General features: G+C 35.6%; 1 protein-coding gene across 3 annotated transcripts; it reads left to right on the plus strand.

The window, feature by feature from the left end:
• Nucleotides 1-1148: 1148 nt before the first annotated feature.
• Nucleotides 1149-48480, plus strand: SLC6A15 (solute carrier family 6 member 15). Of its 3 annotated transcripts, none has more exons than XM_007165931.3 (12): nt 1149-1443; nt 20491-20957; nt 24951-25108; nt 25476-25602; nt 26636-26817; nt 33670-33780; nt 36916-37157; nt 37256-37448; nt 38342-38534; nt 41392-41551; nt 45883-46045; nt 47159-48480. In XM_007165931.3, the coding sequence occupies exons 2-12, from the start codon at nt 20669-20671 to the stop codon at nt 47528-47530; spliced, it is 2190 nt and encodes a 729-aa protein (XP_007165993.1). In that variant the 5' UTR covers nt 1149-1443; nt 20491-20668; the 3' UTR covers nt 47531-48480. The 3 variants fall into 3 exon arrangements, with proteins under 3 accessions (XP_007165993.1, XP_007165994.1, XP_057413658.1); XM_007165932.3 differs by having other exon boundaries at nt 1149-1406; XM_057557675.1 differs by lacking the exon at nt 1149-1443 and adding an exon at nt 1784-1841.
• Nucleotides 48481-72089: the final 23609 nt, after the last annotated feature.

Below are 72089 nucleotides of genomic sequence, written 5' to 3' on the forward strand. Positions count from 1 at the left end.
AAAAAGCTCTCTTGGCTGCATTAAAAGCTGAGGATTAGTAGCAATGTTCTGACCTGAAATTTAGGTCTTGTGATTTCTTTCCAGGAGATTTTTCACTGCATGAAAAACCTGTCTGCAATGGCCTTATTATTTAATTCAATCTTAATTGGATACAAACCGTCAAAATCTGAGGGATTGTTGGAAGGCCTAAAAGTGCACAAAGGTATTTTTTTAATGGTAATATCAATCATCTAGAAGTGAAAATGTCCTTCACCAAGTCACTAAAACTTTCCGCTATAATATACTTTACGTTCATTTTGCATTTCTTTTAAACTTTCAAGGACATAAAATTTAATCTCTAGAGCATATGCCCTGTTTGGGGGAAGATACAGCCATTTTCAATAGTAGTCTAAGCTTTTGTGCTCCGTGATGTATATTTTAGGAATTCTCCACGTGGCTTAATGAGTATGTCTTCATTGCTACAAGAGGTGAGTCAGGCTTCATTTTGTAATAAGACCCCTTGGAGACGAGTGGGATGCTAAGGGACCAAGATAGGGTGAGGACTGGCTCCTTAAAAGAGCCTTTCATAATTTGGCCAGAATCACTGAGCGCTATGAGGCCACCGTTTGATGGAGAAGCAAATGCCCAGAGTGCTTTCCTTTTGCGAGAGATGCAAATGGCAGGCTGGGAGAGAGAGCTAGGGGAAAGGGTTCTTTGAGTCATTCACTGCTTCTAGTCCGGTCCCCGACGTTCGGAGAATACTCAAAGGGTGTGAGGTAGGACCATTTCTATTGTTATCCCGGCTGAGACAAAGGCGGGGTGGCAGTGGTGGGGGCGCGCAAGTGGTGCCCATCCTTTCGGTTGCGTAGGTTGGGGGAGTACGGGATGGCACGGGGGATTTGTTTTGTTTTGCTCTGGAGCCGGCTTCCCGGAGTCCCTCCCGTCCCCCGCCTGGAACGCAGGGAGGACGCCGCGAGGCAGCCGCAGCGGCCTCTGCGTCAAGGGGCGGCGGGGCGGGGAGGTGCGGCGCCGGGCCTGGAGACCTGGCTCGCGTCCCCCGGGCGCCCGCAGCCTCCCCCCTCCCCCGCAGCCTGTCGGAGGCCGCAGCTCCGGCGGGCCAGGCACGTGGGCGCCTCCGTCACACCCTCACTCACACACTGACACACACCCGCGCGCGCACGCACCCGCGCGCCTGCATCTCGTGCTCTTCGCCTGGCGGACACACAGGCGCTCAGGAGGAGTCCCCTGCAGCCCGCAGGGCAGAGACCCCCTCCACCCTGCCCCAGGACCCGCCCGCCCTCAGCAGCTGCTTCTCTCCAGACAGCTCCCCGCGGCCTCGGTCAGCCACCTGGACCCGACCCCTTGGCCACTGCTGCTACTGTCGGGACGTGGACACGGCAAGAGGCGCCGGCCAGGACACCCTGACGGTGAGGACACGCTCCTACCGCTAAGGACACGGTGGAGGTAGGGTGGGGCTCACCGCGAGGCACCCTGGAGCTCGGGGCCGGGGAAGGGAGCGGAATTGATGGAGGGATCCCGGGAAGGACTCAGGCTGTGTCCGGGGGATGAGGGGAGGTAAGGCGGCTCCAGAGCGCCAGGAGGGCGAAGCTGGGCTCTGCGGGCGACCCTTCGGGCTCTGCGTCCTGCACCTGTGCACAATCGGGGGGCCTAGAAGCGGTGTGTAACGGGAAGCACATGGGTCGAAACGTGCCGCCATCCTTCCTTCCTGTCGTGACCACAGCATCCCCAAAAGACTAGTCATTTCCAAGTCCAGTCAGGGTTGGCCGAAGGGCGGGGTCCGCCTGAGGCAAGTCGGAAAGTTGCCAGGGTCGGGAAGGAGCGAGACGCTTCCAGGGCTCTCGGTGAGTTGGAAGCTGATCCTCGTGCAGGTGAGGGTGGGGCGGGGAGAGGAGCCAACCTCATTCCTCGTTCGCTTCTGGTTGCTTTTGCAACTGCCGAAGGCGACTGCCCAAGGCGGTGTGTTTTCACGTGACCCCAGTTCCCTTTTGCCTGAGGTATCCTGCGTTAAATGGTCCTGAAGCGGGCCTTTCTCCCGCACAAGGCACGAGGCGCCCGGAAAAAGCACAGCCTGTGTGTTTCTGCGCATCCAGGGATTTGAGAATGTGGCGGTGAGGGTGTTGGCGCCGGGATTTTAAGGAGACGATGGGAGACCGTTTCTACGTTTCATGAACTCGGCTCGTTTGTGCGTGGCCTGGGCAGAGGACCGTTTTGAGTATAGGGGTAGACTTTCAGTCAGTAACGCGCCTTATAAATACGAATGGATCAAAAACGCTCGAGCTGTCCTGGGGACAGTTATGACCTACCCGGTCTCAGAGGCCGCAGTGGCTGGAATGCTTTTCCGTTAAGCGGAAAAGCGGCGTTTGCCGCTCGTTCGCGGAGAGGGAAGCCCCCAGGTTCGCGCTCTCAGGTGCTGAGCTCTCCTTTCCGCTTTCCATTCTCTTCCCTAGCGGGGAAACAGTGGAGTAAGAAGGGGCGGGGTCCGCACTCGGGCGCGGTGACGTCAGCAGTGTTTGGGTGCTTATGCAAATGAGACTGCGACCGTTTCTCCTAGGCCGGCCGTTTCCCCTCCAGGTCTTAAAGGTAGACCCAGTCTCAGTCTGCACCGTTTGTTTGGTCCACTGCCCAGAAACACAAGAGGACCGAAGCGTTTGCGTTCTGTGCTACATTTGGGCTTCTCGTCTCCCCGTTTTTAAAGCTGTTTTATACCTGTCATTGCCTGGTTGCTTTCCCGAAACACGGGGAACAATGTGTTTGCTTTAAGAAATATTCTCTGACGAACAACCCCGTGAAGAGCTCCTTACCCCACCCAGCCTCAGTTCTGCAAGAATGGTGCTGAGATACACTCCTGCTTCTGTCTTCAACGCCTAGTATTGGATTTGACTTGTAGGAGGTATTTAATAAATTACTTGATGATGGACCGAAGAGTGTGTGTATTTCTCTCATTAAATTCGGAGTATTCAACCATCAAAATTGTCTATTTTGCGAAAATGAGTGGGTTTTGTGTCTTACATGACCAACGATCCATGTATATTTGTTAGCTTAAAATATATTATCAATATGTTACTGAATTCATTGACCATTTTCCTCCAAATGAAAAGAACATTCAGTGTATTCTTTTTTTTGTAGAAAGATAGGAATTAATGTTGTGAAAGGAAGAGAATGTCATCATTTGTTCACAAGTTTTCTTTTTCTGATTGCACGTTATATATTTGATTCAATAATTACTTTATATTCCAATATATGTAACTCAAGATACTGTATTTTAATGGCGTTAAGAAAGATATTTACATATGTTTTTAGGAAATAAGTGCTCTGTTATCCAATTAATAAAGTAAATAAGAAATACTATCTTAGTCTAGTTCAGGTTGCTATAACAAATTACCATAAACTGGGTGGCTTATAATGAACAGAAATGTATTTCTCACACTTCTGGAGGCTGGTCCAAGATCAAGGTGCCAGCAGATTCTGTGTCTGGTGGGAGCCTGCTTCCTGGTTCATAGAGGGTGCTTTCTCACTGTGTTCTCATGTGGTCGAAGGGGCTAGTTAGTTCTCTAGCGTCTCATATTAACCCCCCAAAGCCTCAACTTCTAATACCATCACATTGGGGTTAGAATTTCAACATATATGGGATAGGGGGAGGACACAAACATTCAAACCATAGCAAATAATAAAGAATTTTTAAATTGGATAATAGCTGTTTGAGATACCAATAATCAGGTGGAGATGCTTAGTTGTCAGTTGTTGAAATTTTAAAATAAGTTAGAATAATTACTAAAACCTAAACTGGATAAGCATTAGTTTACCCAGTGATTACAGTTCAAATTTTATTTTGTACATGTTAGAAAATATGCTTGTCCTGTCATGACATAAAACTTCTGTCTTAATTGGTAAGAAGTTTGCATTCTTTTGAACTCTGGGGTTATCATCCAGGTAATTAAAAAATCATTAACTTTTAGAATGATAGACCTGAAAGAGACTGTTGGTGATCAAAAGGGCGGAAAGCTTTTACTTCTCAATTTACTTCTCAACTTCTTTTGGAGAGTGTGTTAACCCCTTTATTACTGCATACATATGCATGATTGGCTGTAATAATATATTCCTATGCAGAGTCGATTTTAAAATAGTTTCTGAGCAGATGGCATTATTAACAAAAATCCATGGGTGTAGTCTGATGCATGAAAACATTCAAGGTTACATAGCAGGCATCTTTAGATTTATTTCCAATTTGCCCTATAACTTAAAGCAAGTCCTAACTACTCTTTTGGATATATTGAGTAAATAATTTTTTTAATAAACAGATTTATCTGCTTATACATTAACTTTGACCAGTAATGATTGTCTCATATTTCTCGGTGAACAGCAAGCCCTAGAGACTGGGCTACAGGGTGGTATTAAATGCACAGTACCACTTGATATAGGATAGAGCTGTTTTCAGTCTCGAAGGTCAGTTTATTTCCTTGTGATCGATGCGCTAAGGTATCCTTTCACATAAGATTAATTGATTGTTATCTTTGAACAGAATGCTTAACCTGGGAGCTTTTTCACCTATCAGATTGGCAAAGATCAAAAATATTACTCACTGATAAAGACGCAGACGACGTAGAGAATGGACTTGAGGACACGGGGAGGGGGAAGGGTAAACTGGGACGAAGTGAGAGAGTGGCATGGACATATATACACTACCAAATGTAAAATAGATAGCTAGTGGGAAGCAGCCACATAGCACAGGGAGATCAGCTCGGTGCTTTGTGTCCACCTAGAGGGGTGGAATAGGGAGGGTGGGAGGGAGACGCAAGAGGGAAGAGATATGGGGATATGTGTATACATATAGCCGAGTCACTTTGTTATAAAGCAGAAACTAACACGACATTGTAAAGCAATTATACTCCAATAAAGATGTTAAAAAAAAATATTACTCACTGTATTGAAGAAGGCAGAGGGAACCAGGCACTTTCGTACTTTGCCTGTGGTAGTACAAATTGAGACAGCTTTTATAAAGGGTCATTTGTCAATATTTACCAAAATTATAAAAGCATATAACTTTTGATTAAGCAGTTCCGCTTCTAGGAATTTATTCTACAGATATGTAAATGTCAGATATACAAAGTGAGTTGCTTGAACACTGAAGCAAACTGTCAGAAATGACCGATATATGACATACTCATACCATCATTTTAAAAAACACGGTAATGTATGACATACCCATATGATCATTTAAATAAACACAATAAACTATTGTATTGAGAGCAAAAGTTTTAAAGACTTTTAAAGTGAAAAACCAAGATGCAGAATTATGCATCATATAGTATATAGTAACAGTGGTGTAAAAAGAAAAAGGTTGGGAAGGTGGAAAGAAAACACATATTAGCCTGAATATACATATTAGCTTGAACATATACCAAATATCTGTGGAGGACTTTGGTGACTTATAGAGAGATAGGGGTGGAGTTAGATGTGCTGGGGAAAAAGAGTGGGAAGATATTTTTCACTCTATACCCACCATATTACTGTATTATTTATTCTAAATATAAATTTGAACATATTCTAAAGTGAAAACAGTAGCATATAAAAAGTACTCTTGGGAGAAGAGTAGCCAGGTATCAGATGCCATCAAATGAGTAAGGTATAAAAGTCAATGGATATTTTGGGTCCATGATTTTTGTAGTTTCTGAATTTATAGGAAAGTTTCCTACATTCAATATTCTTAGTAATAAAATTGCATTAGAGCAGCAGATGAGATTTAGTGGATTCACTAAAATTAACTGGTTATATCAGCATAAAAATGCACATTTTTTAGTGAGTTGACTAAGGTTTTTTAAAAAAAATTTGAGATGGTTATAGATTCATATGTAGTTGTTAAGAAATAATTATATAAGATAATATATAATTATAAGAAATAACACAGAGAGTTCTTGCGTGCCCTCTATGCAGTTTTCTGCAAGTGTAACCTTTTGCAAATCTATACTATGACATCATAATCAGAATATTGACATTGATAAAGCAAAGTTACAGAGTTCCATCACTATAAGGATCCCTGTGTGGCCCTTTCGTAAGCACAACCACTTCAGTCCTGTCCCCAACCTGTCCTTAAATCGTGGTGACCACTAACCTATTATTCATGTTTGTTGTTTTGTCTTTTCAAGAATGTTATGTAAGTAGAATCATATAATGTGCAACCTTTTGGAATTGGCTTTTTCAACTCAGCATAATTGTCTGTAGATTCATCTAAGCTGTTGTGTGTATTAGTGGTTTGTTTTTATTTCTGAGTAGTACTCCATGGTATGGATTTACCAGAGTCTGTTTAAGCATTCACCCATTGAATGACATCTGAGTTCTTTCCAGTTTAGGGTTGTTACGAACAAAGCTGCTATAGAAACTTGTTTACAGGTTTTATGGAACCTAAATTTTCATTTCTACAGCATAAATGCCCAGGAGGGCAACTGCTGGATTATATGGTAGTTGCATGTTTTGTTTTCTGGAGAGCTGTACCATTTTACATTCTCACCAGCAATGTACGAATGATCCAGTTTTCTCCATATCCTTGCCAGAATTTCGTTGTCTTTCTATTTTAGCCATCCCAATAAGTATGTAATGACATCGCATTGTAGTTTTAGTTACCATTGCTAATGGCTGATAATGTCAAACCTCATTTCATGTGCTCATTTGCCATCCAGACATCATATTCAGTGAAATGTCCCTTTATGTCCTTTGTCCATTTTCTAAATTACTTTTAATTGATGACTTTTATGAGTTCTTACAGATCCTAAATACTGTTTTTTTTCTTGGGGTTGTGGTCTGCAAATGTTTTCTCCCAGTCTTTAGCTTATTTTTTTTCATCCACTTAATAGGTTCTTTCACAGAGCAAATTTTTAAATTTTGAAGTCCATTTTACCAATTTTTGCTTTGATGGATTCTGCTTTTGGTTTCATGTCTAAGAATTCTTTGCTTAGCTCTAGATCTCAACATTCTTTCTGATGATTTCTTTTTAAAATGTTTATAGTTTGATGTTTTACATTTAAGTCTGTGATTTATTTTGATTTGTTTTTGTATAAGGTATGAAATTTAGGTCCAGGCTACATTTGCTTGGGAATGCCCAATTGTTCCAGAGCTATTTGTTGAAACGGCTATCCTTTCTCTACTGAAATTGCTTTTGCACCTTTGTCAAAAATCAGTTGGATGTATTTGTGTGGGCCTACTTATGGGTACTCTCTTCTGTTTCATTGATCTATTTGTCTGTCCTTCTGTCAACCTCATTACAGTCTTTATCACTGTAGCTATATAAGTCTTCAAATAAGGTAGAAAGATTCCTCCTACCTCATTCTTCCATTTTGAAATTGTTGTAGCTATTTTAGCTTTTTGACGTTTTATATAAATTTAGAATAATCTAATCTATATCTACAGAAATTTTTGCTGGGATTTTATAGGAATTGCCTTAAACCTGTATACCAATTTAGGGAGAACTGACTTATTTACTGTGTTGAGTCTTTCAGTCCGTGAACATGGTATGTCTGTCCATATATTTAGATCTTCTTAGATTTCTTTCATCAGTTGAAGTATTCAATATAAAAGTACTGTTCATATTTTGTAGATTCCTTGGTATTTTCAATATAGACAATCAGGATGTCTGCACAAATGGAAAATTTTCTTTCTTCCTTTCCAATCTATATGCCTTATATTTCCTTTTCTTGCCTTACTGCACTGGCTAGAACTTCCAGTACTACACTGAATAAAAGTATGTGAATGGACATTCTTGTCTTGTTCCTGAGCTTCAGAGAAAACATTACATTATTAGTTTTTGAATACTGAACAAGCCTGTGTACCTAGAATAAGACCCACTTGGTCATGGGGTACAATTCTTATTATATCGCACTGAATTCTGTTTTCTAATATTGTGTTAAGGAAGTTTTTGTCTTTATTCATGAAGGATATAGATATATAGTTTTTTGTTTGTTTTATTCTGGTACCATCTTTGTATGGTTTTGGATTCAGAGTAATACTGACTTAATAAAATGAATTGCGAAGTGTTCTATCATCTTCTATTGTCTGGAAGAGATTGTGCAGAGTTGGTGTTAATTGTTTCTTAAATGTTAGGTGGGATTTCCCAGTGAAACCAACTGGGCATGGAGATTTCTTTTGTGAGAGTTTTAAAATAATGCATTCATGTTTCTAAATAGTTATATGGATATTAAATGACCTGTTTTATGTTGGGTAAGTTGTGGTAGTTTGTGTTTTTCAAGGAATTAGCCTATTTCAACTAAGTTGTCAAGATTTACGTGTGTAGAGTTTTGCTAGTATTTCCTTATGGTCATTTTGATGTCTGCAGGTTTTCTTATAATCCTTGTTTCGTTTCTGATATATAAAATGATATACAAAAGCATAAGATCAACCTTATGGAGCTTTACATTAGGGTAACTAAACGTGTCTTTCAAGGCTAATATTTATCTTGTGGTTAAAAGAAAATCACTGCATGGATTTAAAAACCTAAACCACACCTTTTTTTACACAGGTCTAGCCCCACTGTGAATGGTTCCTTGGACAATATTTCAAATTTAATTAAGTATTTTTACTTTCAGTTAAATTCAGTGACTATTCAATTTATCTCCCCCATTAGGCAGTTAGTACATATGCTACATAACAAACTATCCATTTTTTTTGTTTTTGTTTTTAGTAGGTTTGAAACAATGTTATATTGAAGCATTCACCCTCTGTTACCTTCCTGGGATTGTAGTGACTTTAAACAATAATGATTTATTATTTTTCATTATCCTCTGTGTTGGTTGGGCTCAGCTAGGTGCTTCATCTGTTCTAGTTGATATTTCTAGTTGATATTAGCTGGCTATTCAACTGGGGCTATTCAACTTGTGCCTGTGGGTTTAGCTCAGATGGCTGGTACAATTGGTGGCTGATAGAGTCTCTCTCTCACTTTTCATGTGGGATTTCTAACAGGGCAGGTGGACATTTTTTATATTGTGTCTGGCTTCCAAAAGAGTCAAAGCAGAAACTGCCAGGCTTCCTGAGGCCTAGTGACATTTGCATAGTGTCACTTCTGCATTCTAATGGTCAAAGGAAGTTCAAGGCCAGCCCAGAATTAAAAGAAGGGGAAATAGACTCCATCTTATTAATGAGATGAGTAACAGGGATAATACAGCATTGGGAAGAATTGTTAACATTTGTGTTTGCTATCTATTATAGGAAATATCTAAGAGAGATCATACTTGACATTCTATGATGATGACAATGAAACATGTTGAATGCTTTCAAATTCATTTTTTCCATAAGGCATGATAATACAAATATATAAATAAGTGTAATACAATAGAATGTGCCTGCAGGAGGCTAATAATAGCTCCTGAAGATTTGTCTACCTCTTAATTCCTGGCACTTGTGACTGTTACCTTAGTTGGAAAAAGACTTGTTGCAGAAATTATCTTCAGATGAAGAGGTTATCCTAGAATGTCCAGATGGGCCCTATATGCCATGCCATCTCAGATGTCCTTATATGAAAGAGGCAGAGGAGATTAGACACACATAGAAGAGGAGGAAGCAATGTGGGTATGGAGGTATGGACTGGAGTGATGTGGCTATGAGTGAAGGAACACCGGCAGCCCCAGAAGCTAGAAGAGGCGAAGAACAGACTTTCCCCTAGGGCCTCCTGAGGGACTGCAGGCCTGACAACACCTTGATTTTGGTTCACTGAAACAGATTTCGAATCTCTGGCTTCCAGAGCTTTGAAAGATCAGATTTCTGTTGTTTCAAGCCACTAAATTTGAACTTCTTACAGCACCCTCAGGAAATGAATACAGTGCCTAAATCTGAGGTGTTCTCAATAAAACTTTAAATGTTTAAAAGACTTTTTGTGTATTTTAAAAATGTTTAAAAGGCCTTTTGAAAGACTTAGTTAAATAAAATTTAAGATCTGTCCTTGGTTTATAGAAGTCAACAAAAATACATTTCAATTTCTGGGAATTGCTGTATAATTATAATTAACTTTGAAATAATTGCAAGCTCACAAGAAGGTGCAAAGGGAGGTCCTGTGTAACCTTCACTTAGCCTCCCCCACTTTATAATCTTATATAAAAATACAGTACAATATCAAAACCAGCAAACTGATATTGGTACAATTCATAGAGCTTTTCCAGATTATGCAGTCATTTTTTCTGTATGTGTGTTTATGTATGTATTGTTCTTTGCAATTTTATCACATGTATAGCCTCATGCAACCCTTATCACAATGAAGATACTAAATGGTACCATCTCACAAGATTCCCCTGTGCTACCTTTTTATAGCACACCCACCTGTGCTTCTGTACCATAACTCCTAGCAACCACTGTTCTGTGGTTCATCTATGTCTGTCATTATCTAATTTCACAAATGTAATATAAACGGAATCATGAAATATGTATCCTTTTCAAACTGGCTTTCTCTCCCCCATTTAGCATCATTCCCTTAAAGTTTATCCAGGTTGCTGCATGTATCAGTAGTTATTTCCTTTTTATGGCTCATATTGCATGATATGGACGTACTCTGGTTTGTTTAACCATTCACCCATTGAAGGACGTTTGGGTAGTTTTCAGTTTGGGGCTATTATGAATAAAGCTTTTATGAACATTTATGTACAAGTTTCTGCTTGAAAATAAGTTTTTATTTCTCTGGGCTATATGCCTAAGAGTGCAAAATGATGGTCACAATGGTAACTCTATTATTAGTGTTAAAAGTAACTGCCAACTATTTTTTAGAGTGGCTATACTATTCTACATTTCTATCAGCAGTATATGATTGATCTAGTTTCTTCACATCCTCACCAACTTTTGGTGTCATTATTTATTTATTTATCTATTTATTTATTTTAGCCATTCTGATAGATGTGTTATAGTCCACATTTTTGGGCAAAACATATGTTACCAAGTGTAAGTTGTGACTTTGTATTTCACTTGTAAAAATGTTCTCCTCCTTTTGATTGATTCTGTGATTTTTTTTTTGTTATCTTTTTGCTTAATGCAGACATTTTATATAAAGAGATATAATTTGCAAAATAAATGCTTAGATGGAATTCTATATGGTTGAAAATTTTTTGTTTGTTAAAATCATTATTTCATTATGTTACCAAATTTTGTCTTTTTCTATGGCGATTATTTCATAACTACAAACTTCTTAACATGTGCCTTTTTTTCCTTGGGTATTTCAATATGGTTCAACATTTTATTTTTGTTCAAATAGTCTTTAATTTTTACCTTATACATTAGAATATGAAAAAATATATTTCATTTGAATTCACAATGAATTTCAGATTCAATGTTCAGAATTGCTTCATATTTAAAGAAAACTTTATTCAGTAAAATTTGAATTTGTCCAAGTCAGGGAGATAATTTACTGTTGTTCTAGTTCTTTATTAGAGAATATTAAGATTGTGGAAAATGCCAGTAATTAGCCAGCACAGGCATGTCTGTTTGAGTCATCTCTCATATCTAAGATGCAAGTGCCTGCCTGCTATTTTAGGGTTTTGCATATTTTCACTGGAAGCATTTATTAATGTCTAACATAACATAATTTCAAAAGATGTTGTAACAATAGTAGTTTAAAAGTCTGGAAAGATGGAGTAAGAACTCTGTTAATTCTATAGTGAATTATTTCTATTTTGAGTTAACTCTATAGTGAAATTTTTAGCAAGAATAATTAAGACAAAAGCAGAGAAAACACCTATTACCAATAGCAGGGATAAAAAATGAGATAAGACTAAAAATCCTGCAGGTGTCAAAAAACACTAGGGACTATTATGAATCACTTTGTGCCAATAAATTTGACAATTCAGATGATATAAATTCCTTGAAAAGCACAACTTACCAAAACTAACACAGCAAGAAAAAGAAAACCCAAGTAGCTGTATATCAATAAAATAAATTGAATTTTTTATTGAAAATATTCCATAAAAGAAAACTCCAGGCCTAAGATGGCTTTATTGGTGAATGCTGCCAAACATTTTAGGAAGAAATAAAACCAATCCTACATATAGTCTCTCAGAAAATAAAAGAGAGGCCATTTCAGAACTCTATTAAGGAGTCCACCAAAACCAGAGAAGTAAAATATAAGAAAAAAAATTTTACAGATCCATGTCCCCATGAATATAGTTGAAAAAAATCCTTACCACAATATTAGCAAATAAATTCATTGATATATTAAAAGGGTAATACATCTAGAGTAAGTGGGGTTTATCCCATAATAAAAGATACAAAACCAATCAATATAATACTCTATATTAACAGATTAAGAAGTTATGTGATTATCTTAATAAAAGCAGGAAATTATGTGACAAAATTCAACAGGTATTCATGATTCAAGAAAAAATCACTGAACTAGGAATAAAAGAAACTTCTAAACAGATAAAAGGACCTGATGAAAAAATCCATAACTAACATTGTACCTAACAGTAAAATATTGAGTACTTCCCCACTAACATTGGGGCATAGATGAAGAAGTCTGCTCTTAACACTTCTGTTCAAAATTTTGGTGGATGTCCTAGCCAGAAAATAACTCAAGAAAAAGAAATTAAAGGCAAACAATTAGAGAAAGCTAAACTATCTTTATTTACCAATGACATATTGTCTATATAAAAATCCTAAGGAATCTTTAAAAAATAACAACTTGATTTAGCATTGTTGCAGGATATAAAGCTTGTATTAAAAAAAAATCACTTTTTTTTTCTGGAGAGAAATTAAAGCAGATACAAATAAATGGAAAGATATACCAAGTTCATAGATTGGAAAACTCAATTTTTTAAGATGTGAGTGTTCCACAAATGGGCCTATAGAATCAATGTAATCCCATTCAAAATTCCAGCAGGCTGTTTTTTTTTGGGTAGAAATTGACAAGCTGATTTCAAAATTTATGTGGAGAGGCAATGAAACAATCTTAAGAAAGGAAAAACACATTAAAAATGGTTAGGGTGGAGAACCACAAGTTAAAATTTTATTATGTTGATTTTAAAAGGTTTTGAATCTAGCTTTAAGTGTTTAAAATAGATTTTTTTACTGAAAAGTTACACATGAAGATATTAAAGCAATACAAAAATGGGAGAATGAGAAAAATATAAAGTCCAAATTTAAATAATGTAACATTTTCAACATTTTTAATGTATGTAAGTCCCTATATAGAATAGATAAATGGGAAGACACCAATTGTTTTATATTTATAATAGGTGTATTGTTTACATTTATAATAGGTGTATTTATAATAGGTGTATAATAAGGTTCTTTGCAAGCTGCAGAAACTGATGCTGGCTATGAGAAAAAAAAAAAGAAATATTGGCAGGGTCGCAAAGACTCAAAGAAACAATGGGGTGCTTGGCAATAAGATGGAAAAGGGCAAGAATGAAAACAGTTTTGAAAACTAGGAACCAGGATCCATGACTAAGGTAGTAGTTACAGCCTGGGCATAATGCCTTTGGAATTAAATGAGATGCCAACTTTTTGATCTCTTTGTTCTTCTCCTCAAGGTCCAAAATCCAGGGAGAGGAAATCTTAACTGGACAAATGCAGATTATTCTCAAAAATGGTGGCAGTATTTCTCTCTTCCCTCTACTCATACCTTTAGCAAATTGACCTTGTTGTTCCTTCCATCAAAACATGGAGTTTATTTACTCTTGAGTCATCTGGACTTAGCTGTGTGACTTGCTGTGGTCAGTGAGACATCAGCAAATGTGACACAAACAGGCTTTACTAGCACTTGTGTGTTGGGCTTACCCCTTTTGGCTAGAGTTGGAACTCTAAGCTTATAATGTGAACAAGCTGGAGCTAGCATTTTGGAGAGACTATGTGTAGGAGGACCAAAGTGCTCTGGCTGATAGGCTGTCCCTGCCAGAATGTGATTTGAGACCCTCTTAGACCATCCTCCTCCACTCGAGTTGACAGGTGACTGCAGAGCAGAAGTGACCCAAGTCAAGAGAAGCAAAAGTGACCATCTAAGCCTAGCTCAAATTGCTAATCCACAAAATCATGAGCAAATACAGTTTTTGTTTGTTAAGCTATTAAATTTTGAGGTAATTTGTTATGCAGAGATAGAAAACTGGTTTTATAAAAAAGTGGTGTTAAGACACCTGAAACATGTAGCATTGGCTCTGGACTCACATTATCCTTAATTGAATGAAGTTGTAATATAATACAAACATAAGAGGGCGATAATCATAGTAATAAAAGAAAACATATATTGAGTACTCTCAATGTGTTTGCGTTTATCCAAGCACTTTATTATTAGATAACTAAGTAATTTAGCCAAGGTCATAAAACCATAAATGATAGAGTTTGGATTCGAACTCAGTCTGTCTCTAGAACCTAGATATAAATGCTTGGCACCATGGCCTTCCCTGGCGGCACAGTGGTTAAGAATCCACCTGCCAATGCAGGGGACACGGGTTCAAGCTCTAGTCCAGGAAGACCCCACATGCCGCGGAGCGACTAGGCCTGTGGGCCACAACTACTGAGCCTGCGCTCTAGAGCCTGTGAACCATAACTACTGAGCCCACATGCCACAACTACTGAAGCCCACACACCTAGAGCCCATGCTCCGTAACAAGAGAAGCCACCGCATTGAGAAGCCAGTGCACTGCAACAAAGAGTAGCCCCTGCTCGCCACAACTAGAGAAAGCCCGAGCGCAGCAATGAAGACCCAATGCAGCCAAAAAAATAAAAAATAAATAAATAAATAAATAAATAAATAAATAAATAAATGTTTGGCACCAACACATGTCTTTTCACGGCAATAAACATTAATTCCTACAAGATCTCATTAAAAGTAAATAAGAAGGATTATACAAAAACATGAAGAGGTGGGGTCATTATCCTTTTTTGGACTATGAGTTTCATATTTAGACAGCATCCTAAATTGCTTTCTGCTATGAAAGATGAGGACGTTCTCATACCTTTCTTTCCTTCTTTCTCCCGTTTAAATTCCTGATTTTGTTAGTTAGGTTATTTTTGGATTTTAATTTGTATTTTTCTTCTCAACATAACTCTTATAGATTTTGAATCTTATTTCCTTGTTTAAATTAATGTTCACTTCTGTCGTTTAACATGGGTCTCTGTCTCGATTGGCTAAATTTCATGATCATGTAGCCTGTCCCTCTTTCTCCCCATTAGGGCTCATCAGATCTCTTATGGATGAGAATATTTGCCTGTGACATTTATAATTGGAATACAAAATACTTGAGTATAAAAATTGAAGATCAAGTACTTTTTTCTCTTAGTTTTTATAGAGGTGATTGAATATCCTGGACTTATTTCTACTTTCTACTTATTTCTACTTTTGAAATCCCTAGGAATCTCTCTACCAGTAATTTCTCAGTGTTGAGCCTTCTACATTATTATTATTATTATTATTATTATTATTATTATTATTATTATTATTATTATTCGATAATACAAGTCTTAGCAAAAGTCTGCTATTTTATCTTTTAGTATTTTGTGTTTTATTCTATTCTGTTTCCTGATATATATTCTACATTTATCTTTTGTTTTTGTTTCCCTCTCAACTACTACCCCTGCATCTCCCTGTTTCTATGTAAAACTTTTTCATTCTTAGCAATTAATCTCATAATTACTCATAATCTCATAGTAAATAATCTCCTTTTTGAATGGGGAGATTTCTATCTTGTCACACCATGTGATAAAAAAACTAGTGCCGTGCAAATGAAGCATAGATGGAGTGATCTGGGGCACTCTGCATCTTCAATTCGGATTTAATCTCTGGAACAGTGGTTGTCAAATTTTTTCAACAGTAAATATTTCAGGCTTTGCAATCCATACAAAGTGATTCAGTTGTTGCAGCACAAAATTAACCATAGGAGATATGTAAATGTGTGGGCATGACTATGTTCCAATAAAATTTTATTTACAAAATCAGACCGTGGGTTGTATTAGGCTCATGGGCAGTATTTTCTTGACCCTTGCTCTCGCCTATCTGTTACTCCGTTGTAGACAGGAGGCTCTTATCAGTTAGTGATGAGGACAGTTAATGCAACTCCTAGGTACAGGTGAAAAGCAGTATGATAGCTTGTCGCCAAGTTGACTCTCCCAGGAGTGGATGGTGGTAACTTGGCAGAGACTGTGCAGTTAATTGATTCTGATTATCCTACTGCTCATGTGACCTGTAGAATACGAAAAATTTATCACCCACTACTTCACATCCTCCCTGGACATTCCTGCTTCGTAGTAACAGTAATATACTTTTGGCAATAGTCAATTACACGTTTAAATCTTTGTTTATGGCATACTTTCACAGGCTAAGTTCTTCAGGAAAGCTTGTGGCATTCCTAAAAGATTTCTCTTTCAAAAAAGTCAGGTCTTGAAAATTTGAAATTAATTTGGCTTCCAAATTGTCTCATATACTAGGTTTTTAAAAATCCACTCAGAAACTCAATTTATATCTTTTGGCTATATGCAGCAGCTATATAAGAAAGATATGCCTCTGACTCAGTAAATATAGGGACTTGGGATAAAAGGCAAAAAACAAAAAAACAACCAAACGTGTAATAATGCAAAATACTTGTAGTTATTATACAATATTATTCTGTCATACTTCAGTTCATTTATTTGACAGACAAATTTAAACATTGAGAATGTGAGATTGGTAAGATAATGTCATTGTCCAAGTAGAGCTTATGGCCTATTGAAGAAGAGATATACATTTTTCCCCAAGACTTACGTGTTATTGTGGAAACTTCAATGTTAACTGCAACCCCACCTGATATTTTCCTATAACCATCCCAGACAGGAGGAGGAGGTGGGAGAAACAAAGTGAGATAGGAGAGTGTAAATTATTTTACTTGTGATATTATTAATGTACTATCACTTCTTTTTTTTGCTTATAATAGAAAAGGAACTCTAAATGCATGCAAATACATATTTAGCATCACTTTTTAAGTTTTAAATTTTATAAAGGTTGCCTAAGATTATTGCATTATAAATCTGTATATGTAGTTAAGTATATTTTAGGCATTTAAAATAGAAAGTTGCATTCAAATTTTGTTTCCATTAGACATTGATTTTTTTTTTTTCATAAGAATGTGAACTTTGGTTAGTCTGACAGGAATTTTTAAACTAAACTATGCCAAAAGATATCCTATGTATGATTATTCATTGGATATGTAAAAAACATGCAACAGTGGCCAAAGATGTTATTTCTAATTTTTTTCCTGCAAAGACTAGAAATCTATAGAAGAAATACAACAATTTTGAGATAATTAATTTGAGGGAGGCTCATGAATAACACTGTCTTTTAAATTTTTTCTTCATGAAATGGTGGGTGATTTTACTGTAATAATATCTTTAAACTTCAATACATTCCTTACCTTTCTATTTGCATGGAAAAAAGCAAAAGGAGTAACAGACCAATGTTTATTGAGGAAACTAAGTTAAGAGTCATGTAACTACGAGAAGTTACACAACTAAGTAAAAGAGCTATGGCATAACTCCAAGCTTGTCAGCTTAAAACAAATGCTCTTACCCATGTATCAGTAAAGTTATTATGCAAACAGTTTATCATTAGATGATCCAAAAAATGTAGACCTTTAGATAATTCATGTCTCACAAATCACAATTTATTATATGTCAGGTTGTTTTCTTCCAGCAAAAACTATTTGGAAAATTAGCTTATTTCAGTTTTTCAGTGGTTATATTTATTCATCTATTCAACTAATAATTACTGAGCTCTAGGGGGAAATAGTACAAATTAAACATACATAATCCCTAACCTCATGAAACTATTTCTGTATCCAACCCTTATTGGCCTCTTTAAAATAGTCACCATGAGAAGTTTTTCAATTATTCTAGAGATGCGTCTATTATTCAGAATATTTTGGGAATGCTTCTCTTTCAGAATTTCCTTCACAGTCTTCCTGTTAACCTTCACCAAATCTTAACGAGTGTATTTTCTTAGAGTATATATTTTAATTTTGGAAACAATGAAACACATACAAACCTAAAAATGACGAATAGTTATATGGTTAAGTTAAAGAATTCTTCTTTTCATTGCATTACCCAGCACCCTGTCTTTTTCATTAAGATTATAAGATAAAGTATGACAGACTGTTTGCCTGACTTTTAATGTAAATCTAACAGCAGTTCCATCAAAGAATTCCATTTTTTTTCTAGCAATGAATGGCAGAATTCTTGGGATATCATTATTAAAGCTTCCTGATCCAATTTTGAGGAGAAGCTCTCATATGTTTAGTCACTTTTTAAAATAGACAACTTCATACTGGACAGAATGGCTATTATCAAAAAGTCTACAAATAATAAATGCTGGAGAGGGTGTGGAAAAAATGGAACCCTTGTACTCTGTTGGTGGGAATGTAAATTGGTGCAGCCGCTGTAGAAAACAGTATTGACGTTCCTTAAAAAAATGAAAAATAGAGCTAACATATGATCCAGTAATTCTACTTCTGGATATATATCTAGAAAAATGGAAAACTCTACTTTGACAAGATACATGAACCCAATGTTCAAAGCAGTACTATTTACAATAGCCAAGACATGGAAGAAACCCGAGTGCCCATCAACAGACAACTGACTTAAGAAGACGTGGTATACACACACACACACACACACACACACACACACTATATTACTCAGTTATAAAAAGGAATGAAATATTGCCATTTGCAGCAACATGGATGGACCTAGAGAATGTTATGCTTAGTGAAGTAAGTCAGACAAAGACAAATAACAAATGCTATTATTTATATGTGGAATCTGAAAAATAATACAAATGAATACAGAAGAGAAACAAACTCACAAACATAGAAAACAAACTTATGGTTACCAAAGGGGAGTGGGGAGGGACAAATTAGGCATATGGGATTAACAGATACAAACTACTATACATAAAATAGATAAGCAATCAGGATTTACTGTATAGCACAGGGAATTATACCCAATATCTTATAATAACCTATAATGGAATATAATCTGCAAAAACAAAACAAAACAAAACAAAACACTGTGCTGTACACCTAAAACTAAAACAATATTGTAAATCAGCTCTACTTCAATTAAAAAAAAGTATAGTCTCATTGGTTCGTAGCTATGCCTTGTACACTTACTTGGTCTGTATCTGAATAGAGAAAGGAGATGAGATATAATGCAAACAGAAATGGAGAAAGGGGACAATGCCAAGGTGATGGCAGTGTTGTTCTTGAGTTGTTTGAGAGAATGTACACACAAATATCACAAATGTTTACCACTTCCTGAATCTGTTTATGTTTTTCCTTATGTTTGGTGTGGCCCACTCCATTTCTGCTCAACTCTAAGCTCACTTTTATCCAATGTTCCTGGTCTCTCCTATTGTAAGGATGTGGGGTCATTTACATTGTGCAGTGTAGTGCAGTTATTTGGGATGCGCCTTTCTCTATAGTAGATATAAGCTCGTTAAAAGCAGATATCGTATGTTTCATTAATGTTTGCGTCTGATGGGGTTCAGGCTAGGTTGCCACAAGATGTGCCACTCCAGCATGCAGATTCCTTTGAGCTGAAAAAATGAGAGCCCAAAAGACTCAGGAAGAACCTTTGAATTCCCCCCTTACTGCCTAAAAGAATTTAAGATAGGACGCCTGTCCCAGGAAGGAGCTATCACCACTGATAACTATAGTCAAGTATTAGGTGTGGTAGACAGGAAGGAACCTAGCCAAGCCCATTTGATCAAAGTTCTCTCTGCGTCCTATATTGTCTTTGGATGACCCAGCAAACATTTGTTTACCAAACATTAACTCTTTTTATCTTCCTTTGAATTATTTTACTTCCCCTTAAAGCCTCAGATCCCTACCTCCTTCTTAGTCCAGAATAATATATATATATATCTCACCTTGCCTTGCTGTCTTTGGAATTCTTCATATTTATGTGGATTTCCTGTATGAAAATAATAAACTGTTTTTCTCCTGTTAATCTGTCTTATTTCATTTTAATTACCAACCAAAAGAACTAAGAGGGGAAAGAGGAGAAATTTCCCCTCCCCCAATATATCCCTTAATGTCTTTTCCCTTAATATCAAATGAATAAGTAGATGAATATGCCAACAGAAGAAATTCTGTATAAGACAAGTTTACAGGGATGGCATGAAATTGTGTATATAATTCTATAAGCAATAAAATAAGGGATGCACTTCAGTCAGAGAGGGAAAAAGGAAGAATTAAGAAAAAGGGTCTCAAAATTCTACTTACTTACAAATGAACCGAGTAAACATTATGCAGTGGGGTATATCTGAGATCAAAGTAGATTTTTGCAAGAAGGAAGAAGTTAGCTAAAAGAAAATGTGTGTGAAGCCCTTGTGTACTTTACAATTCTTATACTTCCGGAAATATTAAGCTCTGAAAGGTCAAGAACAGTCATATGTTTTACACTCTGTAGAAAGAGTTTGCATCATAAAAATTAATAAGAAAGGGCCTTTGGTATTTTAAATATTTTTCCTTATTAAATATTATTGTTTTTCAACTTAAAATTTTACAGGTACCCACAGAATATTGGACATAGAGATCCAGGATCCATAAGACTTTATCACCTTGAATCAAAGATTTCTTTGATATCCTCCTCCATCTTTTATTCCTATCAACTAACATATTTTTAAAAAGAATTAACAAACTTACCAAAAGGGAATTTAAAAAAATACCACTGCCCGCACTTTCCAATGCCTAAGAATAGCAAGGTGGTAAAAAGAGAATTAGACGATGAGGTTATTGAGTCTGTCAAAGACCTTCTTTCCAATGAAGACTCAGCTGATGATGCCTTTAAGAAAAGTGAACTAATTGTTGACGTCCAAGAAGAGAAAGACACAGATGTTGAAGAAGGATCTGAAGTCGAAGATGAAAGACCAGCTTGGAACAGTAAACTACAATACATCCTGGCCCAGGTTGGATTTTCTGTAGGATTAGGGAACGTGTGGAGATTCCCATACCTCTGTCAGAAGAATGGGGGTGGTAAGTTTCTGTTTTCTGCTTTTTTTTGAGTGATACATTGCTGAGCAAATTGCAGTTGATTATGTCAAATAGCCCCTGTTGTTGCTGTAGTCTCACTATTTTAGAAACTATGAATTCCACTGTAAAACTAGGGAGACACTTTTGCTGGAAGTAATTTCAGCTCTGTTTTCAGATGAGGTTTCCATAGGAGCAGATGGCTTGCTATGAACACTCAAGGATTGCTTAAGGTCATAAATTCTCAAATTCTTTCTGTGGATGCTATTAACATCTCTAAATTACTGACTTTTCTAACCAGTGTTCCATCCCTTGTGCCTATCAGTTATTCACTTTGGAGAAAAGTCCTCAAGTTTTTGATATGAGACGATATTGGTAAACAAGACAAGGGAGAATTTTCTGTCCACAATTTATTAACTCTGAATTTTAAGTTGTTCCCCTCTTCAAAAAAGCAAAAAGTACATAAAATTTAGAATGATTATAGTCTTCAAATGCTGACCAGAACTTTGTATATCCTAGTAGAAGGAATTTAACCAGATACTTAATATAATGCCAGAAAGTCTTCATCCTTAGATATTAGCATCCTTAAGATGATAATTAGCATTCCTAATTTTAAACATATTATCTAGATCAACATGATATTTAGCTTTTTGTATTTGTGCATATAATTACCAAGTGTTATTTAGTGAAAACTGTCTTAAAATCAAGAAAATAAAACCATATACAAAAGAATACATTGTTCATGTAGCATACAAGCTCAATAGTACACCAAAGTCAAACTGAACATTAAGTTAACTAACATTTGGGTTATTAAATTAAAATAACTTTAATATTAAAATTTACTTTCTTTACCATTACTATCTTTACCATATGCATATATGGAAGCTGTTCAAACAAGTGTGATTAAACACTAAATATTCTGTAAGCAGCATTTCAGCACGTAAAGGAAAGACTGAATATTTTGGTCTTTGATTCCAGTTTGTGATAGTTTTGCTGACGGGATAAAAACATGGTTTTATTTTACTTTTGATGTAGTTACAACCTATATATCAAATGAAATAATAAAACCATTCATATGTGAAATGGTTTCTTTTCAGTCACTAATAGATAAAAAGCTAAGGTGTCATGGTGAGAAAATATGTTTAAGGTCTTGCTTAGTTAATTCAACCAGGGACAAAACAACAGGTTTGGGGAAAAGTAGCCTGTCTGACAAATCTGCCAGAGAGGTAAGAATCAGTACATGAGGTTGGTGATGCACTACCCATCACTCCACTGAAACAGCAAGCTCCTCTAGCTAGTCTTTAACATCACAGATGAATTATTTATTAAATCAGCTACAAGCAGCCATGTACTGCCCTGCTTTCTGTTTCTCACAAATCATCCCATTTGCAAGACTGGCAGAAGATGAATTCTGATTTCAGAATTTTCACCTTATGAGCCTAACTGGCGATACTATTAAGGAAGACCGCTATCTTGGCTGAAAACTCAGGTTGCTTTCCATTTAATACAGTATTTGTCTTGGTGGAGAGCTCTAAAGGATTTCATAGTTAGTAATCAGTTGTTAGCAAAAATGGTTCCTCCTCTTTACTTTCTTTCATATGTAAAGAGAGTCAAGATGCCCTTCCTAGTATTGTTTCCTATCTTCTAATTACAAATGCTAGAGAGTTACATTATAAAACACCAATGGGCTTTATCGTTTCAAGATGGCTGTTGGAGTTCAAAAGGCAGTACTCAGCATGCAGTATGGCATTGAGCTGTCTAGGTATTTGACTGTTTAGTCAAACAGTCTCAGTTTACCTAAATCTTATTCATCATTTGAGGCACTTTATGAGTAACAGAATAAAAAGTAATAGACCAATATAAGTTGATTTGTCTGAAGATATTACTGAAAGCACAATGGTTAAGCTTAATAAGTGTTATAATGTAGGAACTACCAGCTCAAATTTTGAAGTCAGTTTGACTATAAAGCCTGGCTCTTTCCCACATTATCCAGGTGACCATTCACAGGTTAACTTATTTCTTCTGGCTGAATTCCCACACCTGTACAATGAGGAAAATAATGGTACTTGCCCCATTGGATTCTTGTGAGGAATAAATGAGTAACTACATGTAACGTGGATAGAAATGTGCCTGGCAAATAGTAAATTCTCAGTTGTAGTTTAGCTATGACTATTTTTGTTATGGAGGCTCATGTTAGAGAAATTTGAGTTGGAAGAAAAGGCCAGGTATCTAATAGTATGTCATGTACACATAACTGAGGAAATGCTCCCAATGAGTCCAGTCTTAATTCATTCTTTTTTCTCCTAGTCATTCACACACACATAAACCAATTCACACCCCAGGATTTGAGACGTGTTAAAATGCACTTTCGGTCCTTCAGGAAACATGTTCAGGTCATTAGTGCCTGAATGTTATTAATCATTTTAGAATTTGAATTTTGATAATTCTGTTTTATAATCTCATGCATCAATGCTTTACATTGCATACCCCTTTGTAGATCAACTCATGTCTCAAAGACTGAAAATCAGCTGTAAGAGAGTAGAGATTTTCTACCAACCACCATGTTAAGGGAAATTTTTTTTTTTAATTCAATTTCTTTTTTTAAAAAACATTTATTTATTTATTTATTTGTCTGCGCTGGGTCTTAGTTGCGGCACGCAGGATCTTTAGTTGTGGCATTTGATCTCTTAGTTGCGGCATGTGGGATCTAGTTCCCTGGCCAGGGATTGAACCCGGGCCCCCTGCACTGGGAGCGCGGAGTCTTAGCCACAGGACCACCAGGGAAGTCCTGGGAAATTCTTGTATATAGTAATTATTTCAGAGATATATAGATACTGAGATAAATGATTTGAAAAAAAAATCATTAATATTTACTTCTTCAGCAGAATAGGTACCATAACAATTTGAATAGTTTCCAAAATCTATTCAGTACCATTAAACACTTTTTTAAAAGGAGAAAATATAATAAATGGCCTCCACTTTAAAAAGAGAATTAGTACCATCGATTACATGACCTACTTGGCAGTATCTGGTTGGACAAAACTCCAGACAGGAAATCTGAATGTAGCAAGTCCATTTTAGAAGTCATTTAATGAATAATTTGCATATGTATTCTCATGTAGAAATGAGTACAGGTTTCACATTTGACTTTATCAATTAACAGAGTCTAACATTAACATTGTCAAACTGTTCAGTACATTTTAAAGTCACTAATCATATGTCTTAAATTGAAATTTAGCTGTAAAATAATATATATATTTTTTAAGTATGAAAACTTTACTACAAGGGAAATAGCACATATATTTTACAATAGCTATTAAATATCTCAGTTTAGTCAGTCCTCCCTACCCCTTAACAGAATTTTGGAAAGCAAAAAATTACTTGTTTCCTGAAGTGAACTTTTTATATGATATATATATATATATATGGGAAAAAATGACATTTGTCTGTGGTAGAAGTTCTTTTTCTTTTTTTTTTTTTCTCTTTCAGTCTAAGCAGCCATTTCTTCTTCCCTGTTGTTAGTTAGGAAGAGTTAGTTTTAATACCATAACATCCCATTCATTTTGATTTATCAGATTTGAAATGCATGATTTAGATGAGTTTGAATAAAATTTAATAAATGATTTCATTAACGTCGTATGAATAAGATTTCCAGGAGTTTGTGAAACCTATTTGAGAAAATAATTAATTTTAAGGAAGCAATTATTTTTACGAAAAATAAAGGTGGTTTACCGTTTCAATAAAATGAAACTAAAACTATTCATTGATACCCTTACCTTTTCAATAATTATTTTTTATCAGAAACTCTTTGTAGCAGTCAAATTCAAGTTTCAAATACCAGAAAGCTTAAAGTAATGAAACTGCATTTTCTTTAAAGTCCTTTGTAGTTATACTATATAGAAGTTTAAATATCATCTTTCATGAGATAATCAGAATTAGTGTATTCTCTGCTGTGACTGTTGAAAATATAATCTATTTTATTTGTTCTTGTCTCTGTAGGTGCCTACCTTTTGCCATATTTAATACTGCTTCTGGTAATAGGTATTCCCCTTTTTTTCCTGGAACTTTCTGTGGGTCAAAGAATTCGGCGAGGAAGCATTGGTGTGTGGAATTACATAAGCCCTAAACTGGGAGGGATTGGATTTGCAAGTTGTGTAGTAAGTTTCCTGGTATGGTATATGCCTTATACTTTTTACAGGGTTTGTAATTATATAGTTTGAATTTAAATGAAACCTTTGAGTGTGTACTTCTACTCAACTCTTTAATCATGTTTTAAAAAAACACTACTGGAGCTTGCAGTAATACACAAAACAAGCTGTAAATTTAAATGTAGTTCAATCTTGTTAATGCATGTTCTTAATGTCTATGAGAGTCATCATTTTAGAAAAGATAATGTGTTTGAAATAAAAATAAAATGAGGAGGTTTTTTTTTAAAGTATTAAATGGGTTTTATGCATTTCATCTCATTGTTTCAAAGGAAGGGGCATGAGAGGTTTAATGTAATCACACTATTTTATTTTGCAGGTATGCTTTTTTGTGGCTCTCTACTACAATGTCATCATTGGCTGGAGTTTGTTTTATTTTTCTCAGTCTTTTCAGCAACCTCTACCTTGGGATCAGTGTCCTTTGGTGAAAAATGCTTCACACACTTGTAAGATATGTACCATGTAGTGTTTTTGTATCTAAAGATCATACAGTTGGTAAAGGCAGGTGCTTTCAAGATTTTTTTTTAAAAATAATGTGGAAAAATCTTTCAAAATTGTTATTATAACAAACTTTCCTTGATATACTCAGAAAGATAGATGTTTGGCATCATTTAATTTATCTAGCTCTTTCCAAGTAATTTTATTGTGCCCCATGATGTTAGGGTAAACAATTATAAGCCTTCAATTGTAAATTTTGACAATATTTTATTCTGTACATCTTTATTGATGCCTTACATTTTCATTAAAATAAAAAAGAGGACAAAAAGAATTTAGATTGAAGGAATTGTTTTTATGTCTTGGGTTGTTTTTCTATGGTTTTCTTATCATTTATTTTTATATCCTAGAACATAAAGAACAATTCCCTAGCGCTGTCCAGTAAATATAGAATGAAACTCACATATGTAGTCTAAGATGTCCTAGTAGCCATATTTACAAAAAGTAAAAAGGGACAGGTGAAATATTTTATTTAATCCAATATATCCAAAATATTAACATTCCAACATATAATTAATATAAAAATTAGTTATGTAATAATTTACATTATTTTTCTCACACTAAGTCTCTAAAAGCCCCTTTGTACTTTATATTTACAGCACCAGTCACTCCAAACCAGCTCTGTTTCAAAAGTCACACATGGCTAGAAGCTAGCGTTTTCGACAGCTCTGCCCCCCAGGAAGTCAATCAGATAATTCTGGGGGCAGAAGGGGCTATAAACCTAATACATTTTAATCACCTTGATAAAAATCTCACATATTCCTATTTTAGAAATGTGTAATAAGAAATGTCAAAGAGGATTCATGTCTGTTGACTTTTTCACATTTTTGCACAGTTGAGGTTTCATTGTGGATTTAAATGCTTCTGTAGAGTAGTAGTACTTTTCTAGGAAAAGTTAAGAATTGATTTACAGGCTTACTGGGGGGAAAATGGCCTCATTATTCTTTATAGTCTGAAATGATTGTGTTACCTTTCTTTCTACAGTTGTAGAGCCAGAATGCGAAAAAAGTTCTGCCACTACCTATTATTGGTACAGAGAAGCACTGAATATTTCCAGTTCCATTTCGGAAAGTGGGGGCTTAAACTGGAAGATGACCGTCTGCTTGCTGGCTGCCTGGGTTGTGGTGTGCTTGGCTATGATCAAAGGCATTCAGTCTTCTGGAAAAGTTAGTATGTTAGAGCCCCTCCTGCTTCTGCTAATCACCTCATCACCATTCCTGGGAACTATCTCCCCCACCCACTATAAATCTGTGTGGGCAAACTGCAAGTAGCACTTTACTCTCAGCAGTTAAAGATTGGTAAAAAGTGGTGCTTTAAACAATGTATTTAAATCAAGGAAAGGACATAAATAAAGATATAAGTGTTTTATAATGAAATCTAAAGTCGTTTATAATCTTTCCCTATTTTATCAAGATCTGTTTTGAGCTTTTTTGTCAATACTTAAAAGTCCTTTCTTGTTGCTGGTATTCAGCTGACCTTAATGTTTTTAGTTCTCTGATTAGTTCCAATCATGGAAATTGGGAAAAGTGGTAGAATAAAGAATTTGTTTATTTTATTTGTGTTATATCATTCATTTTTCTCTACTATAGGTGCTCTAGGGAAAAGTTGCATAAAAGATTTTTAAATAGTCTAGTGTGGAATGTTTCTTAAAGATATGAACATTAGGTAGTTATGATATATCTCAACAAGGAACTCAGAGTAATATAAAAGACTAAAGGGCATGCCTGCCAGGGCAAATGGAAAATTTTATAAGGCTGTGCTTGAGAAAGACAGTAAGTGAATTCTAGATACCCCAGGAAGTCAATCAGATAATTTTTTAAAAGGATGCATTAGGAAAGTAATTGTTATTCACTATTTTGCTTTCATATTACATTTTTTCCCATTATTATTGCCATTGTTTTAAAGCTCTCTACTTCTTTTGTTTGGACCATAGCAAGAATTAATTTTGGTTCGTCTTCTCTCTGCCCTTTAATAACCCACCTCTACTGTTTTTTCTTTCCAAAGCATAGATCTGATCATATATCTTTCCAGGCTAACATATTGCCACTTAACATCATATACTAGTAAGAGTGGGAATAGTAGTAGTAGTAGCAGCAGCAGTACTAGTGGTAATAAATGATGACGATGGAGATGATTCTGATAATGATGAGAACAAGAACAATAACAGAAGGCAAAATTTATTACATGTTTACTTTGTTCTAGGCACTGTGATAAGTGCCTTATATACTTTATCTCAATTAAATCTTAAAAAAAAAAGAAAAAAAAACAACTCTAAGAAGTAATTGCTACTCTCAGACCTGCTTTACAGATAAAAAAACAAGTTTGAGAAAACAGGTAACTTGCCCAAAGAATCATAGTTAGTAAATGCTAGTACCTGGATCAAACCCAGCTCTGTCTAAATCTAAAGCCCATGTTATTTAATTGCAACACTATAACGTCTCTCACTGTGGTATATTTTTTCCCACCAAAAAGTGAACTCTTTTAGGCGAAGTCTGTCTAATTCATCTTTGCTTCCTGTTACTTCATATTTAATTAGAAATGTTTGACAATTTTTTTAAACTTGTTATTCACAGCTGATTTTACATTTACCTTCCTGATGGAACTTCTATACCGTTTTTCCTTTGTAGAAATGAATGTGGTAGATAACACCATATTCTGTGAATGTTAGTGTATTCTGTGATTAAGTAAGTTCAATTAATTGGTTCCATTTGGTGTGTCTTCTACGACGTCAGAGCCCCATTACAGTCAAGTTATAAATAAAGGACTAGATTCCTAAGCCAAATCTAACCACATTTATATGCTTCCTAAGGTAATGTCATTTGATAGAACGAGAACCAACTATGGTCAGCCAGAGAAGTCCAAAAATCTCTCTGCTCAAGTCTTACCACCACATTTTATTTCTTCTTTGTCTGAGCATGTGTCTTATCATTTAAAGAAATATTCATCCTTTTCTTATCACAACATTGGGGATGTTTTTCTTATGTCGTGTAATATAACTTTATCTGGAAAAATTTAATACAATTTATAGACTACATGTAGTTTATTATTTCAACGAGAAGGCTTCAGGGAGAGGGTAGCTTTTCAGCAGAGCTTTGAAGAAAAAATTTAGTAGGCACAGATGGGGAGAAAGCTGTGAGTAATATGAACAAAGTTATGAAAGTCTAAATTGTGACAATTCCTCATTCTGAGACAATGAGCTAAATATAATAAGAAATTTATTAGGAATAAATGTAAAGCTCTGTTAGCCTGCCAAACAAAAAAGCTTCCAAATAAACAATCACACAAATGCAGTATAGAGATATATGGTTTAAGGGTAATGAAGTTTAAGGGTAGTATGTGAAAAAAAAAACTTAGAGAATTTAGCAGCTGAAAGAAAATTCAACTTGTGATATGCCTAACCAAAACACACACACACACACACACACACACACACACACACACACACAATGCTAATTTGAAACTGCATGAATTAAGACAGGAGTATGACGGTGTCATTCTCCTTTAGGTCAGGTAGGCACATGCCAGTTGAACCACACCTGTAATACTGGATTTTACTGAAATCTTTATTTTCTACTTTGTTATGGAAAAGAGCCATCTCAGCTTTGTGATCACAGTCTTCCAATAGTTGAATAAAAAGAGGAATAAGCCTTATTCTGTGTGGTCACAGAGAACAGGACCATGATCAAATATTTGGAATTATGCAGAGTGGCGGGATGGTGGTAAATCTTCAAGGAAAGGAAGACCTTTCAGGAATCAAGCCTGGCAACAATGAAATCAGTTGCACAGTGGCAGAGAGCTCAGCACTACTGGAGGCGGTCCAACAGAGGTGGTATGGTTGCATGTCCCTCTGTTAGAGCCTCTATGCAGGGGATGCCTGCCCCAGGGGAAGGATAGAAATGAGAAGCTCTAGGCTTTCTTCTAACTCTAATATTTTCTACTAGTACTACTTTGCCATTAGTACTACTACTGTGCTAAGTAAGTACTCTGCATACATTAGCTTGTTTAATCTTTCTAGCAGCAAGATGATTTGCATGTTCTTATCCCCATTTTACTGCAAAGTTAAGCTTAGGAAAAATAAATTATTGGCCAGAATTAAACAACTGATAAGTGGCAGAGTTAGAACTAGGCTATGAAATCCTCAGAGAGAATGACTCTTTCTGAAGGTATGTTTAAAGTAAACATTTTAACATGTAAGAGAGAAAAACAACTAAATGATTTCATATATTTTCTGTTTTTCAATAGTTGAGTAGAATGAAAATATTTTCTTGCAACATTTTGAGTGATAAACTTGTGTCTCTTACTGAATATACTTGCTGTGAAAGGCATGTCAGTTTTTAAGGCCCAGGGAGTCTTAAAATCAGCCGAAGAAACGTATTTCATTGTTTCACTTCCAAGTTCTTAAGAATAATACTTAAGGGTCATTCATCTACTCACTGAACACATATCTATTGAGCACCTACTATGTGCCAGGCACTGCTCTAGCTCAGGAGGTACAGTGGTGAACAAGGCAGACAAAATACCTGTCTTCATGGAATGTCCATTCTAGTGGCAGAGGCAGACAATAAACAAATCCTAAAATAATATCAGGTAGCAATGCAAAAAATAAAATAAGGAGAAAGTGTTTGGGGTAGCATTTTACATATAGTCAGGTAGAATTTAAACTATTTTCAATAATATTACTCAACTGATAATTTTATTATTATGAGACCCATATGATTAAATAAAATGAATTTGTGTTTAAAAGCACAACATGGATACCTCTGTAAAATGCTGACCTAAGACACATCTTTAAATCTCAGAATTTAATGATTAAATATTTGTCCGTTACCTGCTCACAGAAGAAAAAAAATCAGGTGTGAACCCTACCTATTACTACTTAAGTTTATAAGTGTTTAAAATCTTGACTGTTACTTTCCTCCATGTTACATCCAACATGAAATTTTCCTGTTCCTTTTTGGAGGAAGCTATCCTTATCTTATCAGAGTCTTATCACTGAAGCCAGATGAGTATTAAGAACTCAAATATGTATTGAATTAATAAATGAAATTTGAAATGTCTCATCATATAATTAGTACCTAATTTTTAAAATACTGTAAAATAAAGATGAGGGTTTTTTGTTTGTTCCTTTTTTTTTTTTTTTAGGGAATGTGTACAGAAAGGAAAACTTCCTATGAATTCTCTCTTAATGTACAATATTTTTGAGTATCTAAGAATGTGCAAAGGTTAATAGCCTACCATCTTTATCCTCATGGAACCCATAATTTAATGGGTGAGACAAATAATGACAGCAGAATAAACGCAGTAAGATGTACAAATAAAAAGTGTCTGAGAGTATAGAGCACAGAGGCAGTCACTGAAATTAACCTGGAATTGGGGGAGGGCTTCACAAAGCAGGTAACTTTTGGGCTAGAGTTTGACAGTTGAAGAAGAGTTCACCAGAAACTTCAGAGAGAGGACATTGAAGGCATGTAAAACAGCATGTGCAAAGCCCAAAGTCTGCTGAGTAACCCCGTGTGACTTTTACATACAATTTGTTTAGCTTGTGGGAAATGAGTCTGGAAATGTAAGTTGATTGCAGGTATTAAAGTATCTATGGACACTGGTAAAATGACTGGCTGTTACTTAACAAATGGTGTGAAATATTTGAAGATTTTTAGCAGTTCATTACACCATCAGATCCTTAGAAAGATCTTTCTGGTAGCAGGGTGGGTGATGAATTTCAGGGATGAAGAGGAGAGCTGGCAGGGAAAATCGAGAAGCAAAATGAGGAGGAAGCTAATAGTGAAAAGTGACACATCACTGAGGATGAAAACGAAGGGACAGATGAAATTTGGAGTCAGTTGGACTTGTTGGTCAGTTGTTATGGGATGTGGGGAAGAGGACCATATTCAGGTGTGTTAGAGTTGTTTAACCTGGGCAAATACACATATAGGAAGAATCATTTCTTCCTTTAGCTTCTAATTTGAAATTATATTTAAAATATACTGAGGGTATACCGTATTTATTGGAAAGAATCATAATCAAACTATCCAGATTATTTCAGTGTGCAGCCTTCATTTTCACTTTTAAAATAAATGCATTAATGGAAGTCCTTTAAGTCATTTATAAGGCAGCAAATTTGAGTTCTGTTAAAAAACAAACAAACAAACAAAAAGCTATTGTGCAAAGGTGAATCCATGCTTCTGGTTAGCCCCAAGATTTGTGAAGAATCATAAAATGAATAGCTGTAATCAAGTGAGATCAAGGCTACTTGAATAGATATATAGTAGACCCACAAATTTAAAGAATGCTAAAAGTAGGCAGAAAGAATGAAAAAAAAGTACTCCATCTAAAAGCATTCTGATAAAAAGAAATCAAGAAATGTGGATGAATGGATGCAATTTAAAAATTATACCATTTTGAAATGATCAAAAAATTATATTTCTTTACAACTAATTAAATTAAAATATAATTATTTTTAGAAAAATGCGGGTTTCTAATTATGCGGAGATTTTATTTGTAATATTAATTTTTTCTTAGAATGCTTAATATAATAAGGTGTACAGAACAGTAGAAGAGGGGCAAATTATTGTGTTGACTTGACTATTGTTTGTCTACAGTTACTATAGGATTAAATATCTCTAACCTGCCTGAGCCATCCTCTGCTATGGCAGGTTTTTTCTCCATTCTTCCTACCCTTCCTCCATTCCTTCCTCCACAGATAAGTATTATATACGTACTATGTGTTAGGAACTCTGTTAGGTATTTGGGATTTGGTAGTGAACAGGAGAGAAAAAGTCCTTGCCCTCACAGAGCTTATATTACAGTAGAGGAGATTGAAAATTAACAAGTAAACAAGATAATTTCAACAGTGTTAAATGCTGTCAAGACAAAACAAAATAATATTATTGAAGGTTCATGGGACATAGAGGAGGGCAGATGGGGGTATATGGGATGGGAAAAAGGCATCGCCTTATTCTGAGTGTTCTAGGTAGTCTTGAGAAAATGAAGATGAGACGTAAAATAACAAAGAGGAGCGAGTCTTGGACAGATGAGGGAGATGAATACCTCAGGCTGAGGGCACAGCCTGCTCTGGCCCTGAAGCTCAAGAGCTTGGTTTCCCTCGGGGCTGAAGCTCAGCTGGGGTTAGAGTGGTGGGGCGGGCAGGTAGGCAGTCTAGTCTAAGGCTTTGCAGGACAGAGGGAGAAATTCGCATTTTACTCCAACTGCATTAGAGATCCCTGGAGTGGGTTAAGCAGGGAATGAGATAACCTGAGTGGTAGCTTGGAAACTAGAATATTACAAATAGTGCAGAACACTACTTCTGGATGTTTGACTTTAGCAAATGGATGGGTGGTGGGAGATGGAGATGGGTGGGGACAGCTTTGGGGGAAAATCGGGAAAGTTTTGGATACCACATGGAGATGTCAAGGAGGCAGTACATGTCTGGTTAGGACAACTGCTTTTCTATGATAAACATTTGCTTAACTTTAATGATGAGACTTCTGAAGTAGAAAGTAAAAATCTCTACACTATTATTCAAGTTCTGTAGGAGCCTTAACAGGACCACTCTCTACTCCAGAAGCTTTATAGAATTATAATGGAACTTTGCTTAATTAACAACAAACAAACAAAAAAAGGACTTTTTTTTTTTTTTTTTGCTACCTAAAACAATAAAGTGGAAATTTGTTAACGAATTAGTGTCCATTCATTTCTCTTAAATATTGCTTGCTTTGTGAACTGCAAGGAATCAAAACTATTCAAATTACACCATACCTATGGACTATTTAAAAGGGGTTTAAATAAGGAAAATGTTCTTATGTTTTGTTATATCTCAAATAGAGTCTTAACTAGTCACATTGAATCAAGGCTATTAAGCCACTCTGATACGATGGCTATGCAAGGTATTAAAAGTATTATTCATCATATTATAAAAAGTGTCACTTTCACGGTATAGAACAGAACACATAATATTAACTATGAAAAAGAAAATAGTTGTTAGTATGTCTCACCTTTTTTTAATCTTTTTTACTTTGCAGATCATGTATTTTAGTTCTCTGTTCCCGTATGTGGTACTTATATGCTTCCTAATCAGAGCACTCCTTTTAAATGGTTCAATTGATGGCATCCGTCACATGTTTACCCCTGAGGTATGTACTGTATTTCTAGTTAAGGCTTATGATCACAAAAGCCTTATGTTTATTGTTAAAATGTTCCCACAGTTAGATTTAAGGGATAATTGTTCTAACCTATGTGCACTAGACTATTAAATTATAGCTGTTATGTTAACCAGCCTAGTAAAACCGGAGCTTTTGGACATCTATAATTATATCCATCTCTCTCCAATTTTAAAGGCCCCATTAGTGAGTTTCACTATTTAAACTTCAAAAATTCCTATTTTATAATAAATTAACTTCCTATTTTTACACTGGTACATTTTAGAACTTTTCAGTCTTTACTCTTCCTCCTCTATTTCAGTGGTTCTTAACCTTTTCACATGGACCCCTTTGAAAAAAAACTGGTAATGGAATCTTCTTACCAGAACAAATAATGAACATATTAATTTGCTTAGTGTCTCAGGAGGTTGACAGATCACCTAAAATCCATGGACCCAGGTTAAGAACCCTATTGCCCTCTAAATCCTGTCTCAGAGAAATTCAAGGTTTCTTACTTTGTTTCGTTTTGCCGTTTTGTATTTTCTAGAATAGTACTTAACATTAGTGCATTTGGGAAGTTCTGTAACTTTTATAAATGCGTATGCATTTTAGGAAAATTCTCATTAGGTTTTCTAAAAGGCTAGGAACTTAGACTCCGTTGTTTAACTTAGAGCTGACTTGATTAATCAATCCTTGTGGACTTGTTACACTGATTTGACAGGAAAAATCAAGTTTGAGGTGTACATATATTTTGGTTATACACTGACATTACACTTCACATTAGTTTGCTAACTCTATCATAGGCAGACAACGAGTTATAAAAACACAATTTCAAAATTAGCTCAGAAATTGGAAGTTGTCTGAACGATGACTGTGCAGCCAAGCATGGTGCTGAGAGATGTGGGCAGAAGATTTTAGCCTCCTTGGAACTGTCACTCCTGGCAGCTGCCTTGATACTGTGTCACAGAAGCTGTGTTCTTTGTATATCTGGTTCCAACGTGGTGTTCATTCTCGAGTAGCAAAAATGTTGACACTGTGATCTGGTTTTCTCAAATAGTTCAAAAGTTCTGTTTATCATTTAGAGTTGTTGGAACTCCTCAGTGAAAAATTAGTTCAGATTTATGAATTTCAGCTACATTATAATTTAAATCAGCCTCAGATGGGCCATACTTAGTGACCAAAATATTTATATTTGCAATATCAAAAAAAAAAAAAAGTTCTCTGAGTTAAAAACAACTAGCTTTGTTGTGAATTCCTGGAATATCACCTTTCTCTGTGTTGGCAATTGTTTGTGACATAATTCTAAATATTTAATTTAACTAGATACTTTAGACTCTAAATACTTTGATATGATGCTTTTACATGGTCCCCGTATTTAAAACTGCAGCAGTGTTAACATTTTAAACCAGAACCTGAGATAACTATTAAAATATAGTTAATTATTTCTTCAGCTCACTTTTCATGGACTGTTGATAAGATTCTGTATTAGGCCACTGTAGGATGATAGTTAATATAATAACGATAAGAAGTTGTCAATAACTTTTTAATTTACATTATTTATGTAAGGGAGAAAGTACCTAAGCACACGAAATATTCCCAGTGAAGGGAGATTTAGTTCCTGAATTGGAAAAAAATCAGAATGTCTTTATTACATAGGTGTTGTCTGCCATCTAGTGGGCAAAGTAGAGATAGACAGTTGAATGAGTGTATTTTACTAGATGGGTATCAACCGTAGGATGGTAATGTAGCAGCGATAGTCAGTAAACAGTATGCATATTTTAGTTAATTGCAAATAAATTATAAATATAATCATGATTATGTTTCATGATAACATTGCACAAATTTCAGTAATAATCACTAAAATTAATTGAACAACATATCCTAATGTTTGAGAGCTTACGCATTTTGAAATCTACCTGTGTTCATATGTCAGCTCTACCCCAGAAGTGCTGTGTAACCTGAGGCAGGTTACTTAACTTTTCTAAGATGCAGATAATATTAGCCACAATTTCATGGATTTTTGTGAATATTAAATGAGGTCATCCATATAAGGTGCTTATCAGTGTGCCTGCCACTATAGTCCATATGTTAGCAATTATTGAGGACTTTGAGGGCGGCAGGCAATGTGATAAGTAGTACATGTCTTGTTATTCTCATCTTTCAGTTGAGAAAGCTTGAACTCATAGTGGACAGGCCACCTGCCCTAGGTTGCGCTATTTTTAGATTATTAAATGGCAGAATCAGGATCTGAAAGTGTCTATGTAACTCATGTTCTTAACCACATTTGGCATTGTTCCCAATAAAGGCAATTTCATTGCAATGGTGAAAAGAGATAGAATACCAATTTAAACACTACTGCTACTGAAATCAGACAACTGTTTATTGAGGTCTGTGCCAGGTATGGCTAATATTAATAGTTCCATTTAAAAGGTTTGGTTATATACAGTGATAATTGCTTAAGAAGTGAAGCACAGTTACTTGAAATATATGTTCAGCACAGATTCCAAACTTTAGAACTTTGGATCTGAAAAGGTCTTAGCGATGATATGGTTGAATTTCTTCTGTTTTCAAAGAAAAGGCTTTCAGGAAACTACTCAATGAATGAATAATACCTATCTGAATATGCAAAGTACAAATAGTTCAGCTCTACCCAGCTTATAATTATTATCTGCTTTGGCTGTTAGACTTCACCAGAAAACACAAAACTTAGGGTATTTGTTAAACAATTATTTAACTTTTAAGGCTAACTGATTTATTTTGCTTTGGAAAGAAAACAAAGACATAAATAAGAATAACTGAAGATATTTCATTTCTCTCTCAAATACTCCTTTGATGACTTGTCTTAAAGATATTTAAAAATTCCCATATAAGTATTTTCTCCGTGTATTTAAGTAACATCTCCATCTAAAGTTTCGATAGTCTATAGCCTTTCTTATTCATATTCCTTGTATTATTCCTAAATGAAAAATTTGTTCTTTCTACTTAAGAACAGACTATCCCCCTGTTTTAAATAATCTTTGGGTGCATAAGTGTCATTATGATGTATTTAAACAATAGAACCGATTCCTTGTAGATTATTCTGAAATAATTTTTTTGCAGCTGACTTATATTCTATTTAATTTTAAACAGCTTGAAATGATGCTGGAGCCCAAGGTCTGGAGAGAAGCTGCAGCTCAGGTGTTCTTTGCCTTAGGTCTGGGATTTGGTGGCGTCATTGCCTTTTCAAGCTACAACAAGAGAGACAACAACTGCCACTTTGATGCCGTCCTGGTGTCCTTCATCAATTTTTTTACTTCTATCCTGGCAACATTGGTGGTGTTTGCAGTTCTGGGCTTCAAAGCAAATGTCATAAATGAGAAATGCATTGCAGAGTATGGTTGTTAATTTTCTTTAGCTTTTGATGGCATAATTATGTTTAAAAATCTCCTTCCCAAACCCATGTGTTCATTAATGTTGTTTTACTTTTCAGAAATTTGGAAATGATCATCAAACTTGTGAAAATGGGCAACATTAGTCAAGATATTATTCCCCATCATATCAACTTTTCAGCTGTTACTGCGGAAGATTATCATTTAGTTTATGACATCATTCAAAAAGTGAAAGAAGAAGAGTTTCCTGCTCTTCATCTCAATTCCTGTCAAATTGAAGATGAGCTAAATAAAGTTAGTAGGCTACGTTTATGTGATAAAATAATTCTTATTAACTTAAAATATACATTACCCAGAAGACTTCTTTTAGGAAAATGATCTTTAAAATGCCTGTGGAAGATCATGCTGTTTCAAAATTCACATTCTTTATTTCAGAGAACACATTTTCTTAAATCAAAAAAGTTTGTTTTACTTTGAAAAGTAGTTTCACTGATTAAGCCACAATAATTTAAAATATGGATATAAATTAGGTGATTTTCATCCCAGAAAATGAAATTAGTCTGGTACCTTTCCTGGTATAATATTTAATACAAAACTTGAATTACAATTATCATTTACATATTGTATGGTTGTTTGGACACATGAATGATATTTGCCCATCTTAATAATTGTGTTCAATAAGTCATGATTAAGTCCTTTTTCTAGCCACTGTCATACTTTTTAATAAACACGACATAGGTGAACATGAATAAATAGCCTTGCATTAATTGTCACCCTCTCTTTACATTGGCAAAAAGGAAAAAATAATGGAGAAATTGGCTGTTAATCACTTGCTTTAAGATAGCTAACTGTACTTGAGGCTAAACATAAAGAATCACGTGCAGGAAATTATGGATGAAGCCATCATTAACATAAAAATCTTGAATTCTGTAAGGAAAGATTTAATTACTAACTTACTCTTAAAGTTCTTTTAAAATTTTGGTCTATCTGCTGTTCTTATGAGATAACACGATCACCTTGAAGTTTGTTTAGAGGCACAGTTTCGTAGGAGACAACATGGTATCAGCATGTTTATCTCCAGTAACTCCCCTGCATTATTCAGAGTTCTCCTGCCCTTTGCAACTGATGTATATAGCCAGCACTTCATATTGCTCTGTATTAACGTGGCCATTTTGTATATCTTACAGGCTGTTCAGGGGACTGGTTTAGCTTTTATTGCCTTTACAGAAGCAATGACACATTTCCCTGCATCTCCCTTCTGGTCAGTGATGTTCTTCCTCATGCTGGTAAATCTAGGGCTTGGCAGCATGTTTGGAACCATTGAAGGGATCATCACACCCATTGTGGACACATTCAAAGTGAGGAAAGAAGTTCTCACTGGTTAGTTTTTATGTATTTGACTTTTCATTGAACTGATGTGGGCGGGCTGTTTTACCCTTGGTGAGAGATCGGAGATGGAAATAGGAAAAGTGTTTATTATTAATGTCTACTTATTAATAATACTAGTATTTGTTATTTAGGGATTTATTTATATAATATGCAAATGACATATTTAATACAGATTCTATTAATTATTAGTGATCATTTATTCTATTACTCTTTATTAGGAATAATGTCATTATCATGAATTACCGGCACTAGAACAAAGTCACAGAATGTTCATGTATAATTTTGTATTCAACTCAGATAATTATAAAAATAGTAGTTCAGGTCATTGGATTTTCCAAAAGTGCATAGCTGAAATTGATAAACCTAAATTGAGTTCTCATATAAAAGAGCAATTGTAGCCTGATAGAAGTTAATATATCTAGGTAGGAAAGACAATAACACAATTTATCAATACTGATGGTTGTTAGAAGTCCAATCTACAAGTAGTTATTAAAATACTGGTTGTGTGTTGCATCGTCCTCGCATTTGAGGGATATCAAGGATATAAGAGAAATTACAACAGAGATACAGAGATATAGGAGAGCCTCTCCTCTAAAAAGAATAGGACTGATAGTTAAAATCAAGGTGGGTAGATAAGACTTGTACCATGTAATATACTGATAGATAGCATGATAGGGACTTTGCCTGTTCTACGAATTAAGATGCAGCAGAAGTCATCTAAATATATGAGGGAAGTGTCAGCGAAAGCCATGGAAATTGAATTAGAGAGGGGAGGGGTCTTCTCAGGGGTCAGAGGATAAGTGTTCATTTACATAGCCAAATAGAGACAAAGGAAGCAGCGAGGAAGCCAGCCAGACCAGAGTGCAGCAACAGTGTTGGTAAGTGATGCAATAATTAATGGGAAAAAATATATAGATGATCTTAAATGCTGGGCAGTGGTACACAAGCTCCCCAAGGCTGTTTTTAGCTCTGAAAGATTTAGTAATAATTTATGTGTAAATAACTCTCAAATACATATATATCTTTATCACTCACCATTCTGCTAAGTGTGTGTGTGTAAAATAATTTCAGCAGTTTGTGAGATATTTACATCTAAATATCTTTAATTCAGCTGAACATAAATGAGAAATGTCTCTATCTTTTCCTGAAAGTCAGTCTCTACTTCTGCAGTTTCTATTTATTTTAAGGCTATCAATACCCTGCCTGACATGCAGACTAAATAACAGTCATCTTTGCTGCTTTCCTCGTCTTTGCCCCATATCCCAACCCTCCTGTGGTAAGAGGGTTTGCAAAATTAAGGGGAAAACAACAGTGTAGAGGGAGAAACACACATGTGAGTATTTGGTAACTCCCAGTGGAAGACCTTTAGGTCAGAGTAAAGAGGAATATACTCTCTACCCCCCTGTTACCTGTATTCTGGGATCATACTTCTACTTTGAGTCATGTTTTATATACTTAGATTAAATGTTACCCCATCACCTTTGTCAGATGTTTTCATCTCCTCTGATAGGACAGTAGGACTTAGATAAGTGACTTACTCATTATCTGTTCCTCTCACATCGTCAGCAAAACTCTCAGTGTCTTTACCACCTGGAATACACTTTCTTCCTATCTACCTTATACTATAATGTAATTAGGAGAGAGTGAGAGTGACACAGGCTGTGGTTCAAATCCAAGCTCTGCTACTTGGATCCTGAGACTTTGAGTACAATTTGCTGTGACAAGCATTCAAATATTTCAATATGCGTTAGACTCCAAGTGAATGCTACTTTTCCTTTTCTACATGATATGTTTATATAGAATATTCACTTATGTACGATGTAACTCATACCACTAGCATAGCGCTTACGAGATGGAGGAAATGGCTTAATTTAACCCATACTTATTGAGATTTTTAGGGAACCCCCATCAGATGGAACCCCCGGGATGTCTTTTCTCCCCTTCTGAACTGCCCTTACCTGCTCCACTTTTTTCACTTTTACTCACCTCTGCTAAAAGCTGCTTGAGAAAGAGAACACAGCCATCTTTTATTTTTGAGAGCTTCTCTACCAACGTGCAAGAGAGAATAAAGAGTCTAACACAAATATGGGAATATTATATGGATTCCAGAATTCTAAGTTTTTATATTAAGGGTAGCTGGTTAGAAGTTTCTGCATCTTTCTTCAGTACTGCTGCAGAAACTCCTTTTAGATGGTTCTTCTTAGTTACCTGGAGAATCAGGTTGCCCAACCCTGTCATAGCTGTATTCCCAACTAATCTGTTTGGGCAATATCAGGACAGAGATACAGATTGCTGCTAAGGCAAGGTCTCATCAGATTTTTTTCAGTTATGCTTTAACAATAACCATATTTCAATCAGATAGAAAAATACATGTTATCACAGTCTTATTTTAAGTTACATTAATCTCATTATTAATTTCAAAGTTCAGTATTGCTTCCAAAACTATAAAACATTCTTAAAAGTAGAAATGACCCACGAACATTTGCTGCCTGGAAAGGTCACTTTGCTATTAATAATGAGAAGAGGGGTATGGAGATTTATACTTTTAATATATCCTCAGTTTTGCCTCATTTGTTATTTGTGTTTAGTAAACATGTTTCCACAGACTCGAAGAGATGAGTTGAGTTACTGTCTTACAATGAATTCATATTAAATCTGGGGCTAAATCCAGGTAACTAATTCCCAATACGTTATATTCCATGGTATCAGGAAAGGTATCCTATTTGTATCATTGACAACTTATAAAAGTGGAAACAAAATTATTGTTTGCATATAATAACTTATAATGAAGTTTAAAAGACTTGACTCTGAGTAGGGCTTAATTTTGTTATTTATTCCTTTTGTCCAGTTATCTGTTGTCTTCTGGCATTTTGTATTGGCCTGATGTTTGTGCAGCGTTCTGGAAATTACTTTGTTACAATGTTTGATGATTATTCTGCTACCCTGCCTCTGCTAATTGTAGTCATTTTGGAGAATATTGCTGTATCCTTTGTTTATGGCATAGATAAGTAAGTATATTCTCTCTTATGCATTCATTTTTCATCTCTATTTTGGAAAGACCAATTGTTAATATATAACTCATTTAGAAGAGGAGGGAAGTGACTAGAGGGAAAAATTCCTTGTCACAAAAATCAAATCTTTTGCAGACTCCATTCAATAATTTTAACGAAGTATATCCTCTTATTAGGTGGTTAGATAGAATGGTGTAGATGGTAATGTAGTTTAGGATTTTGGAGCTTTGATTTAATTCTGGCTATCAAATAGGAACTTCCAAGGTTTAGAGCATACTAGTTAAGTTCCAAGAACCTTGTTAAGTTGTTTTGAGCTATTGTTACAGATAAGAAAATGCAGGCTTAGTGAGACACCAAGTGACTTGCTCATCACACACCTGAACAGAGGTAGACCTGGGATTCATAGCCATTTTTGCTTAACTCTAAAGACGATACTTCTAATTACGTTGCTAACCTGTTTTACAAGAGGAATTTTATTTTGTTATGCTACAAAATGCCTTATTTTATCATTTTACACAATGTTTTATGTAGCAGGCCAATTTTGGGAAGTGGTATATATATATGATGCTCCAAGATATATATGGCATTTGCTATACATAAACTTCATATTTATGTGGAGTCATGACTTGAATTCATGAGATGCTTAAACCTCTGAATTATATACCTGCTCAGTTTGAAAAGTATATATACTTGGCGTGAAATGAAGCATTAGAGTAGTCTCAGAATAAAAAAAGTTTCCAGAGGCCTTGTCCAATAATTTTTAAAGTTGCTGTCTTTAGTTAACATATATGGATTAACTAAAGGCAAGAAGACCATCAAGCTTATTAGAGGTCTCTGTGAAGTAGGAATAAGTTCACTGTGGACCAGAGTCCTCTTAAACAACATAAAGAACTTTATTGGTATTGAGTGAGCTTTGTGACAAAGCTTAAAGAATGTTTTTATTACTGGCAAAAGCTCCAGGCAAGAAAAGATAGGGGAACTTACATTTAATGATCATGTACTATATAGCAATAGTAGCAATAGCTGTATGACATGCATTTAATGTTAGTCATTATAACAATCTGTGGTAACTAATATTATCCATATCCTAGATGGAAAATTGGCCCTACTTGTACAGATGAACACAGTATGTTAGTTGCAGAGCCAGGACTTTAATTTCAAAACCAGATATTTCTACACTCTACCAAGCTACCCCCAACTCCTAACCTGCACTGTGTTGGAATTTGACATTGTCATTGGACTGATCTATGGATCAATAAGATCATAATTTAGATTTCCATTTAGACAGTTCATCATTTACAATAGGCATAGTAGTAAATATTTCTTTTTAGTAGTTCCTAAATAATAATCATTATAACAACAGGAAGAATACTACTACTAATAATACTTGCATCTATAAATTTCTGCTGTATATGAGGTAGTGTGCTGTGCATATGTTGTCTATGTGTCTAACAATAACCCTCCAAGATAGGTATTATCTTTTTGAAAATGCCAAAAATTAAGCTCAGAAGGACTAAGATATACAGTAAAAGATGATGGAGCTATGATTTGCAACCAGGTCTGTTGGTTTCTAAAGCTCATATCTTGTCCTACGAGCAGAATTAGAATTATCCTGTCTAAAATGCTCTCATTTATTTACTTTCCCCTCCTTTAAATGTCGTAGCAACCTTATATTCTTCCTGTTCACCTTCAACAGTGTCATGAGCTCAGCTCTTCTCTGTCTTCTGCCACATTTACCTACATTTCCAGACACAGAGTTGAGAGAAAGAAGACTTTCAAAACCTAAACTTTTGAGACAGTAAATTCAAATGAAGAAAAAGAAATATTGGAGCATAGCAAGTTAGGGATTAGGAAGAAATATGAATGAGAGAAAACGAGAAGGAGGATCCTGTAAAGCTGAAAGTGATGGCTGCGTAGATTGTATTTTCCTGAGTCTCCTTTTAAAAATGAAAGAGAAAAAGGATGACTAGAAAGCAGAACTAAATACCCATAAACACTGGCAAGAAGATATTCCTGTGAACCCTCAAATATGAAAGGTTGGGGCAAACCACTGGCAGCCACAGGACCTGTGTGATATCACTTCCGTGTGGGAGATGGTAGAGAATATGCAGCTGGGCTTCTGACAGCTTTCCAGTCACCCCCAGGTCCTCCCTGCAATGTGTGGCAGGCTGATCGGAAGACAGTGAGCTAAACTGGGAGAAATTTTATAGGATCTTTGCCCACATTTTGCGGAGTGCAGAGGGACCAAAATACAATAAGATCATCAGTGATGGAGCAATCTGGTCTCTAAAAACTCTTGAAATGAATAACCCAAAATTCTCTTCCAAGATAAAGCTCTTCACTGAAGAAAAAGTGGTGGGAGCAAAACCTGAGTTGAGTAGGAGAGAGGTAGTAGGGGCCATGGAAAAGAAAGTCCAGGTCAGTATGAGGAGGAGAGCAGAGGTAAACAGAACTGAGAAATTCTGAGGCCACCTTTTTTGATTACTTTGCAAAAATAGAGAGGAAAGGCCCATCCCTCTCTGCTAAAACACACAGGAAAATTCATTTCACTTAACTGTGGCCAAATCTTAAGAAAAGTTTCTTTTTTTTTTTTTTTTTAAAGAGGAAAGGAGCAGAGTAAAATCTCTGCAGACAACAAAAGCACACATGCAAAATAGATGGAAAACTAACAATATTTCAAAATGAGTTGAAATAAATGTTTAAAAATGATAGAAGCCACAAAAAAAGAGCAGAAATCAGTTATTTTAAAATTGAGAATTATAATAGTTAGAGAAAAGGAAGATTTGAAAACAGAGGTGATAGAACTCAGGAAATAATTGTAAATAAAAGAAAAACACTTAAAAAATGAAGATCAAATTAAAAAGAAAACAAAAATGATAAGCACAGTGCCTAATTTCAGAAGAATTAGAAGCTAGAAAGAAGGGATGCTTTTGAAAATCAAGGAGAAATAACAAAGGATTTAAGAGAAATAAACACAGTAGTTAAGCAAAGATGATTCAGCATATGTACAATGAAGACCTCTAAAAACAGTAGCCAGAACAAATGCTAAAAACTATAATTGAAGAAACTTGCCTGAAATAAATAACTTGAATGTTGAAAGGGAAAACAATATACTTGGAGAAATGACATAAAGGCCAACACGAGGACATAGCCTAGGATGTTACTACAAGACAAAAAAAAAAAAGGGCATCCAGGCAAAAATAGTACAAAACAAAACAAAGCAAAGAAGATTATTTATGAGAGAAAAATCTAATAGTCAACAAAATTTTTGTAACAATATTATGTAGTTAGACATATGTATGATTCTCAAGGAAAAAACGTAAGCCACAGATTTTAAATTCAGCTGAACTGACATTCAGGTATAGTGACCACAGACAAACAATTAGAAACATGCAAGAAATTAGGAAATATAGTTACTACGATCCCTTTTTGAAGAATCTACGAGAGAACTAGGTTTAGACAACCACGAAGTCTGCAGAAACATTAATACAAGGGCTGGTGGGTGGGCAGTAAATATTTATCTCGAGATAAACATTAAGGGATGTAGACTAGTATGTAATGTCTACATGCTCCTGACAGTGTTAACATCATACAATTAAAAAGGGTGAATTTTACTTCAGGTAAAAAGCACCTCAATAACTTGACTCAAAACAAAAAACAAAAAACACGTAAGTCTAATCATTACTAGGTCTAAGTGTTAATTCATGGGAAATAGGAGGATCAAATGCTCTTGTGAAGCAAAACTGTGGGAATGCAATCAGCCAAATACAGACTGTGGGACAGAGTGACCAGCTGATTCAACAAAAAATCAGAGGAAACGATGAAGAGATGTATGAGGAACTTAGAGATGAAAAATGGTCTGAGAAACACATACATCAACTGCAATGTATGGACCTTCTTTCAGTTAAAAAAAAACAGACTACGGAAAGACATGAGAGGTCAGATAATATAAACACAAATTGGATTGGATGATATTACATATGGCTAATTAAGAGAAAAAGAAACAAGGAAATTTTAATGTATTGCAAATATTGTGTTCATAGAGTGGAAATCATCAGTTGGAGGAGACTTTCCAGTAATTGACTTACGGGGACTTTCTCCAAATGAAAATTACAGTAAACTGGTTCCATTTTACTTTATAAATGTTCTTAATTTATAAGTCATCTTCCAATATGACTTTTAGACTCAGTGTAAAATGTCATAGGGTATCATGGTTAACCCCCATCAAACCATTGATATAATGCATATTTTAAAGGACATTTAATTTACCATATTTTAATATAGCTATATTAACTCGAGGAATAATTAAATTCCTTTGTTCTTTTTAGGTTTATGGAAGACCTAAAGGATATGCTGGGCTTTGCTCCCAACAGATACTACTACTATATGTGGAAATATATTTCTCCTCTAATGCTATTATCACTGCTAATTGCTAGCATTGTGAATATGGGATTAAGTCCTCCTGGCTATAATGCATGGACTGAAGATAAGGTAAAATGCAAAATAAGGAAGGTAGATAAAAATATACATAAAATGTCATTTTAGAGGTTTTGGTTTTTTTGCTTTTATCACAGCATAGTTTGCTGTTAAATGAATGGTGTGGCTTTTATGTGAGGATCTTGAGATTTTTATGTTTTTTTGGCCCCAAATATGTATGATTTTTTTATACATTGTGGACTTTTTTAGTACATGAGAAGTACTGACTTGGTCCTCATTAAAGTAATTTTATTCATGTCACCATAGATGAACCAGTTGGGCCTTTGACTTTAGAAAACATATTGATCAAACCACCAGAAATATTTTTTCCTGTATAAATTTACTAACTTATATCTGAGATACTCTAACAATGAAACTATGCATTAGCCATGTATACATAATTTAAGTAAATATTGAAGTAAAGTTTTGCTATAACTGTTTTATATTAGCCATGACTATTTCAATTTCTGTTCTCATGTTGCTTTAGCTACATAGTAATGCAATCTTAAAATACATATTAGCAGTTAGAAAATCAGAATGCTTATTTTTCAGATACATCTGACCTTTATTCTATGGTTAGTAATTCTATATAATAGCAACTAAATTCAAGACTATTCTAAACAAATAAGTCTGTTATCCCTTACCAAAACCCTTGGGGCTAGATGTAGTTCAAAATTTAATTTCAGATTTTAGAAAGCTAATGTGGCACATGTAACAGGTAACTATTGCTTAGTAACATATGACCCCCAAACTTAATGACTGAAAACAATGATGAGTTATTATTTCTTAGGGTTCTGTGGATGAGCTGGATTATTCTTCTTTGGGTCTTGTGTGAGCTAACTCATACAGTTGATTAAACTTGGAGAGCTGGGCTCTACGTGAGCTTTCATTCTTGGTTTCTTCCAGGCATTATGGACTCAGGGTAGCATTCTAGGACACAAAGGCAGAAACAGCAAGGCCTTTAAGGCTTTGCCCTGGAAGTTGCTTACTGTCACCTCCACAGCAATTCATTAGTCAAAATCATAAGACTAGCCCAGATTCTTTTCTTAAAAACCTGAGACAAATATATATTTTTTCATATCCCTGCAGAGAAAGAGATTATTAATAATTATTTTTTGGCTTTAACAGGCATCAGAGGAATTTCAGAGCTACCCAACGTGGGGAATGGTTGTCTGTATCTCTCTGATGGTCCTGGCAATACTGCCCGTCCCAATTGTCTTCATCATTCGTCGCTGCAACCTTATAGACGATAGTTCTGGTAATTTAGCGTCTGTGACCTATAAGAGAGGAAGGGTTCTGAAGGAGCCTCTAAACTTAGAGGGAGATGATGCAAGCCTCATTCATGGAAAGACATCAAGCCAGATGTCCTCTCCAAATTTTGGTAAAAATATTTATCGAAAACAGAGTGGATCACCCACTCTGGATACTGCTCCCAATGGACGATATGGAATAGGGTACTTGATGGCAGATATGCCAGATATGCCAGAATCTGACTTGTAGCTGGGGGGCAAAAATCAGTGGGATCTTATCTGGTTCATTTTTATCAATGAACATTGGCTCTACTAAGAGAAGTGTTAGACTTCGCTTATCAGAGGGCGATCTCAGGTGTTCCATGGCTGTGACCTTTAATCCTAGCAGTGTACGTAAATTCACCATGAGCATTCCTTTGGATTCTCTGGTTTACATTTGCACAGAAAGAGCCACAGACAAAGTGTACAATAACTGAGGTCCATGTTGGTCAGAATTTTCAAAAATACCTTTGGTGTTTTTTTCAAGGATTCCTATCTCTAAAAACCACAGGTGTTACCTCAGTTTCTAATAATTTCTGGATGTCATGGTATGGGCAACTCAAAAATGGTATACTTCAAAATTTATAAGTTTGCCTTCAGGGTAACCCCCAGGGTTACAATGACCAGTTCTGTAAGTTGGTGCTGCTTAGCACACTTCCATGAATATATTGTGTAGATAGGCTGTACTTATTTTGGTAGCATTGATACCTTCTTAGGCAATTAGTTGAAGAAAACTGCAAAATATTTTCTTATGTAATAGCTGTATAGAGCAATAGTATCAAAGAATAAGAAGGCACTAATGCTGGGATGAAAGGTGAGGTTCTGAGGTGACTGGGGATCATGTGTGTGATGGCTGTATATTTTGTGTAAAATATATGTGTGAAAATGATCTACGAATGGGTCACTCAGCACTCTCAAGAATTATGCAGATTCCGCATTTTTTTATGCGTGTGCCTAAAAATCTACTTGATATTTATTGCGGTTTCAAGATTACTCATAGTATATTTGTAAAATATACTTGCAATGTATATAGATGTATATTAGTACTCTAAGTACTGATTTGAAAACTTGAAGCAAGATGGCATTTTATTTCATATCTTTCTGTTTTGCTTCTGTTTTCTGCAAATATAAATCCTTTTTTAAGTGATTGTTAAAATTGTATGGCATTACATTTTAAGCTACAAATAAACAAAGTTAAAAAATGATGTTTGTTTTTCTCATTGACTTTTCTTGTGCCACCTGAACTAGATTATCTTGCACTTCTGTCAGCACTTAGGCATTTCATAATAATTAATCTTCACATTCCAAGAGGGATTAATAAACTGATTAATAGAGTTACCACCACTTTAGAGACAAAGGAAAAAGACAGTATTATGGCTAAATGGTGTTCTAATGTAGTCCCAGAATTCTTGGAAAAATACTTATCGTCTCCCAGGAAACCATGTGTACAGATGACTGCTTGCTGGGTCAGTACTGTCTCTGAAGTGTAAAAAATTATGATGATTTCTATGAAACTGTTCTATATATGACGTTGGATGAACCAGAACTCCACTGAGTGCCATCTAGTTAAAAAGCTTTTATTTAACTGTCCTACCACTATATTGGTCACATTTTAAAAATAATGGTGGATAAAGCAGCAAAATAGGGGAGGTAGTATACACTCTGTATCCATTGATTTTTTTTGGCCAAATATTCTACATCTGCTATGGACATTTATTAACAGACTGCATCACAGCATTTAAAATGTAATTCCACTGGTGACAAACTTTCAGGCTGTTTTTTTTTTTTTTTTGCATCTTCACTAATATTATATTTTGTAGTACTTTAAAGTTTAAGAATATTTTATAGATAGGCAATATATGCACATTATACAAACTCAAAAATTATCCCAATTCAGTGTAAATTAAATTTTCCTTTCAAAATTTCTCCTAGCCACCCATTTCCCATCCTCGAAGGCAACCACAATTACAAATGTATGTGTCTTTATAGAGATGCTCCATGTATACACATTACATAATGACAGCATTCGGTATTCTCTCCTCAATCTTACTTATTTCGAGAAAAAATTGATTTTGGACCGTGTTTCACATGAAGGCACATAAATCTGCCTCTTTATTCCAGAAGTTGAGGTAATATAAATTTTATTTAGTTTCACATTGAAGCAGTATTTTCTTCCATAAGCTACTCAATGTTAGAAAGTTTGTAGCAAATACTTACTTACTTTACCTGCCAGCTTTTAGCTTAACATGATAATACATTGCCAAATAGCACCATCCCTCTACACTCCCTCTCTTGCCATGAGGGCTGTTAATTTACAGTCTGGATACCTGCCTTACACTAGGGAATAGGTCTTCGCCCTTCCATTCACAGAGTAATACGAAGAATACAGGAATTGTCTGAGATGGAAGAGAATCTGAACAGCTTCTAATGCGCCCATGTAGCAGATGAGGAAACTAAGGCCACAGAAGTGAAAGGGAATGAACAATCTTTCCTTTCTGCTTTTTTCAGTCAGTTCTTCAGCTGTTCATTCATTTATTCACCCATTCTTTCAGCATCTATTCACCAAGAATCTGCCTTATTCTTAGCACTTATCCCAGACACCACTGTAATTGAGGCGTAAACTATTCATCTTTTCCCAACTTTCTCACATCTGCCTGGGAGTGCCCTTACCTGCTTTTTCCCAGGCAGTGTAGTATTTAATCAATAAACAGTAGTATGAAGTATCCTTCTCTGTACTCCAAAATTTGAGGCAATTTGCTTTTGTATTACTTTCCAGTATTTCTGTAAACTCTGGCCTAAACTTGCCCCTAGATGTAACATAGCCAAAGACTGTCTATCTTCAAGTGGAAAGCAGTCTGGGGAGTGTGACAGGAGGGCTAGTAAAGTGTTCAGAGTGGAATAAAAGGAAGAGGGAGAAAATGTACTCACTTTTAGGTGTTAGAGTCATAATGAGGAAGTCTAATATCTTGGTGAAACGATGTCTTAGGGTATATTTTATGAAAGTATATTTTCATTTCCATATGTTTGTATTTAAGTGCATTATTTTAGGAAGAAGTTATCTTTTTTCATTGGCTCTTCAAATGGGTATGTGATTCTAGAATGTTTAAAATCAAGACATAGTGCTTCTTAACTATAAATATGAATTTGAGTCACTTGTGGCCTTATTTCTAACTTAATGAATCTGAATCCTTTTAGGATTAGAAGCAGGACATGAGTATGTCTTTTAATACTTATTCTAATATGCATTCTTGGTTAGGAACCATGAGTATGAAGAAGATTAAGAGGAAATCAAGTAAAATATGAATTCTAATTGTCTTGAATCAAACAGAATAAAAACTAAAGTTCAGTATCTGTGATATCTAGGTAGGAAAATAATTTGGGTAGATAGAATTTGGAATTCATAATTTAAAAAAAATTCCTTAAAAAGTAAAATATCTTTATCTCTTTGATATTTTTTCTGGTCACTGTGTTTTCTGAACACTTCCAAAAGAGATACATATCTACGTCAACTGAATATGAATAAAATCAATATCAATTATAGCCATTACATAGATTTTTCCATAAATTTTAGTTGTAGGTTTTTTGAGACAAAAAGTTTTGACAAAAAGGGAAAAAACTCTAGGTAAATATTGGAACTATTAAAAATAACATTTCCTCTAAGCTATCCATTGCTGAGTATAGAATATTTTTACCTTCATAACTTAGGACTGATGTAAAATGTTTCATATGTTATTTTGCCTCAAATGACTGACTGTAAAATGGCTGATCTTCTAGTTGTCTTAATATAATTCTCGTCTAAAACATTGCCTTAAGAATGTCTGTCATGTGGTGTTAAAAAGAGAAAAGGAACTGGGACAGTATTTTGTCCTAAATTCAAAGCCCTTTGGATTCTACTATTACTTTAAAACATCACAGTCATTCCCAGCACCACCATCAACACACACACACACACACACCCCACCACCACCACCACCACAACAACAACAAAAACAAAAACACTTGATCTATATGAATAGCAAAAGAAACATGCCCTGTGCTGCCTATGCAATACTATATTTGGTGCCACGTAAATAAAAGAAACCATGCCTTGTAGATTAATGATGATATCTCATCTGCTATTCCTTTTCTATTTATTAACTTTTCAGGGGATAGTCAACTGCATAGTAAGGAAGATAAAGGTTCTTTAGAAGAGACTGATATTTACATTTCTGAGAATATAATTTGCTCAGGAAAAAGCCATTAAAAGAGTTGCAACAATATGTCATTTCACTGTTCTTTAAAGGAATGCTTATAAAAAGCAAAAAAAAAGCAGAACACTATACAGCACTGTACTCCAATCTGAAAAGATTGAATAAACCTTGAAATTTTCAAGCATGGTAGCAATGTGGCATTCATTTGATCTGGTCATCACTGGCATTTACCCACATTATTGATGAGGTCAGCAGAATTCAAAGATGCAGATGCCTGGCTTATATTCATTCCCCCAGAATACTCTCTGTCTCCTTTGTCAGGAATATGCCTGTTTTCCCCTTCATTTTAAAGCTTTGCTTGAATTTGAGTAAATATTAAAAGGACCAGTAGGGGATCATTTGAGATCAGTTATATCAATATCTGGTAGGATTGAACAAACACGATATTTTCTCTGAGCAAGAGGAGATCTGGATAGCCCAATCTCTCTGCTAAACAAATCAATTAAAAGTTTATTCACTATATACTTTCTTTTTTTTTATTTTTGTAAAATGTTTATTCTCTTAAATCCAATACATTCAGAGTGTTAACAGTTTAAACGTTTATCATTTCCACCAGCTGCAGCATTATCTAAGTAAGCCAAAATAAGCACTTTTACCATAGATGTAGTCAGTGATTATTAATACTTTTTTTTTTAAAGGACCTAAACTTCCCCCAAATTTCAGCATGGGTAGTTTTATTATATGTTTAATTTTCACTATATACTTTCTTTTTTTTTTTCTAATTCTTGAATTTAATTTAATTTATTTTTTTATACAGCAGGTGCTTATTAGTCATCAATTTCATACACATCAGTGTATACATGTCAATCCCAATCGCCCAATTCATCACACCACCACCCCCATCCACCTGCCGCTTTTCCCCCTTGGTGTCCACACGTTTGTTCTCTACATCTGTGTCTCAATTTCTGCCCTGCAAACCAGTTAATCTGTACCATTTTTCTAGGTTCCACATATACGCATTAATATACGATATTTGTTTTTCTCTTTCTGACTTACTTCACTCTGTATGACAGTCTCTATGTCCATCCATGTCTCTACAAATGACCCAATTTCATTCCTTTTTATGGCTGAGTAATATTCCATTGTATATATGTACCACACCTTCTTTATCCATTCACCTGTTGATGGGCATTTAGGTTGCTTCCATGACCTGGCTATTGTAAATAGTGCTGCAATGAACATTGGGGTGCATGTGTCTTTTTGAATTATGGTTTTCTCTGGGTATATGCCCAGTAGTGGGATTGCTGGATCATATGATAATTCTATTTTTAGTTTTTTAAGGAACCTCCATACTGTTCTCCATAGTGGCTGTATCAATTTACATTCCCACCAACAGTGCAAGAGGGTTCCCTTTTCTCCACACCCTCTCCAGCATTTGTTGTTTGGATTTTCTGATGATGCCTATTCTAACTGGTGTGAGGTGATACCTCATTGTAGTTTTGATTTGCATTTCTCTAATAATTAGTGATGCTGAGCAGCTTTTCATGTGCTTCTTGGCCATCTGTATATCTTCTTTGGAGAAATGTCTATTTAGGTCTTCTGCCCATTTTTAGATTGGGTTTTTTTTTTTTTAATATTGAGCTGCATGAGCTGTTTATATATTTTGGAGATTAATCCTTTGTCCTTTGGTTGGTTTGCAAATATTTTCTCCCATTCTGAGGGTTGTCTTTTCGTCTTGTTTATGGTTTCCTTTGCTGTGCAAAATCTTTTAAGTTTCATTAGATCCCATTTGTTTATTTTTGTTTTTATTTCCATTAATCTAGGAGGTGGATCAAAAAAGATCTTGCTGTAATTTATGTCAAAGAGTGTTCTTCCTATGTTTTCCTCTAAGAGTTTAATAGCGTCTGGTCTTACATTTAGGTCTCTGATCCATTTTGAGTTTAATTTTGTGTATGGTGTTAGGGAGTGTTCTAATTCCATTCTTTTACATGTAGCTGTCCATTTTTCCCAGCACCATTTATTGAAGAGACTGACTGTCTTTTCTCCATTGTATATCCTTGCCTCCTTTGTCATAGATTAGTTGACCACAGGTGCATGGGTTTATATCTGGGCTTTCTATGCTATTCCATTGATCTATATTTCTGTTTTTGTGCCAGTACCATATTGTCTTGATTACTGTAGCTTTGTAGTATAGTCCGAAGTCAGGGAGTCTGATTCCTCCAGCTCCGTTTTTTTCCCTCAAGACTGCTTTGGCTATTTGGGGTCTTTTGTGTCTCCATACAAATTTTAAGATTTTTTGTTCTAGTTCCGTAAAAAATGCCATTGGAAAAAAAAATGCCATTGGTAATTTGATAGGGATTGCATTGAATCTGTAGATTGCTTTGGGTAGTATAGTCATTTTCACAATGTTGATTCTTCCAATCCAAGAACATGGTATATCTCTCCATCTGTTGGTATCATCTTTAACTTTTTTCATCAGTGTCTTACGGTTTTCTGCGTACAGGTCTTTTATCCCCCTAGGTAGGTATATTCCTAGGTATTTTATTCTTTTTGTTGCAATGGTAAATGGGAGTGTTTCCTTAATTTCTCTTTCAGATTTTTCATCATTAGTGTATAGGAATGCAAGAGATTTCTGTGCATTAATTTTGTATCCTGCAACTTTACCACATTCATTGATTAGCTCTAGGAGTTTTCTGGTGGCATCTTTAGGATTCTCTTTGTATAGTATCATGTCACTTGCAAACAGTGACAGTTTTACTTCTTCTTTTCCAATTTGTATTCATTTTATTTCTTTTTCTTCTCTGACTGCCGTGGCTAGGACTTCCAAAACTATGTAGAATAATAGTGGTGAGATTGGACATCCTTGTCTTGTTCCTGATCTTAGAGGAAATGCTTTCAGTTTTTCACCATTGAGAATGATGTTTACTGTGGGTTTGTCATATATGGCCTTTATTATGTTGAGGTAGGTTCCCTCTATGCCCACTTTCTGGAGAGTTTTTATCAAAAATGGGTGTTGAATTTTGTCAAAAGGTTTTTCTGCATCTATTGAGATGATCATATGGTTTTTATTCTTCAATTTGTTAATATGTTTTATCACATTGAATGATTTGCATATATTGAAGAATCCTTGCATCCCTGGGATAAATTCCACTTGATCATGGTGTATGATCCTTTTAATGTGTTGTTAGATTCTGTTTGCTAGTATTTTGTTGAGGATTTTTGCACCTATATTCATCAATGATATTGGTTTGTAATTTTCTTTTTTTGTAGTATTCTTTGTCTGGTTTTGGTATCAGGGTGATGGTGGCCTCATAGAATGAGTTTGGGAGTGTTCCTTCCTCTGCAATTTTTTGGAAGAGTTTGAGAAGAATGGGTGTTAGCTCTTCTCTAAATGCTTGATAGAATTCACCTGTGAAGCCATGTGGTCCTGGACTTTTGTTTGTTGGAAGATTTTTAATCACAGTTTCAATTTCATTAGTTGTGATTGGTCTGTTCATATTTTCCATTTCTTCCTGGTTCAGTCTTGGATGGTTATATCTTTCTAATAATTTGTCCATTTCATCCAGGTTGTCCATTTTATTGGCATAGAGTTGCTTGTAGTAGTCTCTTAGGATGCTTTGTGTTTCTGCGGTGTCTGTTGTAACTTCTCCTTTTTCATTTCTAATTTTATTGATTTGAGTCCTCTCCCTCTTTTTCTTGATGAGTCTGGCTAATGGCTTATCAATTCTTGTTTATCTTCTCAGAGAACAAGCTTTTAGTTTTATTGATCTTTGCTAGTGTTTTCTATGTTTCTATTTCATTTATTTCTGCTCTGATCTTTATGATTTCTTTCCTTCTGCTAACTTCGGGTTTTGTTTTTTCTTCTTTCACTAGTTCCTTTAGGTGTAAGGTTAGATTGTTTATTTGAGATTTGTCTTGTTTCTTTCGGTAGGCTTGTATAGCTATAAACTTCCCTCTTAGAACTGCTTTTGCTGCATCCCATAGGTTTTGGATCATTGTGTTTTCATTGTCATTTGTCTCCAGGTATTTTTTGATTTCCTCTTTGGTTTCTTCAGTGATCTCTTGGTTATTTAGTAACGTATTGTTTAGCCTCCATGTGTTTGTGTTTTTTACATTTTTTCCCCTGTAATTCATTTCTAATCTCATAGCGCTGTGGTCAGAAAAGATGCTTGATATGATTTCAATTTTCTTAAATTTACTGTGGCTTGATTTTTGACCCAAGATGTGATCTATCCTGGATAATGTTCTGTGCTCACTTGAGAAGAAAGTGTAATCTGCTGTTTTTGGATGGAATGTCCTATAAATATCAATTAAATCTATCTGGTCTACTGTGTCATTTAAAGCTTCTGTTTCCTTATTTATTTTCATTGTGGATGATCTGTCCATTGGTGTAAGTGAGGTGTTAAAGTCCCCCAGTATTATTGTGTTACTGTCGATTTCCTCTTTTATAGCTGTTAGCAGTTGCCTTATGTATTGAGGTGCCCCTATGTTGGGTGCATATATATTTATAATTGCTATATCTTCTTCTTGGATTGATCCCTTGATCATTATGTAGTGTCCTTCCTTGTCTCTTGTAACATTCTTTATTTTAAAGTCTATTTTATCTGATATGAGTATTGCTACTCCAGCTTTCTTTTGATTTCCATTTGCATGGAATATCTTTTCCATCCCCTCACTTTCAGTCTGTATGTGTCCCTAGATCTGAAGTGGGTCTCTTGTAGACAGCATATAGATGGGTCTTGTTTTTGTATCCATTCAGCGAGACTGTGTCTTTTGGTTGGAGCATTTAATCCATTCACATTAAGGTAATTATCGATATGTATGTTCCTATGACCATTTTCTTAATTGTTTTGGGTTTGTTTTTGTAGGTCTTTTCTTCTCTTGCATTTCCCACTTAGAGAAGTTCCTTTAGCATTTGTTGTAGAGCTGGTTTGGTGGTGCTGAATTCTCTAAGCTTTTGCTTGTCTGTAAAGCTTTTGATTTCTCCATTGAATCTGAATGAGATCCTTGCTGGGTATAGTAATCTTGGTTGTAGGTTCTTCCCTTTCATCACTTTTAGTATATCATGCCACTCCCTTCTGGCTTGTAGAGTTTCTGCTGAGAAATCAGCTGTTAACCTTATGGGAGTTCCCTTGTATGTTATTTGTTGTTTTCCCCTTGCTACTTTCAATAATTTTTCTTTGTCTTTAATTTTTGCCAATTTGATTACTATGTGTCTCGGTGTGTTTCTCCTTGGGTTTATCCTGTGTGGGAGTCACTGTGCTTCCTGGACTTGGGTGCCTATTTCCTTTCCCATGTTAGGGAAGTTTTCGACTATAATCTCTTCAAATATTTTCTTGGGTCCTTTCTCTCTCTCTTCTCCTTCTGGGACCCCTATAATGCGAATGTTGTTGCCTTCAATGTTGTCCCAGAGGTCTCTTAGGCTGTCTTCATCTCTTTTCATTCTTTTTTTTTTTTATTCTGTTCCGCAGCAGTGAATTCCACCATTCTGTCTTCCAGGTCACTGATCCACTCTTCTGCCTCAGTTATTCTGCTATTGATTCCTGTCAATGATTGTCCAGCAGCTAGTTGTGCTTCTGGTGTTCTCGCAAGAGGGAGTGAGAGCATGTCCTTCTACTCCGCCATCTTGGTTCCTAATCCCACTATATACTTTATTAGTACACTTTTAGGTAGAATTATGTTTATTCAGCCCTTTTATAAACAATCCTATGAGAATTAGTCATCTCAATCCTTTTTTCTGAGTTACTGTATGAAGTACTGCAATGTTGATGTAGACAACTAAAGGAACAACCAACCAACCATTCTAAATAGAAACGGCTATTCCCCATTTCTTTAGCCAAGTGAGGTCATTGATAAACTGGTTCTAGGACTTAGATTCAGTAGAATAAATCTACTTATTTACATAGTATACACTGTAGTATCATGATATGAAATTTACTATTTTATTTTTACTTTTCAACTCATCCTTATAGCTCATATCCACTAAACAGAGAGCATTTTCTCATTCAAAACTTTTTCATTTTTATTTTTTGCCACTCTTCATAAAATATTTATATTCAAACAAATCCCAACCCCAACAAGTACATTAAGCTACCTTCCTGTTGAATTTTACAGCTGAATTTCAATAGCAAAAACAACACACCCTTTTTGTCATCACTTTGTGGTGTTCTTTCAGAACACCTTTCTGTGTTCTTTTAAAAATACAGTAGTCCATATCCTCCACTTGAATTTTTCAAAGTTTTTAATTTTTCACATTTCCAACTTTTTAAAATAAGGCTTTTAAAACTGGTTCTCTATTTTCAGGCAGATGAGTGAGCATAACACCTCTAGAATGGGGGTGATAGATAGAAGCATCATTTTTTGGTGTTCTTTTTACAAAACTAAACTTTATAATGCATATAGTGATGACAAGCACTAGTTCAGAGATTTTGCCTTGATTTTGTCATGATTAAATGAAAAAGTACCTGAAATTTCACAAGTAGTTTGTTTCATAGGAATTCAATAGTTGTGTATGATTAAGGCATACATATTTCTTTACTATGACCAAATAATTTCAGGTAATGTCAAGGCCATTAAGAATGCTTTTGGGATAGAGAGAAAATATTTTTGTCATTACGTGATCCTATTTCTGAATGAAAATGATGAAGATAATTATTTAACAATAGTCTGAATAAAATTCTAAATCTCTGTCTTTATGTCATCATCCTAGTCATCAGAGAGGAAAGTAATTTATATGTGAATGAGTTTTTGTCTTTTAACAGAAAAAAAAAGCATTGCCTGTGTAATATCATTAAAGAAAGCAAAACAATTCTGGTCTGTTCAGAAAAAAAATAGGGAGATGTTTCTGGCCAAAGAGCTTACTTGTGTGCACTAGGTAGAGGAGTGGACTGTGGGACCTTGTGTTCCTTTCCCAGGTTGTGATATCCTTCACTGATCAGCCAGGCATGGCAGCCTTACCTGCTCTTATTGATTACCTCTCAAGGCTGACTTGGAACCTTGTGCTGTCCAGGTTTCAGATTTGTCTCATTGATTTCACACAAAGGAAATACTAGGAACTCTCACCTTAGAATGTAGCCCTAACAGCAGCCCCATCTTAAAACACACAAAGGAACTAATTGGGAGAGGGTTATTGCTTAGCATAAACTATGGAAATTTTAGAAAAGTAGCTTCCAGGGACTTCCCTGGTGGTCCAAGACTCTGTGCTTGCAGTACAGGGGGTGAGGGTTTGATCCCTGGTTGGAGAACTAAGATGCCACATGCCTCACGGTGTGGCCAAAAAAATTAATTAATTAATTAATTAATTAAAAAAAAAAGAAAAGTAGTTTCCGCACATTACTCATGTTTTAAGAAGCACAGTATGTTTTAGGATTTGAAAATCTGGAGACTCGGCTACTGAAAATTAGAGTCCAAACTTTTGAAACAGTGAAATGTAATCATTTCTGTTAAGAGCTCCAATATTGAGGTCTGGGCAGCTAGGTATAGAGAGTTTATCTATTGCATCCCTGCTCTTTATTAACACCCTTTAAGCTAGGTGTTTATAAATTTTACCTGGGTAGCCTTAAGCTTCATGTCAACCAGGTTCTCTCGGCTCTTTCCTCCCTCCTTGCCCATTTCCGGCTGCAGTGTTCTGCTCTTTTCTGTACTTTTCTCCTTAATTCATAGCTATTAGTCAAGGAATGAATGACTAGGAGAAGTTTTAGGCTTTAGCTCCACTCTCTGTGGCAGCTACCGTTTAATAGAGAGTGCAGCCTTAAATCCATTCCACCCTTAATCCACAGAGCCCTAGTACTTGGGAAGGCAGTGCATTAGGTTTTTACTTACTCCACCCTCCTTTCTATTCAACTAAAGCAGCATCACTTTTTTCTGTTTTTAGGTTGGGTAACATTTTATTAAAAAATGAATTCTAAGTTTATAAGAACCTATATATAAAAAGAAGACTTTGGTCCTGGAATTGGATTTAATTTTTTCTTCATATGAGCTCTACCACTTAATACTATGTGACTCTAGATAATTTATCAAGCCAATCTGAGCTCAGTTTCCTTATCTGTAAAGTGGGATTAATAACAATATCTATCATATAGAGGTATTATGAGAATTAAAGAAGATAATGAGATAAAATGCTCAGCACAGTTGCTGGCCCATATTAAGTGGACATTATATTCAGGCATTTTCCAAAAGCTGAAGATGATTCTTTACCAGCTTGAGGCTTTCCAGAACCCACAAAAATCAAACCACATATAAGTACTTCCTATTTTTCCTGTGTGTAAGACTGGCCCTGAGATGCCAAGACAAATTAAGCTTCTTGATTTAGAAATGGCCAAGACATTATATACTTCTCCTCTGTTCTATTCCACATATATTTACCAAGCTTATGCCTCTTGTAAATTACAGCCAAATTAGAGGAGCCAAATATAAGATACAATCAATGAATGCAGGGCTGAATATAGACAATGTAGTCCAAAAGTCAAGAGTCAGGGACCGAGGGAAGAAATGGGAACTAAGAAGCAAAGGAAAGAATGAAGCCTGAGGGACCAGAACTTTGACTGTGAACAGGGATACCCAAATCTTCTTCACATGGGGATAGCAATGGTTGGTTGTACTGCCTTAGAAGAACCAGATCAGTGCAGACCCTTCTTGCCCCCTATAAGCATAATATAGCCAGATGGCAGGTAAATATATGCAAAGCAAGGTGGACAGTGTATAGTGACAAACTCAGATCCTTCAAGTTAAACACATTTGAGAATCTAGAGAGCAGGAGGGAATGTTGGAAACTGGGCTCCTCGTCTAAATTCATTCAAAACGATTGTTAAAAAAATTAAGAAACATATGTTCTAATGAAATAACACATTCTAAGAGCCAGATTCTGCTAACAAGCTGCCAGTCTGCTACCACATCCACATGCAATAACTCATTTGTTCTTACTACCATCATGGCATCCATATAAAATCTTGGGAATCACCTGCCCAGGGAGTATTTCTATATGCACTATTATCTTGGCGGGTGAATGAGAAGGCACTACACTTAACTTAGGAAACTTCTTGGGTGCTTAGACAATTGCATTTACCTAAAGACATACCCATATAGAAAATTTAGAGAGAGGAAAATATGTAAAAATGTCTTGCCAAATATAATGATGGCCTTTTCTCATGAGCCAACTGCCTATCACTTGGTGAATTCTGTAGTGCTCTGTAGTGACCCCCGTATGAAGGCCTAAGGACAGACCTAGGAGGAATGGTGTATTACTTTTCTAGGACTGCCATAACAAAGTACCACAGACTGGGTGGCTTAAAACATCAGAAATCTATTGTCTCACAGTTCTGAAAGCTACAAGTCTGAAATCAAGCCACGCTCTCTCTGAAGGTTCTAGAGGAGTGTCTTTTCCATGTCTTTTTCTTAGTTCCAGTGGTGCTGGGCAAAGATGCCTCACTCCAATCTCTGCCTTCATCGTCACATGGTGTTCTCTCTTCACCTGTCTGTGTATCTTCTTTTTTTCTTTTTTTTTTATAAGGACAGCAGTCTTATTGGATTAGGGCCCACCTTGGTCCAATATGATCTCATCTTAACTTAATTTGATCTGCAGAAGCCCTATTTCTAGACGATGTCATATTCACAGGTGCCAGGCATCAGGACTTCAACATAGCCTTTTGGAGAACACACTTCATTCAGCCCACAACGAAGGAGGCTGAAGCTGTGTTCATTTATGTTCGGCTTCCCTGGTGAATATAAATCTAATGCTGCTGAGACTAATAACAAAGTATAGACTTCACTATTTTCCTTCATTTCTAGAGAAAAAGGCAGATAAGTAGAGCACTTAAAAGCGTAATTCTGCTCTGATTATTCTCTTAAAAATCTGTCTAAGGCTCTGCATTTCCCTCAGGATAAAGTTCAGACTGCTTACGATGGCAGACAGACCTGGTTTTCTGCAATAAGTCTCTGCCTCGCCTCTGGCTCATCTCTTTCCTGGCACGTTCTACACCCCAGCCACATGTAACTGATGTATTTATACTTCGAATGTTCTGAATCCCTCCTAATCCATTTCTTTCCACACACCGTTCTATGTATCCGGATTGCTCTCCATCCCTCCCCATCTTCTTCTTTATCTTTGGCTAGAATCAACATAGGTTTCAGTTCTCAGTTTAGAAGGAATTTTCCTTTGTGGAGTTGTTTGCCCTGCTTATGTGCTCTGTCATCTTTGGAATAACATCATCACACTATATTCAGATTCTCTGTTTTCCACCTTAGCTTATACACTCCCAAATGTTAGATGTTTTGTTTTATTTAGAACTGTATTTCCAGGACTTAACATAGTGCTTGGCACAGAATGGACATGCAATTTCTTCTCCTTTTTCTCCTTCTTCTCTGTCTCCTCTTCCTTCCCCCCACCTCTTTTTTTAAGGAAGGAGAAATAGGTGAGAAGGAGATAGTGAAGGAGGAAGAAGCATTAGAGGAGAATAAACAAGGCCATATCTAAACATCCACACTTTTATTAAATAGGATCAAACTAGTCTACCCATTCCATTTGCTAAAAAGATCCAACAAATAATGAGCTGGCAATTTCTAGGTTTTTTTCAGGGATCATGGATAAATTTATAAAATCTTTTAATAAATTATCTTGATCATCGAGACCAGTAGAGTTTTGGAGTTAAAAACAAGGAATCAGTTTGCCTGGTTCAAATACCAGCTCTGCTACTTAGTATCCAAGTGACTGAGTAATTCACATACTTCTCCATGCCTCCTTTTTCTCATCTGTAAATGAGGGATGATAACAGTACCTAACTCATAAAGTTGATGTGAGGATATAGTGAGTTAATATATGTAGAATGCTCTGTACCTAGACTAATGCATATTAAATAGTACATGTTACATAGTGTTAACTATTATTTTCAACATTTTCTTATTCAGTTTTTCCATCTAGATTAACCAGACATGCTAACCAATAATAGTTTAAATATTAAAATGAGTATTTTTATCCACCTTCAAAATTAAATGGTCAATTATTATATTTCAGTTTTCCATTAAATATACTACTACGGTCATTCTGATACAAATTCAAAGGACACTATGTGAGAAAGGAATTTGTAGAAATTCTATATTGGTTAGCTTAAGGCAAAAATTATACAAATAAAAAAATTTGTGTTGTTTTGTGAATTGCATCATTTTTAAAATCTTGTTACTATTTCTCTCCACTTCAAAAGAGATGTGTAAAACCACTGAGTGTCATTAAAGTATTTTCCATAAGGGGGCAGTAGTACATTTCTATATCAATAGAAGGTTTTCAACTATTTTCATTCACATTATTTCCACTAAACTGACAGTAATAATTGGTGCTTTGGAAGGCATATGTTTATGTTAAAATCTTGTTTTTATGGCTTAAAGCTTTCTTTTTTATACCTCTATTACCATGTAAATTTAAAAAAATTTATAGAAATAAAACCTTTATAAGAATATAAAAAGACCAACATAATTGATTCTTCAAAACAAAATACATATAAACCATCATTAAAAATCTTGTTTTCAGTTTTTTAAGGAACCTCCATACTGTTCTCCATAGTGGCTGTATCAATTTACATTCCCACCAACAGTGCAAGAGGGTTCCCTTTTCTCTACATCCTCTCGAGCATTTATTGTTTGTAGATTTTTTGATGATGGCCATTCTGACCAGTGTGAGGTGAAACTACCATGCGACCCAGCAATCCCACGACTGGGCATACACCCTGAGAAAACCGTAATTCAAAAAGAGTCATGTACTACAATGTTCATTGCAGCTCTATTTGCAGTAGCCAGGATATGGAAACAACCTAAGTGTCCATTGACAGATGAATGGATAAAGAAGATGTGGCACATATATACAATGGAATATTACTCAGCCATAAAAAGAAATGAGTTCTTTGTAGTGAGGTGGATGGACCAAGAGTCTGTCATACAGAGTGAAGTAAGTCAGAAAAACAAATATTGTATGCTAACACATATATATGGAATCTAAAAATAAAAAAAAAAAATGGTTCTGAAGAACCTAGGGGCAGGACAGGAATAAAGACACAGACGTAGAGAATGGACTCGAGGACACGGGGAGTGGGAAGGGTAAGCTGGGGTGAAGTGAGAGAGTGGCATGGACATATATACACTACCAAATGTAAAATAGATAGCTCGTGGGAAGCAGCCACATAGCACAGGGAGATCAGCTCTGTGCTTTGTGACCACCTAGAGGGGTGGGATTGGGAGGGTGGGAGGGAGATGCAAGAGGGAGGAGCTATGGGGATATAGTATATGTATAGCTGATTCACTTTGTTATAAAGCAGAAACTAACACATCATTGTAAAGCAATTATACTCCAATAAAGATGTTAAAAAAAAAATCTTGTTTTCCTAAATTAAAGCAACTATCAAGAAAATTATATATTGATAGTCCAGTAACAATTTTGGACTTTAGTAAAATATTTTTCTTTTATTAAAATAACAATAGTTAAAATATATTAGCCAATTTTTCCATCATTGTTTAGACATTTTTTACATGTGTGTGTATTAGTGTGTGCAGAATTCCATGAATTATTTTAAAAAATAAATAGTACTTTTTTGAAATAGTCTACTAACATAAATTTACTCACATTTCGTATAATCTGCTCACAAGTATGCAATATTTTTCAGTGTTGTAAGTTTATACTTTTTAAAAAATCTTCAGGTAGTTAATGATTTGGGGGATACATAAAGTCTTGAAGAACATAAATCTGAAGAGTGCTAATGACAATATTAACATGAAGAATCAAAGTATATTTCTACAAAATACTTTAAAGTTATTATTAATAAATACATCAAGTAATTAACTGCAGTGAAGAAGACTGGCACCAACTTAACCAAATGATGACAGTCAATATCACCAGTAATACAGCAATTATCTATGGTGTACTTTCTAATATAATGTATTGAGGAGAACACAATTAATGTAAAACATTCTATGAAGTAACTGTAATCTATTCTTTAAACCTATTAAAGACAAGAAGAACCTGAGGACCTGTTCTAGATTTTAAAAGGCTAATGAAACATATCAGTTAAGTGCGTCATAAAGTTCTGTATTGGATCTTAGTCTTTTACAGCATATTATTAGGTCAATCAGTGAAATTTGAATGAGGTTTGTGGATTAGATAGTAATATTTAATCAATATTTGATCAACGGTAATTTCCTGATTGTAATCATTTTCCTAGGGTTATGAAAGCAAGTGTCCTAATCTGGAAAAAGGGTACATGGGAGCTCTTAATACTATCCAATGACTTTTATGTATGTTTGAAATTATTTTAAAATCAAAAGTAAAAAAAAAAAAACCCACTAGGGAAGAGTGTTCCAGGGAGAGAAAACAGTAAAAGCTAAGGCACTAAAACAGAGAAGGGGGCCAGAGACAGAATGGCTGGGTGGCTTAGCACAGTGAGGGAAGGGCTGTAGTATGTACCAGGTGAGGCTTGAAAAGGATGCAGGAGCTGTATATTGCAGGGCTTCACTGTCCAAAGGCATTTAATTTTTATTGTAAAAGAAAGAAAAAGTCCTGAAAGTTGTATAACAGGTAATTGACATGACCTGATTTATGTTTTAAAAACTACACCGTGTGTTCTGAGTGTAGATTGGATTGGTGGTGGTGAGGAAATGCAGAAGCAGGAGTGAAGAGGCAGTTTCCTGGGAGAAACTGACTGCTTAGCCCATGCGACTGTGATGTAGATGAAAAGGAGTAGATAGATGTGAGATGTATTTTGGAGTCAGAACCTACAGCTACAGGCTGATGGATTGAATGAAGGGATTAAGGATGACTCAGGTTCTCTGTAAAATCAGGGAGCATATAAATTATGCTCTTTGGTATGTTCCAAAGTACATGCATAGCATAGGGTCTGGCATACATTACATATTCAATGTATATTGTATATATATTGATTGATAATTTTTATATCATTTGAAAATTATTAGAAAAGTGGACATAATTATAGAATAAAGCTTCCATAATGAATGCTTTAATGAGGAAATTATGCAGGCTTGTACCTTGAAGCATTTTTAAGTGATAATATGAGCTATCAATGTGATTGCTGCTATTATTCTATCACATTTTAGATAATTTGATAATAATTCCATAATGATTCAGAACTCCCATTCCTTGGTTGCTACCTGATGGTTCATATAATTACAGTATTGTAGCATTAAAAGTAATTTCAGAAGTGACTGTTAGACAACATTGTAGCATTAAAAGTAATTTTAGAAGTGACTACTAGACTCCTAAAGAAATACGCTATTTCAGTATTTTCTGACAAACGTTCATCTAATCCTTCTCTAAGGATCCGTGGGCCTAGGAAATCTTTGCATTAGTTTCAAAGACAAATCAACAAATATTGATCTCTGCTTCCTTCTCTTTCGCTTCTTCTTTCTGCTTCATCCTTCTCCATCATGCCATTTATGAAGAAGAAAGTATGGGATAGGATGGTGTATTATTCAGAGGTGATGCTACATTAGTGTGAGACAGGAAAGGCATTTAAATGGGTAACTAGAGGCTTTCCAAACCATTGCAAGGGCAGAGGATGTGACGGTCAGTAAAGACACCTTCAGGAAATGGAGAAATGAAGGAACAGGGAAATCAACACGAGTAATCTTGGCTGCTTGCAGTATCAATGGGTTCTTTTCGGGATGGCTCGGGAAAGCCTTGGGAAGCTTCCAGTAATGATCTTAAAGGCATAGAGCACTGAAATGGATATACTCAGGAGAAATTCCAGAGGCTGCTGACAATACCCTTCATCTGCTGCTTGACTGCTCATGCCCACATATCTGTCTGCCGCTGCTGTGGGATACTCACTTCTCCTCCCGTCCTTCTTCACCTCCCAGATGGTGAGGGAGTCTGGGAAAAACGGTTTTTAGTTTTCTTCCCCCGCAGTCTTGGAGAGAGGTTTGAAGGGCAGGGATGGTACTGAGAACTAGCAAATCATATCTATCATGGGTGGATGGATGTTTTTCTTTCTTTGAGCTCAGTATCCAAATTAACGGTTTGTTATTTCTCTGCACCTGCTATTAAAGTCAGTTGAAGGAGAATATTTTGCTTTTACTTCTCCAGAATTCCTTATATCAGTATAACGAAAAGCAAAGTGAGGAATTTGGGAATCTCTAATCAGGATTACCCAGAAGATTTTTATCAAGATGGCAAAGTTAATTAGGTCAATTTTGTTATGCTTCAGTATACATTTATAGGGGACAAACAATGGAATTTCAAACCCAAAGTCATTAATATACTTGATAATTTAGTTCAGAAACAGCACTTGGTTTAAAGACAATTTACATAATTAACCAGGTAGATAAATTTTATTCACTTGCCAAAGATGTATGGAGCACTTAAATGTGTCAGAAACTCTATTAGGTTTGGGGGGGCACAAAAATTAATAGTCAATGATCTTGATCCACTGTGCATTCTACTGCGCACTTTGCTTACTGTCAGGATCTGAGCTGGCTGAAGTTCTTTACCCGTTAGTGACCTAAAGGTTTGTTCCTAAGGGGTCTAAATCATGTGTGGACCTGCCTCGTTTATCTGTCTGTTTGCCGACTTGTTTGTTCATATGTTTGTTTTGCCCTAATTTTCCATTAACTTTGCTTTGGGATGGAAGTAATGAGCATCCCAGAGGTTCCCGACGTGTAGCAACAACCACAGTTTATCCTTGTTAATTAGGATTTATCACCCCCACCAGGATTCTATCCCATTTGCCTTTTGCTTGAGTGGCACGAGGAATGCAAAATGGCCCAGTGCAAACTAGCAAGGTACAGTCTCAGCTTCCGGTACTATGAAAGCAGGGGTGTGCTGGAGCAGGCGCATGTGGGCTCCTGAGAACTATGTGGTTCATTTCTCAGCTCTGCATCTGTGACGTCACCTTGGAAGCTGGAAATCAGCCTTTGGAAGCATGTACAGCACAAAAATCAGCAGATGCTACAAGTCAGGGCCTGACATCAACTATGACTTCATGGCTTATTACAAAAACAAGCGCTGTAGCAGTTATGCATGTTTTCCTAAGCATGTTGTGTGTGTGTGTGTGTGTGTCTGTGTGTGTGTGTGTGTGTACCAATTACTTTCTCCAACTTCTAAAATGGACTGCCACGCACCGCAACTTCTTTGCTGATTATGGTCTAAAGTTTCAGGACCATTTCCTCCCCAGGATAATGCTACAATATTTTCAACAGAAATGTTGATATGCAAAAGGTCAGACTTTACTGTGCTGCATTTGTCCATTAAAGGCTATGAGATAATACGGCTTTACTGAGAAATCAGGGTTAACTAGGAAATTTAACCATGAAAGCATAGAAGAAAAAATACAAAAACTGCACACCGAATATAGTTTCTTCTAGTTCAGTGTGGAAAAATCAGAGATAGCCCATTTTCTGGGCTAAAACACAATTAATTTTTTTATTATATAATTTTAAAACATACACAAAAAGGAGAGAAAGATATAATAAATCCTCATGTATTTCATTCACCCAACTTGAATAATTTTAAAGGATTGGCCAATCTTGTTTAATCTACTTCACAACTATTTTTTTTTCTGGAGTATTTTAAAGCAAATCTCAGACAGCATATAATTTTAATTTGGTCCTTTTAAAATAAACAGAGGTTACATAAAGGCAGAGACGAATCCACTGTGCCTCTTACTATTTACCCTTAAACAGTATTAAACACATTTAGGTTCTATCCCCATAGGTTTCATCCCTTAGTCCTAATTAAAATGACTCCTTTTCTAAAACTCTGAGCAGTTCTGAATGTCCCCAGAGGGTTTTGCTTACAATGGGTGACTTGCAAAGGGGAGAGGGATTCTGGCCATTTTTATTACTTCTTCTTGGGCAGAAAAAATGAGTCGTGATAAAAGGCAATCATAATTCTATCACTTCATTGAGATGGATTCAATGAACATGTGGTCCCTCTCTATTCTCTAAGAACAACATTAGAATAGCAAGGAATCATTACATGTTGCTTGTATTATGGTTAATTTATCTTTTTTTTTTTTTTGCTGAAGTTCACACAGATATTAAAGTCAATTGTTAATAATCAGACATTCCTAATCTCATCTCTACCCTGTGAGAATAAGAGAAAAATGTCTTTCTTTTTATGATGAGTATTAGGGAAACTTTCATGCTACTATAAACTATTTAACCAAGAGATTTTCAGAAGAATCCCGTTTCCCATGGCCAGACTCCCGGAAGCAAGTCGTGCTCCCCTATGTCAAACCCTGTTTCTTTGTCCATCTCCTGAGAGATTCTCCTTTTTAGGGTCCATTCCCTCCAGCCCCCTCTTAGAAAACTCTACTCAAAACTGTAGATTCCAGTCTCATTCTAGAATCAGTTCTTCCCCTCCACTAGTGCAATCTGGGGGACTCAATAAAAGAACCTGAGTAAATATCACGGGTCTGTTTTTCTGTTTAAAACAACATATGAATAGCAAGTGTAGAAGAGGCTTTAACAGAACTGTTGTGGGTGAGACATGGGAATTTAGGTGTAGCTCACAGGTCTGGGTCAGATTTTGGTGCTCTGATTTTCAGTATCCTCTGAGGACTCTCTACTAGGATGGACTGGAGATGGGTGGTTGTTAGTGGAAAATTTGTGTAAAATGTTTACATGCACATATACCCTGACAAATAATCATTCAGGGGGACTGTCGTCCAGATTCATATTAAACACACTCTATTCTCTCTAGGCTACTTTGCCTATCCTGTAGATACCAAAGTGTTATCAGTCACGCCTACGATCCTCTTCCCAATTCCAAAACCATATTCAGAGGGCTATGGGCCAATGAAAAATAGTGCTAACTGCTGTGCATTTTCCAAGCATCTGTCTTTTGTGCGTATCTGCCGCCACAAAAAGTCCTTTTGGAAGAAAAAAATATGTTTACTTACCTTAGATTAGATAGAAGCAAATGGATGTCAGTGAACGGGGTAAAAGAAGGCCTTATTATCCTTCTGTCCATCAGAATCAATTCTCTGGTGGGTCAAGAATGAGGGAAGGGAGAAGCATCGTGTCTCAGTTACATATTCACTGCTTGATCCTCATTTTCCCATCTTGTTGTGGACCAAAGGAGACTTTCTGTTTGAGGGAAATATGAGAGATTTGTTCCCAGTGTTAAAATTAGATGTGTAATGATATGATAAATGCTAATTTCTAAATATAAAAGTCTTTAATAAATATTAATTTATGCCTTTATAATAATAGTATTCAAACTTTACTGTGATTAAAAGGACTTAGGGGCTTCCCTGGTGGCGCAGTGGTTGGGAGTCTGCCTGCCAATGCGGGGGACACGGGTTCGAGCCCTGGTCTGGGAGGATCCCACATGCCGTGGAGCGGCTGGGCCCGTGAGCCACGGCTACTGAGCCTGCGCGTCTGGAGCTTGTGCTCCGCAACAGGAGAGGCCGCGATGGTGAGAGGCCCGCGCACCGCGATGAAGAGTGGCCCCCACTTGCCACAACTAGGGAAAGCCCATGCACAGAGGCGAAGACCCGACACAGCCAAAAATAAATAAATAAATAAATAAATAAATAAATAATTTTAAAAAAAAAGAGGAAAAAAAAAAAAGGACTTAGGAAGCTTATTTAAATTACTACTTTCTAGTCCTCAGATATTCTGATTTAATAAGTCTGGGAAGGACTCAGTGATTGACATTATTTTTAATGAATATTTTTGCAGATCTGGATACAAAAGATCTGCATCATTTACTATGAGAAATATTCTTCCATCGAGTGTAAATATATGAAGCAAACAGTGTAGTGAATAGATGTCATATTCCACTAACTCAGATGCACAAATTATTTCAAACTTTAACAAATGCTCTTAGCTCCAGCACGCTGTGAAACACCTGTGTCGAAAGAATCTGGCTTCCTTAGATCCACCACACAGGCTTTCTTTTATTCTCTCCCCTTGCAAAGACACTTTCTCTGCTTTCTTTCTCCTCAAGCCCTCAATCTCTATACCCTCCATGAACTAAAATTTCTGTGTGAAAGAAGGGTAGGATAGCAGGGCTGCAAGGAACTTTTGCTTTGCTTTTGAGCCCAAAGTCATGACTTAATAAAAAGAAATTAACAAGAATGAAAATGCACAAATTATCAACACAATATATTATCATGCTACTGAGTAAATCTACTGGTATTGATATCTTTGATCATTATAACAATATTCATTCCACTTATAATTCCCATTTGGTATATTTTTGAAATATTATTTTTTCTAATTTTGAAAGTAATTTATATACAGTATATAAACTTGGAAAATACTGAAAAATTATAAAAGTAAATAAAATCACCCATAATACCACAAACCAGAAAATAATCTGGAAAAGTTTTTAATAAACTTTTTCTCAACAACCCTAAAATCTCTACAGCAATCACATTATTCCTTTATTTCCCAAGCAATCGCATAGGAAAGACTAGTAAGAATGAACATGACATAATGGAGCGTGGAATATAATAATAGCCGAGACATTTACTTGAGGTTTTCTTCTTGCCTGAAATGATTCTGTTTACCACAGGACATTGGTATGGATGCCCAGTTGCACTTAGTGGTCAATATGGTTGATCTCTGAGACAATAAAATGCTTAAAGCAAGTTAGATTTAATAGTTTATAGAAAAAAGTGTGATTTATCTAAATCTTCGACTAGTAACAGCACTTAAATACAATACTGGTATACCTTTAGCCAATCCTTACCTATTACTGTTTTTGTTTTTGTTGTTGATTGGTTTGTTTATAGTCTCCTTAACATGATCCTGTATATTTGTATCTGTTGGCATTGATCTTAAATCCTTGTATCTAGACTAGCCCCATCCAAGTCTGTTGAGGTCTTTAACAATTTTTTCACTTCCAGAACTCTCTCCACTGAGTCAGAATCTCCAGGGATTAACCTCTGAATTCTGTATTTTTATTAAATAACACAAGTAACTCTAGTGTGTGGCCAAGTTTGGGAATTATTGAAATAGGACAAAAAGATGAGGGTGTCCCTAAGAAGTTGTTTTCCTTTAAAAATAGTTTTCAAAATATTTGAACTTCTTTCCAGAATTTTGTTCCCCAGATGACAGCCTTTTGATTGTAATTGACTCAAATTGATATATTTTTAATCTTGCAATGGCTCCATTTTGAAGAAAGATTTGATATTACTGTTTAGATTTGCTAAAAATAAGTCATCTTTAATTAGTCTCTCCAATTTCCAGGCAACTCAAGAAAACAGATATAACCCATATTTTTCTTTTACCAAGATAATTCAGTAAAAGTTTTTTTTTTGCCTGAATTATCCAAGCTACTTTAATAGCATATTGAAAACTGCATATTTTTTCTAATTTATACTATCATGACTGTGTCTTAGACTTTCTGATGGTTTTAGTTAAAATAAGGGTAATTTAATTTAACTATAATGAACAATTTTTGTAGTATTAAAAATGGAATAGTGGCATTTCCTCCTGAATCCTCAGTACGCCAATAGATCATATTACAGTTGTTATGCCTTCTCTCATCCTTCCATGCCTCCTATACCACTGGATCTTTAGAAGATGTGGAAAGAACTAGAGAAGGGAGTTATTTCAGAAATGTGTACATTTAGATGG

This window comes from Balaenoptera acutorostrata, chromosome 11, assembly GCF_949987535.1.
Source record: "Balaenoptera acutorostrata chromosome 11, mBalAcu1.1, whole genome shotgun sequence".
NCBI lineage: Eukaryota > Metazoa > Chordata > Mammalia > Artiodactyla > Balaenopteridae > Balaenoptera > Balaenoptera acutorostrata.

Bases quoted from the DNA above. Each gene is read 5' to 3' on its own strand.
- SLC6A15 (XM_007165931.3), top strand. From the start codon at position 20,669: ATGCCTAAGAATAGCAAGGTGGTAAAAAGAGAATTAGACGATGAGGTT. The intron at 25,603-26,635 runs GTAAGATATGTA...TTCTTTCTACAG, and splicing joins GAAAAATGCTTCACACACTT to TTGTAGAGCCAGAATGCGAA. The intron at 46,046-47,158 runs GTAAAATGCAAA...TGGCTTTAACAG, and splicing joins ATGCATGGACTGAAGATAAG to GCATCAGAGGAATTTCAGAG.